Source organism: Quercus robur, chromosome 8 (assembly GCF_932294415.1).
Source record: "Quercus robur chromosome 8, dhQueRobu3.1, whole genome shotgun sequence".
Taxonomy (NCBI): Eukaryota; Viridiplantae; Streptophyta; class Magnoliopsida; order Fagales; family Fagaceae; genus Quercus; species Quercus robur.
In genome coordinates, this window is record NC_065541.1 from 60,812,642 (window position 1) to 60,884,730 (window position 72,089).

At 34.6% G+C, this 72,089-nt stretch overlaps 4 protein-coding genes and 1 pseudogene across 5 annotated transcripts in view; all 5 read right to left on the reverse strand.

The window, feature by feature from the left end:
* Nucleotides 1–11,276: 11,276 nt before the first annotated feature.
* Nucleotides 11,277–15,896, reverse strand: LOC126697433 (WAT1-related protein At2g39510-like). Of its 2 annotated transcripts, none has more exons than XM_050394432.1 (7): nucleotides 15,685–15,896; nucleotides 15,457–15,519; nucleotides 15,221–15,337; nucleotides 14,907–15,144; nucleotides 12,351–12,512; nucleotides 12,096–12,247; nucleotides 11,277–11,651 (listed from the first exon to the last, which is right to left on the reverse strand). In XM_050394432.1, exons 1-7 carry the CDS (start codon nucleotides 15,831–15,833, stop codon nucleotides 11,444–11,446), a joined length of 1,089 nt encoding a protein of 362 aa, XP_050250389.1. In that variant the 5' UTR covers nucleotides 15,834–15,896; the 3' UTR covers nucleotides 11,277–11,443. The 2 variants fall into 2 exon arrangements, with proteins under 2 accessions (XP_050250389.1, XP_050250388.1); XM_050394431.1 differs by having other exon boundaries at nucleotides 15,634–15,896.
* Nucleotides 15,897–29,045: 13,149 nt separating this feature from the next.
* LOC126696569 (WAT1-related protein At2g39510-like) lies at nucleotides 29,046–33,952 on the reverse strand (annotated as a pseudogene).
* Nucleotides 33,953–52,540: 18,588 nt separating this feature from the next.
* On the reverse strand, nucleotides 52,541–55,827 carry LOC126697436 (WAT1-related protein At2g39510-like). The gene is made up of 7 exons (XM_050394436.1): nucleotides 55,527–55,827; nucleotides 55,360–55,422; nucleotides 55,138–55,254; nucleotides 54,801–55,035; nucleotides 53,496–53,657; nucleotides 53,211–53,362; nucleotides 52,541–52,819 (listed from the first exon to the last, which is right to left on the reverse strand). Exons 1-7 carry the CDS (start codon nucleotides 55,724–55,726, stop codon nucleotides 52,621–52,623), a joined length of 1,128 nt encoding a protein of 375 aa, XP_050250393.1. The 5' UTR covers nucleotides 55,727–55,827; the 3' UTR covers nucleotides 52,541–52,620.
* Nucleotides 55,828–61,533: 5,706 nt separating this feature from the next.
* On the reverse strand, nucleotides 61,534–65,299 carry LOC126697432 (WAT1-related protein At2g39510-like). The gene is made up of 7 exons (XM_050394429.1): nucleotides 64,929–65,299; nucleotides 64,755–64,817; nucleotides 64,549–64,665; nucleotides 64,209–64,446; nucleotides 62,367–62,528; nucleotides 62,088–62,239; nucleotides 61,534–61,837 (listed from the first exon to the last, which is right to left on the reverse strand). The coding sequence occupies exons 1-7, from the start codon at nucleotides 65,126–65,128 to the stop codon at nucleotides 61,630–61,632; spliced, it is 1,140 nt and encodes a 379-aa protein (XP_050250386.1). The 5' UTR covers nucleotides 65,129–65,299; the 3' UTR covers nucleotides 61,534–61,629.
* Nucleotides 65,300–69,145: 3,846 nt separating this feature from the next.
* LOC126697441 (uncharacterized) overlaps nucleotides 69,146–72,089 on the reverse strand; it is a 7,523-nt gene continuing 4,579 nt past the window's right edge. Inside the window, exons 5-9 of the mRNA XM_050394438.1 lie at nucleotides 71,649–71,895; nucleotides 71,370–71,498; nucleotides 71,059–71,274; nucleotides 70,323–70,446; nucleotides 69,146–69,638 (exon numbers count right to left, since the gene is read on the reverse strand). Coding sequence (XP_050250395.1) covers nucleotides 69,406–69,638; nucleotides 70,323–70,446; nucleotides 71,059–71,274; nucleotides 71,370–71,498; nucleotides 71,649–71,895 — 949 coding nt within the window. The 3' untranslated portion in view covers nucleotides 69,146–69,405. The remainder of the gene's footprint in view (nucleotides 69,639–70,322; nucleotides 70,447–71,058; nucleotides 71,275–71,369; nucleotides 71,499–71,648; nucleotides 71,896–72,089) is intronic.

Below are 72,089 nucleotides of genomic sequence, written 5' to 3' on the forward strand. Positions count from 1 at the left end.
CAAGACTCTTTACCTTGGAAGTTTAAAGAATGTTAAGCACTATCATACTAGGAAAAAAAAAGAAAATGCTAAGCACCATTGTAGCTGACTAAGGGACTCATTGCACTAAGAAAAGGTGTCCACAATGTGGGGTTGGTTGGATTTGCCTAAACGTAACTATGAATGAATCAGATTGAATTTAATTAATTGTGGATGGAAATTTTTTATTTGTCCTTTTAATTTTTATACTTTTCCAATAAGAGTTTGAGTCAAGATATTCTAAGATATAAAGAAGCCTAATTCCTAGGCTCATACGTGAAGTTTGCCGACTATATTAGTGCCCTCTAATTAAAGAAACAGAGGGAAAATAGGCCATGCTGATGCCGTCTCTCTCCTGCCTTTTTTGAGTTAATGGTGATCACTGTCGTTGTTGGATGACACTGCAATCCATCTCATACTTAAAAAGCAGTGTCTTCTGGTATGTTTGCAATTGTTGCGTTGTGTTATTATTATTTATTCAAGAGAGGTAGACAATAGAGGAGAAAAAGAAATCCAAGGCTCGAATCACTGGGCTATCTTTTGAACCCATGGGCTATCATTTGAACCCATTTGTTGTGTTATTTCAAAAGGCACAATAATAATGAACCAACCAATTTTAGGTAGGAACTACCATGATAGTGATTCTCTCTCTCTCTCTCTCTCTCTCTCTCTCTCTCTCATATATATTTATATATATATATATATATATATATATATATATATATATATATACTTTCTATACTATTATTTAAGGGGTTTTCACTGTTTGGGATTCTCATTTTTTGGGTTCAAAAATGCTTATTCATCCCTATATTTAAGTAAAGACAAAACTAAAGAACAATCCGGTAAAAATATAACTCTAATTCTTATTAAAACATTGTCTAAAAAATAGGGTCACTCTCCTGTTAATTTTCAAATTGTTTTATTCATTTATAAATTAGATTCTCAAAATAAAATTATATATAAAAAATAAATACACAAGTTTTTTTTTTTTTTTTTGGGCTATAAAATAGGACCCCTAAGTCCAATGTTTTCACTTTTTTTTTCCTTCTTTTTTTCCCCTTTCTCAAGACTTAAACGTTTCTCTCTTCTTCTTCTCTTCGTTTCCTTTCTTCTAAATTCTAATCCCACGTTTTTTTTTTTCCAAATCTCTTCTTCTTTATTTTTGAATTATTAAAAAAATTATTTTTAATGTACTCCCTTTTTTCTTTTTAATGATTTATTTATTTATTTATGTTGGTGTTTGAATTGTTTTCTTTTCACATCTGTTTGTATTGCCTTTTTTTTTTCTTTTCATTTTAATGAATATCTTTTCTATGTTCAAAATAAAAATCACTATGTGTGTGGTTTAATTGGATAGAAGAAAGAATGTCGCAAATTATGATACTAAACTAAAAAAAAAAAAAAAAAAAACTTCGTTGCACGCGCAAAATGCGTATGGTAAGGCTAGTATATATATATATATATATATATATATATATATGTGTGTGTGTGTGGTAGTCTCATTCCATTCACGCATGTTTTATTTCCAAATTTCCATTTGTGTAATATGCTTCCCCCCCCCCCCCCCCCAACTTTCTAATTTTGGTTTTATAACAAGAGTGAAAATTAAATTAAACAAAAACTGGAAAACATTATGAACACTAATGGTGGTTCCAATTTAAAATCAGAATGCCAGCTTTAACATATAAGTGGTACCATTTACCACCTACATCCACCAATTAAGAAATAATCCTTAAACCCAGATTAAAAAATGCATGAATTTGATAAACACCTATCATAAAGCTAATGATGACTTTTCTCAAAAAAAAAAAAAAAGGCTAATGATGACAGGAAATCACCTAAAAAATGGTACTTTCAAACTATAGCAAAAAATCTTAGAAACAAAACCCATTGAAAAATAGAAAAAATGAAAATAACCCTTGAAAAGAAAGCACTAACATAGAAGTCAAACTTTTATTACATCAATACTTTTTAACATAGGAACCTAATTAAGTGTCAACACAACACTTAGGTTTGCTTAAAGTCGGTACCAAGCGAAGTCACCCAAGTCGATTCAAGCATTAAAAAACAATTCATAGTTCTTAGGGATGTTCACCAAACCGCATAAACCGCACAAATTGCAAAAACCGCACCAAAACCGCCTGCAAAATAGCATAACCATACCGCATCGCAAGTAATAGTGCACCACACCGCACCCTCTCTATATATTAATATATTTAATTATTTTTAATATTAAATATATTATTAATAGTTTAATAACCCTAGTTTTCCAAAAAAAAAAAAAAAAAAGTTTGATAACCCTAGCAAGTGTTGATTAAGAAAGCCAGCCCAAAATAAAGAAAAACTAGCTCAATAGTTTAAAACTTGGACCAAAATAAAGGGAAAAATTAGTTTTGGATTGGGTAGAAAAAGCCCAAAATTTGAAATATATACCAATTTCAAATCATTCAAACCGCATCTTATATACTGCATCGCATATGTGACTGCAAAAATGAGGTGCAGTGCGGTTATGATTTTGGCTAAACTTTAAACCGCACTGCACCACACCGCACCGCACATGTGATCGCAAAAATAAGGTGCAGTGCAGTTATAGTTTTAGATAAACCGTACCGCAAAATGTGGTGCTAAAAATAACCTAAAACCGCACTATACTGCACCGCTAACACCCTAATAGCTCTTACTAGGCTACTAGCCGTTTGATACAAGTTTCATTCGAAATTTTGCAAAGTTCTGTATAAACTGTTTCCACCCAGGGCTTGCTCGAGTACTCCTTGAGTGACTTTTAGGCGAGCCCTCGAGAAGATGCCCATTAGCCTTCGTTTGACCACTCATGTCATCCGCATATTATTATTAATCGAACTTGTTCCGCTTGACCCTTAACTCGACCCTGCTCAAGCAAGCTTGTCGTCTCTTGTATCAAGTTTCGAAATCAAATTTATGTTTGACAATTGGCACTCCTAGTCGCCCATCTGAACCAACACAGGTCTAGATCAAGCAGGGCCTAATGCCCACTAAAGCAACCCACTAAAAAAAAGATGTTTAATTAAAAAATTCTCTTTATTTCTTTTATTCTTTTTCAAGGCAAATTTAGTTACACATCTTACAATCTACATTATATAAATATATATATATATATATATATATATATATGTATCAATTTATCGTATTTCTATTTTTTAGAAAACTTTTTTTATGGAATTTTTTTAGATAATTTTTTTTTTTTTTGGGAGAATATTTCTTAGATAACTTTTGAAAACCCAATAAAGATTGTTTAATTATTATTTTTTTTTGTTTAATATTTTTGCTATAAACATTGTTACAAACTTACAATATTGTAAATTTATTTTATTTATATTCATATCATTTAATAATTTTTTTTGACATCAATATATAGTCCGACCGACGGTTGAATCTAGTCTGCCGACTATAAAACCAAAAACTATTCCCATTTCGAGTGGTTTATCTAATCCAATCATTGAAACAATGCTATCATGATATACTTAAATAGTCTGTGCAGTACGTGATCGTGGGCGGTCGAACGGCAATGAGTTGGTACTATCTTACCACTATCTGATCTTCATCAATACTCTTACTCTTACCCCATAAAACCTTATATAAGTCAAACGCCAACTGCTCCAATATCTCTAGAAGAGCACAGTTGTGCATGTTCAGCTATCAATCTGTGAGACATGTCCAAAGACTTTTTGCGCAGCCACACTAGCAAGATCCACTAACTCACCAAGCACAAAAAGAAGTGCATAATGTTGTCAGCAACTCAGCATACAATATTGGACAAATATGCATCTGTTGCTCACTGGGGCAGTGTGGTTAGATGCGTGCATCTGTGTATTTTTGAGGCAATGCTTATCACGTTTAAGACCTTAGTACCATTATGAGTCTAATTATTATAATTTGATATTAATCAAGACAACACAAATTTACGTAAATTTTACTGGGGGTAGTTATTTAATCAATAAATTTTTTCATTTGTAATTATGACATTTTGACTTTGATAAAAATTCACGTGATATATGATTTTTTCATTTGGTGCAACTATGACTTCTACGGTTCACATTTTATTCTCTAGGATATGATTTCATATGGAATGATACGTTTTTCATGTAGAAGACACCAATTACAACAATAATTATATATACCATATCCGCTATTTCGATACAGTTCCATCCAAAAATTTTGTCCTCGTCACATTGATGGCCATAACTACTTGATTTGAAGTCATTATCCTCTCATTCATAGCAGCCATATTTTGGGCAGTTGGTATGTCCTTTTCACCACCTGACTTTGATCCAGCTGGATGATCCTGGTTCTTAGCTGCCTAAGTTAGCCCATAGTCATACAAATACAATATTATAATTCCAAATATTTTTCCAACAAACTTCTTTAACCAAATGAAGCATAACAACTACAATAATAAAATATTGTGTTATTCCATGAATGTCCCAAATGAAACAAAAAATTTTGAACTGACGTTTCAAGCACTTTTTTCCCTTTGTGCATGATAGCATTTCTAGGGACAATTTTTTATTTTTTATTTTTACAATTATTCACATGGCATATTCTGATTGGAGCAATATTACTTTCATCTAGATTCACCATTAATACTATTTTTATTATGCACTAATTACAATATGTCATGTTAATAGTTGTGAAAGATAATGTACCCCTAGACTTATTAGTAGGCCTATTAGGATCAAAAATCAATGCGTACCTTCCTAAGCACATTGCCTTGTACTAAATGAAGGAGCCTATAATTGCAACTAGAACCGCACTTAGGGGGAAATTACACTTTACCACCCTAAACTATACATCATATTACACTTTGCACCCTAAACTATTCGGATGCACGTTTTGCACCCTAAACTATCACATTTGTTACACTTTGCACCACAATGTTAATTTTACTGTTAAGTTAAACAGAAATTAATAACATGTGACTTGCATGTGATTTTTGTTTAGGTGGCAAATAGTTTAAAGACAAAAATACCATCTTCACAAACAATTAAAACAAATTCTCTCTCTCACGTGAGTAATATCTCCTCCTCCCCCAAATCAAAATCCCCAACAGCTCTCACGCATGGCCAACAGACCTTCCCCTCTCTCTCGGCCAACAGCTCTTCCCTCTTTCTAGGCCTGCAGCTTTCATTGTTCAGTTGCTTCTCTCCCCAAATCTTGCTAAACATCTATTGGAGAATATTAAATATTTTTTTGAAGGGGGCGATAATCCATTATCATAGTCATTGCTACATTTGAAGACACATGATGAGTTTGAAAGGTAAGAGCTTATGAGAAGTTTATAGAAGCAAAGCACTCCCATATTGAAATCCATCATGAAATCTAATGATTGAATATTTTCTTCTCCGTTAGCAAAAGACAATAATCCATCATATATATCAAATTCCAAGGACTTATTATTAAATTTATTTTCTTCTCTGTTAGCCAAAGAAAATAATCCGATCTTACATATCAAATTCCAAAGACTTATTATTTAATTTGTAGTCAACAGACAACAGTCCACGGATAGTCATGAATCTTTGGTGTCATAACTGCGTGAGAGCTGTTGGGGATTTAGGGTTAGATAGATTTTGATTTGGGGGAGAAGGAGATGCTACACATGTGAGAGTGTTTTGTTTTAATTGTCTGTGAAGAGGGTATTTTTGTCTTTAAACTATGTGCCACCCAAGCAAAAATCACATGCCAATCACATGCTATTAATTTCCGTCTAACTTAATGGTAAAACTAACATTGGGGTGCAAAGTGTAACAAATGTGATAGTTTAGGGTGCAAAATGTGCATTTAAATAGTTTATGGTGCAAAGTGTAATCTAGTGTATAGTTTAGGGTGGTAATGTGTAATTTTCCCCCGCACTTAGTGGACTAAAAGTAGTCACAAACATGGGTCCCTTTGCCTTCATTATTAGTCCTTGAATGTGAATGGTGAATCCTGAAGTTACAACGCCCTGTTTAAAATTTCACTTGTGAGTAAAAATGCAATTCTTTGATCTCATGTATATATCCCAAAATAAAAAATTAAAATAAAAAAAAATAAAAAAGAGAGAGAGTAAAACTTATCTATAATTTAAAAAATATGTAACTCTCATACTAAGTATAATTTGAACCTATATATATATATATATATAATTATAAATATTTTTAATTATACCATGCATATACACGGATTATACACTAGTAAATATTTAAATAATGAAGATGCACTTCGTGGGTGCTCCTTTAAATTCAAGCCATATATAACACTGGAAGTGCAAAAACAAAATTATTACATGTGATACAATAATAGTAGTATGTTTGTGCGATTGACTAATTAAGAGTTTTATGTAAAAATATATATTTTACAGATTATCGAAAGTATCATAATGATTAATGAGCCACCTGTAATTATAAATTAACCACTCTACTGCACACACATAACATTTGAGCCACTTGATGCAGTAACAGTATATAGTTGCAAGTTTTATTATATTAAAATATAAAACTGTGATGGTGTGGATGCCACCACATGATGCCCATTCAGATGGATTTTTAGGGGAAAAAAAAGGTTGGTTTTGAAATTTTGTATCGAAAATCATGAGCTTTGAAAAATGAAGAAGCTGGCACTTTTTCTTTTTTTTTTTTTTTAAGGAAAAAAAAAAGAAAAAAAAGAAAAAGAAATGAACCCCTTCTTATTTTAAAATAATTCTGAAGATAAAAATTGGTTTACATTTCACCAAGGATGAGTTCAGGATCTGATTACATCATGATAAGGTGTAAGGCACCCAAACACGTAGAGACGCTGCCAAAATTTGAATTTAGGAAGGCAACTTTGCTTTTGATTGTTAGCAACAGCTCTAGCCTCCAGTGCTGCTTAATTGCTAAAGGATATTTTTTATTTGTGTTTTTGATGTGTGCGCCTGCTCCTTGGTAAAGACAAAATTATTTTGTTTAAAAATTTTTAAAGGGCTAGTTTGTTTGTTTTTTGTGAAATTGGTTAATTGAGCTTAATTGTTTTTAGTTTTACTATTGATAATTTTTGTTGTTGGATTAATTTTTTTGGGATTGTATATTTTGTTTTAGATTTTAGATATATAAATTTTTTTATGGTCTTTTAAAAGGAGAAAAATGCTAAAGTTACAATTTTTTTACTAATTACTAATGTAGTAAGTGGTTATTAGTAAGTAAAAAAGTAATGTAAGTGGTGAGCCTAAATGCAAACCAATAAGAATTTACTACCTCGACAATTTGTAAAAACATTTGTGGCTATAACATTATGTTAGGTTCTAAAAACTTAGGTATTTATGTATTTAGAACTCTAATGTGTATTGTTGGCAAATCATGATCAAAACAATGTGTTTAGAACTGTTTTAGTCTTGCTCAAAGTTGTGTATTTTATGTAAAGTTGGAATCGAGCTCATGCAAAAAGAATTATGCATTTCGGCCTAGCTCGATCGATCGAAGCTTAGGCTCGATCGATCGAATCTCGGGCAGAATGTTTTTTTTTTCTGCAGATTTCCAACTCAGCCCTAGTTGTTTAAAACGTTTTAGGGTTTTCTAATTTGTCCTAAGTATAAAAGGCAAACCCTAGCCACGTTTTAGTGTTGCTTATATTGCTGTTTGTATAAATCTCTAGTGAGATTTAGAGGAGTTTTTCTTTACATAAACTTAGGGTTTTCAAGGAGAATATATTTTCTACACCTTGATGATCAACTCGGTTGCTGCCATTAAAGCTTAAAGAAAACACAAGCGGGTGTGCTTGTATCTAGTGGTGAATCCAAGAAAGAAGGAGTCTGTGGATTCGGAGCTTGCACGTGGTCGTGTCAGTAAGTTCTACTGGTTGGTAGCAATAAGAAGTCAAGCGTGGGGGCTTGTAAGTCTTATTGTATGAACTTCAATTCTTTCAAGATAGTGGATTCAGGTTTACCTTGAGGATAGCTAGGTTAAATCCTACCTAGGTTTTTACCGGTTTGGTTTCCTGAGTAATCATATCATTGTCTTATTTATCTTTCCGCTACTTTGCATGATATGATTGTTTTGATTGTGATAACCTAGATTTGTTAATTTGGACTAAGTAACAACTTGGCTAATTAGCTAGGTTAATCCAATTGTGTTTTTAAGGGGTCTAAAAACTAACACATTACTCTTAAAAGAATCAATGATATTGTTAAGTGGAGGTTAAGTATAATTTTATGGAACAAAATTGCTACAATTGGTACCTATGTATATAATAATAATATATTTTTCAAAAACAAAATCAAGGGCTGGGGTGGGTGGAGGGGATTGCCCCCCAGTGTCTAGGTCTCCCTCCATCCCTGCGCACTCGCCTGATATGTCTATCAGTATCTACTAAGTAAGAACGTGTTATTTGATGTTTCATTAATTACTTAATCAACACTTTATTATTTGAATTTATTTCATCAACACTTAAGTGGTAGTTTTTATGGTATGGTGGCTTAAAACCAAATCACATGTCATACTAGAAATAATAAACCATATGAAGAATTAAGTAAATTGAACAATAACTATAACTAATAAAACAATAACAATTACATTACAAGGACCATGCCTAAAGTTAACTCCTTTAAGATGTTACTTGGATGGTGCTTGTTTTTAGACCCCTTAAAACACAACCAAATTAATCTAGTTATTTAGCCAAGTGATTACTTAGTCAAATTATTAGATCTAGGTTAACTCAAATATATCATATCAATGTAAAGTGTGGAAAATAAAGAACACAAAGATATGATGACCCAGGAAACCAAATCGGTAAAAACCTGGGGAGGATTTAACTTAGCTATCCTCAAGGTAAACCGAATTCACTATGAAAGAATTGAAGTTTACACAACAGCGACTTAGACCACTAACATCCTATTGCTACATCGAGTAGGAAACTTACTACCATGACCACGTGACAGTTCCGAGTCCACGGACTACTTCTTTCTTGAATTCCTAGCAAGCACAAGCACACCCGCTTGTGTATCTTTAAGCTCTTGAATGCAGCAACTGAATGATCACCAAGTTCTTAACATAATCTTGAATCTTGGAAACCCTAAGTATGTGTGAAGGCAAATACCTCTTGATCTCACAAAATATTCTCACACACAGCATAAGGAGCCACCTAAAACGTGGCTAGAGTTTTCCCTTTTATACTTAAGACAAAACATAAAACCCTACACGTCAAACGGGCTTAGGCTGAGTTGGAAAATTCTGTAGAAAACAATCTGCACGACTTTCGATCGGTCGAGTCTAATTCTTGATCGATCGAGCCAAGCAAATTTAACCAATAAATTCTGCAAAACACTCGATTTCAACTTTACACATAAACACACTTTGAGCAAGTCTAAAACAAGACTAAAACCTGTTTTGATCATAGTTTGCCAACATTACAAAATGAAGTTCTAATACATTAGTTTCTAATAACTTAGGACCTAACAAACTCCCCCTTTGACAATCTGTGACAAAACACAAACTTAACAAAAAACTCAAAGTTTACAAAAAACAACCTATAATAACAAATATTGCCCATTACAACAAATTCAACCTAACTACTATCTATCAGTTGCAAGTATAGACAGCTGCACGACTGAATCAACCTGTATATTTCTTGAAACACTAAACAAACGCATAAACGCATGTGTGGAAAATACAATTAAATCAAAAATAAATTCTTGATAACACACAACACAAAATAAAGACATATATCATGAATAACTCATAAATATAAATCAATAAACAATGTGAAACAAGAAACATAAACAAAACAAAGTATCTCCCCCTAACATGAATAGCCCAAACAAAATAAAGAATACATCATGAGCCAAAAAATGTAAATACATGATGAAGCGCCTAGATACAATCTAATAGCTCCACAAGCTCCACAAAATACAAAAATCTCCTCCTAACTACAAAAACCCTCTACAAATATACTCCCCATTTTTGTGACGAAATGCCAAAGGACAATCAGAGTCCATCATCAAAAGGAGGTGGTGGAGGTGATCGTCTAAAATGCACCAGCTCTGCTCGTAAAGCACAGATCTCATCAAGCAGGTCCACCAAAAGCTAACCATGAGCTGCCTGAACGATCATGACAGTCTCCAACATACGTCGAATGTCTAAATCATTCGAAGTAGATGGTGGAGGAACAACAGCAGTAAGATTAACAAACGCCTCAGTCGAAGTATCACCAGTAGAAGTGCGAGAAGGGGGTGCGACACCGGAAGGCTCAACCCCAGGACGTTTAGAGCTTACTCTCAACTGAGCAACCCTCTACCTAAGAAAGGTGGCACCTATGGGAGCGATAATGTGAACGGGCTCAGACGTGGGGAAATCCTTTAACCCTAAATGTAACAAAATCCTATGGATAAAGACGAGAAAGAAAAGAGCATGAGCAGTAGAAGAACTTCTATAAACCTCAGTCACAGAACAAAGAAACAGATGAGAAAAACTAATAGGAGCATCAGTAAGAAGGGCGTACAAAAATGCACAACGCTCCAAAGGAATGGTGTGCAGATGAGAGATAGGCCACAAGGAATGACAAGCAATCCTAAAGAAGAGATAATGAGTCTCAGTGAGCTCAGCAGTAGTGATTCGAGGATCAAAACCCCACTGGATAGAAAACCCAATGATGTAAGATATAACGTCATCAAGAGGTGGAGACTCATCATAGGGATAGACAGGATGCTGGATCACAAGTACCCTAAGAGCATCAGCCACTACCGAAGGAGTAATGGTGTACTCTTCACCTCGTATCCAACTATTTACTAAAGTGTTGGAATCATAGACGTGGATAGAGAGATTCGAATAGAACTCTCTAATCAGGGTAGCTGGAGGTGGATGATCAAAATCCAACAATGGTAGCCAACCCCTACACTCAAAATTAGCCCTAATGGCAGGATCAAGCTCATCTAACAAAACCTTTCTCTTAGCCCAAATGTGTCTCTTAAGGCTTAGCTTTTCAAAAGCCTCTTGGTGTTTCTCACTCAGGAAAATGCTCACTCTCAAAGGAAGGAGAAGATGAAGAGGAAGCTTTCCTATTGGCTCTAGTCTTCTTAGACATAGTGCTAAGGATAGGAAGGAAACACAAAAAAAAAAAAAAAAAAAAAAAAAAAAAAAAAGAGAAAAACCATGGGCAGACTGCAAGTTAGCACAAAAAAAATATGGAAATAACAATCTATATGATGCATGAACAGTATAATGTCATGATGCATGGTCTAATGCAGTGAAAATAAGTTCAATTGAAGTTTAAAATCACAAAATTGGCTTGAGCATAGAGTTTATAACAAAAACCTCAAAAAATGAAAAACCACTTGTTCAAGTGATCATTACACAAGATAGATAACACAATATAATGATCAAATGAGTCAATTTAACTAGCCAATTTCATCAAATTACACCAATAAGCATATCCACAATTTTCATGCATTTCCTTCTGTCGATTTCATAATTGTCCCATTGATGGCTAGAAATTCTTGATTTGAAGTAGTAATCCTTCCATTCATTGTAGCCATATTTTGGGCAGTTGGTACTACCTCTTCGCCGCCTGACTTCAATCCTAGTTGATCCTGGCTCTTGCCCCATAAAACTAGATATATGCCAGCAACAATGATTGTTGCTCCAATAACGCTAAAAATAGTTCAGAAGCCTAAGTTAGACCATAGTCATACAACGTTTACTATTTCATATATTTTTCCAGCAATTTTCTTTAACCAAATGAAGCATATCAGCTACAATAATTAAATATTGTGTTATTCGATGAATGCCCCAAATTTTTTCTCTACAGTAATGCTAGGTATAACACTTTTTTTGCAACTATTAACATGGCATATTGTGATTTGAGTAACATTCCAAACACTTATTTTTTCTCAATGCATAATAGTAATGCTAGGAACAACTTTAATTAACATAGTATATTGTGATTGGTTCAACATTACTTTTATCTAGATTCACCATTGATACCACAATTACTATACACTAATCACAATAAATCATGTAAATAGTTGTGAAAAATATTGTGCCTCTAGACTTATTAGTAGCCCTAATAGGATAGCTAGAAAAATCAATGCGCACCTTCCTAAGCACATTGCCTCGTACAGAATGAAGGAGCCTATAATTGCAACTAGAACTGTGCTTAGTGGACTAAAAGCAGTCACAAAAACAGGTCCTTTGTCCTTCATTACCAATCCTTGAATGTAAATAGGGAACGCTGAAGTTACTATGCCCTGCGTAAAATTTCACTTGTGAGTATAAATGCAAGTCTTAGACATAGCTAGCCTCAGATTATTTTTTTAAGAGTACAACAAAAGAAAATGTAAAGTTTCTCACAGCGAATACAATAGCAAAGAGCTTAATATCTAAGCGTATTGACCAGGCCATGAGGTTCCCCCATTCCATTGCAAGGGCCACCATGGTACTTTCCAATGTGCCCATCAAACATATCAAAACTGTTAGGGAAAGCTCTGTTGGGTAGGATTCCAGCGTAATTGCCTAAAAATCAACAATTATATCTCATCACTAATTAAGTCTAACTAAAACATTTTTGGAATGCTAAGAGCTTATAGTTCAATTGGCACTTTTTTATATTTCTAATAGAGAAGTATATAGTTCAATCTCCATTCATCCATTGTCGTAACTATCAAATTATAAAGTCAAAAGGAAAAAAAAAAAATTTAAAATGAGATTCGGTATCATACTCTAATTTTAGTGATTATTTAAATAAATAAATAAAAGATAGAGTTTTCATCTAAATTTATGTATAAAACCATCCATACGTGTTGAATGACTCATTAAATAAGTCATGTGATTTAAAGTGCAATGACTATCTTTTGAAGCGTCTGCGTAATGGATTGGAGAAATGTTCCTTTAAACTGGTTTGGAAGTAAACTCTAAAAAAAAAAATCATAACAATTTTGGTGACGACAATAATGTTTTAGATGTTAACAAAGGTTATGTAACAAAACTTGCATGAAAGATGGTTGCAAATTTTGTGTTTGAGTTGTTGCTGGTTTATGGAGTTTCAAGTTGCAGAAAGGGTTCATTTATGGAGGAAATTGTTGTAGAAGAATTTCTGAGGTTTTGGAACAACTAGGATGAAAAGATAAGTGCGACATTTGCTGAGATTGAATAGAGTGTCTAGGTTATGAAGGTTTTGTATGTTCTAATTAGGTACAGAGTCAGGACTTGAAGTTAGGGGGTGGTTCTGCTGCTGGTTGCATGTAGTGGCTCCAACCTTCAACTCTAGTGCTTAACTGCTGAGATTTTTTTTGGCTGCTTGCATCTACTGCTGGGTAAGGACAAAATTATTTTATTTAAAAATTTTTGGTTAAAAATAGGTTGGGCTTAATTTTTGGGTAAAGGTTGGGTTGTTTGTTTTTGGTAAAAATAGGTTGGTTGGGCTTAATTTTTTTTAGCTTTATTGTTAGTAATTTTTGTTGTTGTGCTAATTTTTTTGGACTTGTATATTTTGTTTTAGATTTTAAATTTATAAATTTTTTATGGCCTTTAAAAGGAGGAAAATGCTAAAACTATAAACGTTTTTACAAATTGCTAATGTGGTGAGTTATTTTTAGTAAATAAAAAAAATGATGTGAATGGTGAGCTCAGATGCAAACCAATAAGAGTAATTGCTATCTCAACATTTTGTAAAAATGTTGTATAAAAGTTTATGACTATAGTATTCACTTAAAATGATCAATGATATTGTTAAGGAAGGCAAATAGGGGCAGCTCCACTTGGAGCCCTGGGGGTTCAAATGAACCCCCTACACTGAAACCAAAATATATATGTATATATATATATATATATAATATGTTTTACTTTTTTTTGGTTTTGACCTGTAAAATAAAATTTTGAACAGCCTGATCCTAGATTTTTTTTTTTAAGCCTAATTGAAATAAGTTTGAATATGATTCTCTTAACAATATCTTGGTCTTTTTAAACACACACACACAAAACAAAAAAAAAAAAAAAAACAAAAAAAAAAAAAACAAACAAAAAAAAACAAAACAAAAACAAGAACAAAAAAACAAAAAACAAAAACCAATTTGATATAAAATCTGGAAAAAAAAAAAAAAAAAAAAAAGTCTAACAACAAAAGTAGAAATTTGTTAATCTTAAACCTTAGAAAAAACTCATTTAGATCTTAATAAATTTGAAATAAAATCAATCAAATGGGAGATCAATTGATAAATGATTGTTTGATTGTATACATTGAAAGAGATGTAACTCGTAAGATTGATAATAAAGATATCATGTAACAATTTCAAAATATGAAACATCATAAAAAGCAATTGTAAAATTTTATATATATCAGGTTTTTTTTTTTTTTTTTTTTTTTTTTTGGGATTGTGATATATTCAAATTCTCTTTTATTTAAAATTTTATATAATTTATGTTTCTTATTGACCCCTTAAAAAATAATCCTAAAACCGCCACTGAGAGTAAAGTGTAGTTTTATAAAACAAAATTGCTAAAATTAATAACTATGTTATACTTCAATTCTTTCTCCCCAAGTCCATGACTCCCTCCGTCCTTGGTTCTAATTGATTGTGACGTTTTCTTTTAGTGGATTTTCTTTGAGGTTTGATTCCTCGGAGTGATTTTTCTTTTGAATAGTTACTTTATTAGTTTTCCACGCGGTTATCAATTTTTTTTTTTTTTTACTACTTTCATTATTGTTGTTTTAGATTTGGTGTGTTAATAATAAAACTATGATTGAATTCCTGTGTTGGAATATCTGTTTGGAAGTTGAAACATCATACATAAGTGTTAATTTGTGGTTTAAATAAATTTTCCAGTGACCACTAGCCTGATCTACTTGTTCGTGCGTGTGCTCATTTTAAACTGAAATTGCAAATTAAATTAAGCCGATTAGACTCTTACTTGAAGAATAACGAAACCAGACCAGCTGACAGAACCTGCTAGCATCATGAGAGCACCCTTGATGACATCGTGCTTATTTGCTGCACTAGTAGATTCTTGATGGTCATTTCCATTTGTCCATGGCAGATTCAACATAGGTCCTTTAACCAGTGTCATAAGCATGGCCCCCCCAACCGTGACTATGGTCCCCAATACCTTTGCCTGGCCACGCCAACTCCTAATATTTACTTTCTCAAGACTACAAAAGCATTCACAAATATATTTAATACATCATGTATGCATGAACAAACGTGAATGGGACTAAAGAGAATTACCCTAAAATCCAAGCCATTGAAAATGCAAACGCAGGTATAACATTGTCTATGGCTCTTGAAAAAGCTGCTGTAGTATACTTCATCCCAGTGTAGAGCAAGTTCTGGCATATTACAATCCTGAGTAAGAGAAAATGAAAGCTTAAGTGTGATCCAAATTACCAAAAATAAAAATTTAAAAAGTTTTGTTTGAAGCTTAAGACCAAAAGCTTAGTTATTGTGATGAGCCAGATTCTTACCCCAATAAGGCGAGCAACACAATCTTGGCAAAGACAGAGTAGGTCAACTTTGGCCGTCTATTCCTGTTAAGAGTATTAAATTAAAGTGATTAGCTTTTTTATCTCACTCAACACGTAACACTGAAGAAAAGAGTTGAAACACATGTAAACAATAATGAGAAGGTAGGAGATGGAGACCTATCCAAGACAATAGCAAAAGGAGCAATGACAGCAGTGGCAATGGCATACCGGTAGACTATGAATACATGTGGACTCATCCCCTTGTTTAGTGCAAACTTACTGATAATGGACAGCCCTGCATAGCCAACTTGCACTGAAATTACTGCCAGAAATGGTTTCACCTTGTTATAAAATTGATTCTTGGACTCCATAGACATGTTAAGCTAAATTTCTCTCAAATGAAGCATGGAGTTCACTATATTTATATACACAGCATTGTTTTTTCGCGAACCACATTTGTATTATATCTCAAACGGACCATTGAGGCTCTTTTAATATATATATATATATATATATATATATATATATATATGTATGTATGTATGTATGTATGTATATGTGTGTGTAAATAAAACTCTAATCAACCCAGTATATGTTTGATGTGGAACTCATAACACATTCACACAACATACGCACACTTAATCAATATCCAATTAATCTTGGACATCACAATGATTGTGATACCACAAATTGGGTTGTCTGAATGTGTGTTGAGTCTCACATCGAGTATTTATTATATAAATTTTGGGTTTATAAGATATTGCAAGGAACCGTAATTGCGACCAAACTAGTCATTTTGGAGTATAATATAGATGTGGCTAGTGTTTTTTCTCGAACTATTACAAATGGTTTCGAAGCCAACCTAATAACCACATGTTAGTTTAAAGACATTACCCCACAAAATGGGCCTTGTCTACAACGTCAAGAATTTAAGTGGAGTTAAAAATCAATTACAACACGTCTACCTTTATAACTTGTTTGGGAGAAGAGAATAAGAGGAATGGAAGGTAAGGAAAACAACTTTTAAAGAATATTCTTTTCATGGAGAGAAAAAATAAAATAAAACTTTTTTTTTTCATTTCTTTCTATCATAAGTCCATTTTTTAATCTCTCCAAAAGAGGAGAAAGAAATTGAAATGAATTAAAAATGTTTTATGAATTCTTACTAAAGTTCTTATAATACTTTTTTTTCACTCTTAAATGCACGGCTATTTATTTTTTCCTGGAGAAATGGCATATAATAATAATGCTATTTTAAAATTATTTTTTTCTATTCAGATCCCAAACATGAATATATTTACATGCAATTCATTTCCTTTTTCTTCTAAAAAAATCACTTCCTTTCAAACATTTGAACAAAAGAGAGATAAATATTTAAGTATTTTATGTTTATTTACATTTTTTTTTCTACTTTAACCGTATCATTTCATTCTCTATAAACTTCCAAGGTTAAGACTCTTAAGCCTCCACTATAAACCAGCTGTCTTTTCCCTATAGAATGTTAAGCACTATCATAGCTGACTAAGGAGATGGGGACTCAGTGCACTAAGAAAACGTGTCCACAATGCAGGGTTTTGGTTGGGTTTAATTAATTTAAGGATGGAAATTTTTTATTTGACTTTATAATTTTTAAACTTTGCCATTAAGAGTTTGATCCATCAATGGCCACAAATAAGGTAGGAGAGAGTATTAATTTTTAAACTTTTTAATTTTTAGAAGCTCCATTAAAATGCGAACCAATAGCATACAAGGCGAAGCACATAGAAAAAACAAGAAGAAGAAGAAGAACAAAAAAGAAAGAGAGGAGGAGGCCAAAATCGAAACCCTAAACCAAAAATCGAAACAAACAATTTAAAAAACTTATTGTTAGTCAGCATTATGAAAGTGTCTTGAGTGAGATTGATAGTTGGAGAGAGAGAGGGAGGGACCCAAGGAAGGGTGACGACACTACTAGGTGAGATTGGCAGTGCTGATGATGAAGGACTGGGCTTCGTCAACGCCAGTGGGTAGGATTAGAGGTAGAGAGGGTGTGAACAACTGGGAGTCGCAAATTGGGTTAGGGCGTGAACAACTGGGTTAGGGTGTTCGAACAACTAGCGACAGAGAGTGGAATTGAGGGGAATTTTTTTTTTTTTTTTTTTTCATTTATATTGGGACCTGTAGCCACATTTACAAAAACGTAGCTATAGACATGCTTTAAGCCGCATTTCTTTAGAAACGCGGCTTTAGGTTGCCTATGGCCGCATTTTAAAAACGCAACTATAAACCCTTTATAAATAAATAAATAAAAACTTTTGTTCATTTTATAGCCGCGATTGAAACATGCGGCTACAAACAACACTATAGCCACGTTTCTTAAAAACGTAGCTTCAGGTGTACCTATGGCCGCGTTTATCAAACGCAGCTACAGGAAATCTTAAAAAAAAAAAAAAAATCGATTGGACATATAGCCGTGTTTTTTAAACGCGGCTATTAGGTTCTAAGGAATTAGGAACTAATATATTAGAACTTCATTTTGTAATGTTGGCAAACTATGATCAAAACGCTTTAGTCTTGTTTAGACTTGCTCAAAGTATATGTTTTTGTGTAAAGTTGGAATCGAGTTACTGTAGGAATTTGCTGTATAAATTTGCCTGGCTCAATCGATCGAAAGTCGTGCAGATTTTTTTTTCTGCAGAATTTCCAACTCAGCCCAAGCCCGTTTGACGTGTACAGTTTTATGTTTTGTCTTAAGTATAAAAGGGTAAATCCTAGCCACATTTTGAGGTTGCTCTTTATGCTGTGTGTGTGAATCTTTTGTGAGATCTAAAGGGGTTGCCTTCACACATACTTAGGATTTCCAAGATTCAAGATTATGTCAAGAACTTGGTGATCAATTTAGTTGCAGATCCAAGAGCTTAAGGATACACAAGCGGGAGTGCTTGTACTTGCTGGAAATCCAAGAAATAAGTAAGCCGTGGACTCGGAACTATCATGGGGTTGTGGTAGTAAGTTTCCTACTCAAGGTAGCAATAAGATGTTAGTGGTCCAAGTCGCTACTGTGTAAACTTCAATTCTTTCATAATGGATTCAATTTTACTTTGAAGATAGTTAGGCTAAATCCTTCTCAGATTTTTACCGGTTTAGTTTTCCTGGGTTATTATATTGTTATGTTCTTTATTTTTTGCACTTGTCAATGATATGGTTTATATGTGTTAACCTAGATCTGCATAATTTACCTAAGTTAATCACTTGGCTAAATAACTAGGTTAATCCGGTTGTGTTTAAGGGGTCTAAAAACGTATAAGTGGTATCAGAGTAGGTTACTCTCTTGTTGTAGATCTTTTGATCTAAGAGCTAATCCTTGACCCCCGTTGTCATGGATTCTTGGAAGATCTTACTGCTTATATGTCATCTTGTCTACTTGTTGTTTTTGTCTCTTGTTGCTTTTGTTAAATCTTTCCTTGAGCATCTTGGTATAATTACATGTGATGATAATTATGTGTGTCATACTACTTTAACCGCCTTAAAGGCACGTGATTCTTGTCTTTGGTATTTGGATAGTGGTTGTTACAGGCATATGACAGGAAATAAAGCTTTGTTCAAGACACTCTTTGAAGGAAAGATTGGGATAGTCACGTTTGGAGATGGAAGCAAATCTGTGATCAGAGGCATCGGAACTGTGGACATTCCAAGGTTGCTGGTATTTCAAGATGTTTGGTGTGTAGATTGGTTGAAGGCCAACTTACTCAGTATTAGTTAGATTTGTGATAATGGTCTGAATATTCTCTTCACTAAGTATGAATGTGAGATACTTGATGGAGGAGGTGACTATATGTGTATTGGTGTGAGGATAGCTGACAATTGTTATGGTATAACACCGAGCATATTCAACAAGTGTTTTAGTGCAAAGATCAATCAAGTTGACTTATGGCATCAACGTTTGGGACATGCTAGTCACAAGCAATTAGAGAAGATTTCCAAGTGTGATGCAGTTATTGGTTTGCCCAAGTTCGATAAGATAGATAAGTGCATATGTGGACCATGTCAAATGAGTAAATAAGTAAAGTCCAAGCATCCATCTGTAATTGAAGTTCAAACTTCCAAACCTCTTGAGTTGTTGCACATTGATCTCATGGGTCCTGCTAGAGTTCAGAGTTTAGGTGGAAAGAAGTATATTCTAGTTGTTGTGGATGATTTTACTAGATATATATGGGTTGTGCTTTTAAAAGATAAAGCAGAGGCTCCTGAGAAGATGATACATTTATGCAAGAAATTGTAAGTTGAGAAAGGTACTATGATAGCCAGAATCAGAAGTGATCATGGAAGAGAATTTGAAAACACAAAGCTGGCTACCTTTTGCAATGATCAAGGCACGCATCAAGAGTTCTCATCACCCAAGACACCACAACAAAATGGAATAGTGGAACGGAAGAATAGGGTTGTTCAAGAGATGGCACGTGTCATGCCACACAATAAAAAGATGCCCAAATCCTTCTGGGGAGAAGTAGTTAACACTGCTTGCCATACACACAACTAAGTGTATTTCAGACCTAATTCCAAGTAAACTCCCTATGAACTCTGGAGAGGAAAGAAGCCTGTGGTCAAATATTTCAGGATATTTGGCAGTGATTGTTACATTCTACGTGTTAGAGAGAACCTAGGAAAGTTTGACTCAAAGAGTGACAAGGGATACTTTCTAGGACACTCTTCCACTAGTAAAGCATATAGAGTGTACAATCTGAGAACCAAAACAGTGATGGAATCTTCCAATGTTGTGATCAATGATGAATTAAGTTCTAAAAGTCTTTCAGAAAACAGTTCTCCAGTTCAAGAAAAGAATAAGGAAGTTGATGATTCACTTCCTGCTGATTACGTGGGGAAGCATAGTAAGAAAGAGCTGTTGTTGTTGAATGATACAATTTCAATACCATCAAGTTCAGAACCATCCACACTGGTTCATGAAACTCAACAAGAACAAAGTGAGCTTAGTCCTTCATCTGAACAGAAAGGTACCTCTACATCTCTGATCACTTTTAGAGTTAAGTTGAATCATCCTACCACAAATATATTGGGCAGTCTAAATGATAACATGAGACTGAGATCAAAAGCCATGAATGTAATTATTCACTCATGCTATCTATCCCAATTTGAACTGAAAAAGGTGGATGGAGCACTTTAAGATGCTGATTGGGTTAATTCCATGCAAGAAGAACTTCACCAATTTGTTCAGAATGATGTGTGGAAACTTGTTCCTAAACCAAAGGGAGTAAATGTAATTAAAACAAAGTGGATTTTTAAGAAAAAGTCAGATGAACATGGTACAGTTATTAGAAATAAATCAAGACTTGTTGCTCAAGGGTACACACAAGTGGAAGGGATTGATTTTGATGAGACCTTTGCATCGGTAGCTAGACTGGAATCCATTAGGATACTTTTGGCCATAGCAAGTCATCTGAATTTCAAGTTATATCAAATGGATGTCAAGAGTACTTTCTTGAATGGGATGTTACAAGAAGAGATATATGTTGAACAACCGAAGGGTTTTGTTGATCCTTATAGACCAGATGATGTTTACAAATTGAAGAGAACTCTTTATGGTTTGAAACAAGCTCTTAGGGCTTGGTATGATAGATTGACTACATATCTCACTGAGCATGGATTCAAAAGGGGATTTGCAGATACTACTCTCTTCATAAGAAAGGATAAGGATTATTTTGTTGTAACTCAAATTTATGTTGATGATATTATTTTTGGTGCTACTAATGATTCTCTTGCTCAATCTTTTGCAGATAAAATGAAGTCCATGTTTGAAATAAGTATGGTTGGTGAACTAACTTATTTGTTGGGATTGCAAGTAAAGTAAACAGACTCGGGAATTTATATCAACCAAGCAAAGTATGCAAGAAATCTAGTCAAGAGATTTGGACTTAATAAGGCTGCCCTTGCTAGAACACCAATGGCTGCAAATGCAAAATTAACCAATGATCCATTAGGTGAGTCTGTTAATGTTACATTATATAGAAGCATGATTGGATGTCTTTTGTATTTGACTACAAGTCGGCCTGATATTGCTTTTAGTGTGGGTGTATGTTCTAGATTTCAGTCTAATCCTAAGGTTTCACATTTGAATGTTATTAAAAGAATCATAAAATATGTTGGTGGAACTTGTGATTATGGATTTTTTTATAGCAAAAAGTCTAATCTGCCTCTTATTGGATATTTTTATTCTAATTGGGCCGGTAATGCCGATGATAGAAAAAGCACCACTGGTGGGTGTTTTTATGTTGAAGCCAATCTTGTTGCTTGGATAAGTAAAAAACAAAATTATGTGTCTTTGTATAATGCAGAGGCAGAATATATTGCTGCTGAAAGTTGTTGTTCATAGCTTTTTTGGATGAAAAAGCTTTTAAGTGATTATGGAATATCACAAGATACCATGGTTGTTTATTGTAATAATTCTAGTGCTATCGATATCTCTAAAAACCCTATTCAACACTCTAAGACTAAGCACATAGAGATTATATATCACTTTATTAGGGATCTTGTTGAAAGAAAGATTGTGTCTCTAGAGTATATCCCTACTAAACGTCAGAATGCTGACATCTTCACCAAACATCTTGATAGAAGTAAGTTTGAGACACTTCGTTAAGTAATTGGTGTGATTCTGTGTCCCTAATCATCTTTGGCTTTCATAGTCCTTGTGCTTCATCGCTCTACTCTTTGTGACCATTCTTCTTTGTTGCTTTTGTTTTCCCTTTTTTTTTTTTTCTAGGATTTGCATTGCATAACATTCATGCATTTCATTCTAGGATTGTTTTTGTTATTTTTTTTTAAATAAAAAAAGGAGGAAAAAGGAAAGCAAAATGTGTTTTGCATTTTTTTTTTTGGATTTGAAATCAAGGTTGGCCAATTTATTTTTACATAACATATTTATGTACTTTGTTTAGTTTGGATGAGCTTATTTATTGCACTTTACTAGTTGAAGCCTTGTAATGCATGTTGTGTGGGAAAGATATTTATAGTTTTTTATCACATTTTCTTGATCTTGAAGTCACATGCCTTTAATTGTCGAACTTGATCTTATTGAGAAATGTATAAATAACCATCTCACCACTGTTTACTAGCCAATCATGAACACCTTAGTACATATCGTAAGATTTTGTGCTCGAGAAAGTATAGCACATGCACAAAAAGATCACAAGGTGTAGCCTCGGTTTAAATGCTAAAATTAGTGTGTACATTATTGAGCTTTAATAACTTCACAATTTAATAAAATTGGTGTGTACATTATCCCGGCTAATTTAATAAGTTTCTGATCAAATAAAATTGATGTGTACAATATGAGGCAAATCAAGAAACTTACATGATTGCAAGCTTTTACTCTAGGAGATGTGGGAGTTATGTCATGTAACTCTTTAGGTGATAGTCTTTTTCAAATTCTATGTGATGAATTTTGTAGACTTTGTGCTTGATTTCTATTTGCATATCACCTCACATGTATATCAAGTTTTTGCTAATTGCACATACTACACAAGTTACTCTTTTCTAAACTTTGTACATTTATTGCGTGTGATTTTGGTTTGGCCAACCAAGTTTGAAAATTCCTTAAGTTTTGTGCAAAACATGTTTGATGCTTGAGAATATAAGGTGAATTGATTGAAAATCTTAATTTTGGGAAAACTAAGTTCAAAACAAGTGTTTTTGAAAAGCATTTCATCTCATACTCATGCATTTTATTCATAATATTCAATACTTTGAGGAGTTTTTGCATAATTTTGCTTTGAATTTCAAAATTTTGTTTTTTCTAGAATTTCGATCGATCGAACCTATTTCTCAACCGATCAAAATTGCAATTAAAATGTTGGTCAGCTTCTGTCTATTTCGATCGATGCTCGATTGATGTTGGATCAATCAAAGCATTTTCGATCAATCGAACCTATATTTCGATCAATCGAAAGTCGTATGGAGAATTTTTTTTAAAACCTTTGTTTTCACATGTCCAAATACTTTTCAAAAGTTTCAAACACTTTTTCTCTCTCTATTCGATCAGTCAAGGCATCAAACCAAATTTTTGTCGTTTTCCTCTGATTTTTTTGCAAGGTTTTTCTCTCCAAAGGCCAGTGAGACCATATTACCCTTCCTTTTTCATTTATTTTCATTTTTCATGCATTTTTGTCATGCATTTGGGGATATTTTCGAACCTAAGGGAATTTGGGATTTTTGGTGTTTTAAGCCTTTTCTTTCCAATTTGATTAATGGGTTTTTGTTGTGGGACACTATAAAACTGATCCTTGTGATTTAATTTGATCAATTTGATGATTTGGGAGAAATTTGAATTTCTAGGGCTTGAAAATACCCAAATTGGGGATTTTGTTCAATTAGGTTTAATTTGATGAAATTGGCTTGTTAGATTGATTCATATGATCATTATATTGTGTTATCTATCTTGATTAATGCTCAATTGGTCAATTCCTTGAAAATTGTACATGTGGTTTTTAAAATTTTGGGGTTTTTGATATAAACTCTATGCTCAAACCGATTTTGTGAATTTAAAGTTAAATTGAATTTATTCTCACTGCATTAAAGTATGCATCATTTGTTTATTTTGTTCATGCATCATGTAGAATTATTATTTCTATATTTTTGTGCTAACTTGTAGTTTGCCCTTGGTTTTTTTTATTCTTTCTTTGTCTCTTCTGTCTATCCTTTTTGAACCTTAGAATCATGCCTAGGAAGACTAGAGCTAATAGGAACACTTCCTCATCCTCTACTCCTTCCTTTGAGAGTGGTAGATTTCTGAGTGAGAAACATCAGGAGACCTATGAGAAGTTAAACCTTGTGAGGAAAATTTAGGCTGAGTGAAAGGTTCTTTTAGATGAGCTTGATCCTGAGATTAGGTGTAACTTTAAGCGTAGGGGCTGGTTACCATTGATGGATGTTTCTCATCCACCTCCAGCTACCCTGATTAGAGAGTTCTACTTGAACCTCTCTATCCACACCTATGATTCCAACACTCAAGTTAAGAGTTGGATACAGGGTGTAGAGTACACCATTACTACTACAGTAGTAGCTGATGCTCTTGGGGTGCCTGTGGTCCAACATCGTGTTTACCCTTATGATAAGTCTCTTCCCCTAGACGACATCATGTCTTACATCACTGGGTCTTCTATCTAGTGGGGTTCTGATCCTCAGATCACTTCTACTGAGCTCACTAAGATTCACTATCTTTTCTTTAGGATTGCTTGTCATTCCTTGTGGCCTATCTCTCACTTGCACACCATTCCTTTGGAGCGTTGTGCATTTTTGTATGCCCTTGTTACCAATGTTCCCATTAGTTTTCCTCATCCTTTTCTTCGTTCTTTGAATGAGGTTTATAAAAGTAGTTCTACTGCTCATGCTATGTTCTTCCCTGTTTTCATTCATCGAATTTTTTTACATCTAGGTTTAGAGGACTTTCTCACGTCTGAGCCTGTCCATATAGTTGCTCCCATAAGTGCCACCTTTCTTAGGCAGAGGGCTGCTCAGATAAGAGCGAGCTCTAAATGCCTTAAGGTTGAGACTTCTGGTGTCGCACCTCCTCCTCCCTCTTTTACAGGTGATACTACGACTAAGGAGTTTGTTGATCTTGCTACTGCTGTTCCTCCACCTTCTACCTCGGATGATTCAGACATTCGACGTATGTTAGAGACTGTCATGGCTGTTCAAGCAGCTCATGGTCAGATTTTGGTGGACATGCTTGATGAGCTTCATGCTTTGCAAGCGGATTTGGAGCATCTTCGACAGTCGCCTCCGCCACCTCCGCCACCTCCTTTTGATGATGGATTTTGATTACCCTTTGGCATTCTGTCACAAAAAGAGGGAGTACATTTGTAGAGGATTTTTGTTGTTAAGGGGAGATTTTTGTATTTGTGGAGCTTGTGGAGCTATTAGATTGTATCTAGGTGCTTCAGTGTGTATTTACATTTTTGGCTTATAATGTATTTTTTTTTTTTTTTTTTTTTTTGATTGGGTTGTCCATGATAGGGGGAGATACATTGATTTGTACATGTTTCTTGTTTCACATTGCTTATTGATTTATATTTATGAGGTTATTCATGATATATGTCTTTATTTTGTGTTATGTGAAATCAAGAAGTTATTTTGTTTTGCTTGTATTTTCCACACATATGTTTATGTGTTTGTTGAGTGTTTCAAGAAATATACAGGTTGATTCAGTCGTGCTGCTGTCTACACTTGCAACTGATAGATGGTAGTTAAGTTGAATTTGTTGTGTTGGGCAATAGTTTTGTAATGGGTTGTTTTTATGTAACTTTGAGCATTTTGTTTAGTTTGTGTTTTGTCACAGATTGCCAAAGGGGGAGTTTGTTAGGTTCTAAGGAATTAAGAACTAATGTATTAGAACTTCATTTTGTAATGTTGGCAAATCATGATCAAAACGTTTTAGTCTTGTTTAGACTTACTCAAAGTATGTGTTTTTGTGTAAAGTTGGAATCGAGTTACTGCAGGAATTTACTGTGTAAATTTGCCTGGCTCAATCGATCGTGAACTAGACTCGATTGATGGAAAGTCGTGCAGATTGTTTTTTCTGCAGAATTTCCAACTCAGCCCAAGCCCGTTTGACGTGTAGGGTTTTATGTTTTGTCTTAAGTATAAAAGGGTAAACTCTAGCCACGTTTTGAGGTTGCTCTTTATGCTATGTGTGATATAGAGGTGGTTGCCTTCACACATACTTAGGGTTTCCAAGATTTATGATTATGTCAAGAACTTGGTGATCAATTCAATTGCAAATTCAAGAGCTTAAGGATACATAAGCGGGAGTGCTTGTACTTGCTAGGAATCCAAGAAAGAAGTAGTCTGTGGACTCGTAGCTATCATGGGGTTGTGGTAATAAGTTTCCTACTCGAGGTAGCAAAAGGATGTTAGTGGTCTAAGTCGCTATTGTGTAAACTTCAATTCTTTCATAGTGGATTCAGTTTTACCTTGAGGATAGCTAGGTTAAATCCTCTCCAAATTTTTACCGGTTTGGCTTTCCTGGGTTATCATATTGGTGTGTTCTTTATTTTCCGCACTTGTCAATGATATGATTTATATGTGTTAACCTAAATCTGCATAATTTACCTAAGTTAATCACTTGGCTAAATAACTAGGTTAATCTGGTTGTGTTTAAGGGGTCTAAAAACGTACAGCAGCCATAAGCCCTACATAATAAAATGCCGCTGCAAACATTATAAACGTGGCTACATAATTGCCCTATAGCTGCATTTTGTAAAACGTGGCTATAGGTATAAAGCTCTAGCCGCATTTATATCAAACACGGCTATAAGGTGGCTATAGCCGTGTTTTTTACAAACACGACTAAAAAAAAACGCATCTATAGGTAGCGTCTTTTGTAGTGATTCCTGACCTCATCTGTAGAGTTTGCCGATTATATTAGTGCCTTTAATTAAAGTAACAGAGGAAAGAGAGGCCATGTTGATTCCATCTCTCTCCTACCTTTTTTTTTAGTTAATGGTGATTGATTTGGTTTAACTGTCTTTGTTGGATGGCAATGCGATCCATCTCATACTTAAAGCAGTGTTTTCATGGTGTGTTCACATTTGTTGCATTGTTTTATTCTTATTTATTTAAGATAGGTGCGCAGATAGTAAAGGAGAAAAAAATATTCAAGATTCAAATCTTTTACTCCCAACAATAACAACAAAAATGAAAAGAGGGAGGTGGAGTTCAAATTACAACATGGGATATTACATCACTGGGCTATCATTTGAACCCCATTTGTTGTATTGTTTCAAAAGGCACAATTATAATGAACCAATTTTAAATAGGAACTACTCTCTCTCTCTCTCTCTCTCTCTCTCTATATATATATATATATATATATATATATATATATATATTCAAAGTTTGGTAACAAACTTGGTTGAAGCCTAACGATACAATTCCACTCAATATTTTTTTTTTTTATTGAGTGTGAATTTTGACAAATCAACTGTTAAATTATATTTTCTTCTTATATTCTCCATACTTGCAATATTTTCAAAAGATCGAAAATTAATAGTTATATCATCAATCATAAGTTTAAATTTTAAGTTTTTGCAGTTTAAAATTATGCAAAAATAAATAAATTTTATGAATCAAATAAAAAATAACATCTAATTTGCACAAAATTTGACATGTGTGTTAAAAACATAAAGCATTATGTAATTCAACAGTTTAATTTTCAAAATATGTGGTCATGTTTATTTTTTTAGTGAGAGCTGTAATCTTAGACTACAACTAAGTTTGTAGATAAATTTTGTCATCTATAGAAAAATTTTGGCTACAACTCCCACTAAAAAAATTAATACAGCTACATATTTCAAAATTTTTAACCGTAGGATTACATATTCTTTATATTTTTAACATGCATGTGAAATTTGTGCCAATCAGATATTATATACTATTCGATTCATAAGTTATATACATAATTTTAGACTATAAATTTGAAATTAAACATTTGTTTGATAACATAATTATTAATATTTAATTTTCTAAAAATTTTGTAAGTATGAATGATATAAAAAGAAATATAATGCAATGGTAGATTTATCAAAATTCATACCCAATAAAAAAAAATATTGAGTGAAGTTGTAACCATTGGTTACAAATTAAGTTTGTAGTGAAACTATGTACATAAAGATATACTTAATTTCCTTGTTCAAAGAATAAGTGACAACCAAGTAATGGAGACTGGGTGCACCTCATTTAAAATCAAGCCACGTCTAACACCGGAAGTGTTCAAACTTTAAACAAAAATATTACACTAGATACTACATATTGATTGGAATTTGTCTTCCATATTAAGAACATATATATACACAATATCTGCTATCTTCAAGTAGTTCCATGAGTAGATTTTGTACTTGTCACATCAATGGCCACAAATTCTTGTTTCGAAGTTATTATCCTCTCATTCATGGAAGCTATATTTTGGGTTGGTACTTATCACAGTTGATCTAGATCCTTATTCTTATCCCCATAAAACCATATATAAAACAACAAGGGGTATTGCACCTGATGTAATTGATATGGATAGTTGAGATTTAAAGTTGCTTTTGAGATTTAAAGTTAAAAAAGCAACTTTAAATCTCAACTATTAAATATAAAAAATGAATAAAAGTAATAAAAATAAAAGAAAATTGTGAGGGAGTTGGGGTGAATTGCACGGTGCAATGATAGATATCATTCCGACAACAAGTACAACAAATGCTCCGAACACAAAAAGGCGCGCACCATGTTTTCAGCATACAATATTGGACATGTGTGATACAAACATTTGTTGCTCACTAGGGCAGTGTGGTTGCAGCGCATGCGTGCATCTGTGTACTTTTGAGGCAATGCTTATCATGCTTATCATATTTTAATTTAAATATTTTTTGAGTCTATATTAATTAAAACAGCAAAAAATTACGTAAATTTTGACTGGGTAGTTATCTAATCAATAATTTTTTTTTCGTTTGTAAATGTCATTTCGACTTTGAAAAAAATTCACAGATATGACTTGTTCATCATTTGGTGCAATTATGACTTTTAGAACTCAAATTTTATTCTATAGCTAGAATATGATCTCACATGAAATGGTACTTTTCAATATTGTAGAAGACACCACTTACAACAATAAGCATAAATACCATATCCATTATTTTCATGCAGTTCAATCTGTAGATTTTATAGTTGTCACATTGACAGCCACAACTTCTTGATTTGAAGTCATTATCCCCTCAATCATAGTAGCCATATGTTGGGTAGTTGGTATCACCTTTTCACCGCCCGACTTTGATCCTGGTTGATCCTCGCTTGCCCCCACAAAACCATATATAGGCCAGCAACAATGACAATTGCTCCAATAACACTAAAAATAGTTCAGTTGCATAAGTTAGCCCATGGTCATACAATGTTCATGATTCCAAATTTTATTCCAACAATTTTCATTAACCAAATGAAGCATATCAACACCAATAATTAAAATGTGGTATTAGATGAATGTCCCAAATGAAACAAAAGATTCTAAATCGACATTCTAAACACTTTTTTTTTTCTTTGTGCATGATAGTATTGTCAGGGACAAAATGCTTTACAACTATTCACATGGCATATTGTGATTAGAACAGCATTACTTTCATCTAGATTCACCATTGATTTCACTTTTATTATACGCTAATCACAACATGTCATGTTAATAGTTGTGAAAGATGTTGTATTGCTAGACTTAATAGTAGGCCTAGTAGGATTGAAAAATCAATGCGCACCTTCCTAAGCACATAGCCTCGTACAAAAAGAAGGAGCCAATAATTGCGACTAGAATTGCACTTATTGGACTAAAAGTGGTCACAAAAACATGTCTTTTTTCCTTATTATTAGTCTTTGAATGTAAATGGTGAGCCCTGAATTTACTCTGCCCTACGTAATTTCACTTGTGAGTATAAATGCAAGTCTTAAACATAGCTAGCCTCACAATATTTTTGTAAGAAGCACTGTGAATAGAAAAGGACATAAAAATTTTATAAAAAAAATATGTAATCAAATGTAGAGTTTCTCACAGCGTATACAGCGGCTAAGAGCTTAATATCTAAGTGTATTGACCAGGCCATGAGGTTCCCCCATTCCATTGCAAGGGCCGGTATGGTACTTTCCAGTGTGGCCATCAAACATATCAAACTGTTAGGGAAAGCTCTGTGGGGTATGATTTCAGGGTAATTGCCTACAAAGCAAAAATTATACCTCATCACTAATTAAATCTAACTAAAACATTTTTGGAATGCTTAAAACCTTGTAGTTCAATTGTCACTTTCTAGTATTTAAATAAAGGTGTCTAGAGTTCAAATCCTCATTCGCTCATTGTTGTAACTATCAAAATTTAAAATCAAAAGGAAAAAAATTAACAAACATTAAAATGGGATTCATGTATAATGCTCTAATTTTGTTTATTTTAAAAACAGATTTATTGAGCTTTCTTCCAAATTTATGTGTCAATTTATAGAACCATTCATATATGTTAAATTGCATGACTCAATAAATTATTTAATCAAATCACATGACTCATTAAATAGGTCATATAACTAAAAGTACGATGATTATCTTTTAAATCATCCACGTAATGGGTTGGAGAAATATTCCTCTCCAAACTGGTTTTTGGAAGTAAATCTTAGAAAAAAAAAAGTCATAATAATTTTGGTGACAACAATAATGATGTTGATTACTATTATAACATTTTAGATGTTGAAAAATTTTATGTGACAAAACTTGCGTCAAAGATGGTTGCAATTTTTTCTGTTTGAGTCATTGATGTTGGTTTCTAGAGTTTGGAGTTGCAAAAAAGGTTCATTCGCGGAGGAAATTCGTGTAGAAGAATTCCAGTGGTTTTGGAACCAATGGAAAGTGGAGCATGATATTTGCTGAGATTGCATAGAGTGTCTATGTTATATAAAGGTTTTAATTGGGTTAAGATAGTTTGACCCCGGTTAATTAATTCAATTATCCAAATTGATTAATTAGGTCAAATTACATGCAAATTGTGGAGGCACCAACAAATCACCAAATAAACTAAATGCAACGAAAATTAAATTGACATGGTATTTTGTTGACAAATGGGGAAAAACTTTCGCAAGGCAAAAACCTCACCAAGTGAATTTAAGGTCACCACTCCCAAGAATCCACTAATCAATAATTAAGTAGTTACAAGTATGAGGAATCTTACCACTACTCTAACATATCCTAAAATACCAACCTACAGTTAAATCTTTGCTCCAATATCCAATTGGACTTGATCTTGTAATAAACTTCTTTCCTTTGTTACACAAATCTCCAATTTGTGACTAACTCCTTTGCACGAATCCCAGTACGTGACTAACTCCACAGCAACCCTTTGATTGTTGTAGTTGATTTGCAACAGCTTCACATAGAAACACCAATAAGATCTTCAATGTTGGTGCTAGACAATTTGCTTGATTACAGTATTCAAAGGCATACAAGAAATGCAACAACTCTTTCTTCTCTAGAAAGAGGCTAGGGTTTCAAAAAGAAAACCTTATGAAGTTTTCTAAGGTTAGGGTTTTCTTTCTCCACCTCCATATTTAAATAAGAGCTTAATGGGCCTTTTGAATAGGCTCTCATATTCCAATTAGGTTTACACAAACCTTGGGCTTTTCTAGTCCTACAAAGATTATGCAAACCCATAAACCAATAGCCTTTAGGAATCAAAACGTTGCAGATTATATTAGAAATCTCGTAAGCTCAATAAATCGAGACATATCGAGACAGGTATCGAGCTTTAATAAATCTCAATAGATCGACAAGTATTGAGGAAGTATCGGAACCTGCTGATTCAGTTTTTCTTAAACAATTCTTGAGTAATCTTCATATCTTCAATATAACCACTTGTAGGATCATCTTGAACCTATTTTGATTTACCCAAATACAAATAAAGTGTGTTTTGTCATAAGATATACCAATTACATAAAAATATGAACCTAACAGTTTTGTATGTTCTAATTGATTATAACTATTTCTTTTGGCAAATTTTCTTCAGGGTTTGATCACCTGGAGTGATTTTATTTCTTTTGAATAGTTTATTTATTTGTTTTCCATTTCATAATTATCAACTACATCACTGTTTGGGTACGTTATTATTGCTTTAGATTTGGTACGTTATAACTATGATTGGATTCTTGTTTTGATGGGTTCCAGTTAGTTCAACTGGTAAAGTTTCTGATAATTGTATAAGAGATTTGAGGTTTAATCCTCGCCTACACCAAAAACTGATTGGTGTCTTAGTCTGATAATAGTGATAAAGAGCTATCATCAGGAGCGGACGCCATAAGTTGAAATTCTCTTAAAAAAAAAAAATTATTGTTTTGGAATATCTATTTGGAACATGCATATTTTATTCTGTTAATCCACTGCATGACTACTGTTTGGGGTTTAAATTAAATTTTCCAATGACAACTAACCTGATCCACTTGTTCGTGCGTGTGCTCATTTTAAACTGAAATTGCAAATTAAATTAACGCCGATTAGACTCTTACTTGAAGAATAATGAAACCAGACCAGCCGACCGAACCTGCTAGTATCATGAGAGCACCTTTGATGACATCTTGCTTATTTGCTGCATTAGTAGATTCTTGATGGCCATTTTCATTTGTCCATGGCAGATTCAACTTAGGTCCTTTAACCAGAGTCATAAGCATGGCTCCCCCAACCGTGACTATGGTCCCCAATACCTTTGCCTGGCCACGCCGTCTCCTAATATTTACTTTCTCAAGGCCTCAAAAGCATTCACAAATATTTGTAGCACTCCGTATATTTAATACAACATGTATATGCATGCTCAAACGTGAATGGGACTAAAGGAACCTCAACTAACAAAATTAGTCATATACACGTCTAACCACTTTAACCACTTAAGTCATTTTGAGTTTATAACTAAATTAGTCATATACACATTTAGTTATAACCACTTTAACCACATTTGTATTGTATTCCAAAATGACTAATTTAGTTATAAACTCAAAATTGAGGTTCTTTGTAATTGTTAATGTAGCTATTACCAATTTAGTATAAACCCGATATGGGACTCATCATACACTTACTTAACAAACACTTTATCAATAGCCAATTAATCTGGAACATCAAAATTATTGTGATACCACAAATTGGATTGTTTTTAAGTGTGTTGAGTCTCACATCAAGTGTTATTAGTGGATTTTGAGTTTATAAGAGATTTCAAAGAGCCCCAATTGCAACTAAACTAGTACTTTTCTTTAGTGCTTTTCTTGAGCCATTACAAATTATATCAAACCCAATTTGGTAACCCCATATGGACTACGAAAATTTAAGTGGGAGAAATTGTGATTGATTTGGGTTTTGAGAAATTAACAACTATAAAAACTTAAAAAGTCTTAATTGGGACTAGACTTGGATTAACAACTACAAAACTTCTTCATTGCGATTGGATAATTAACAATTACAAAATAATAATAATAATAATAATAATTGTGACTAGACTTTTTACAATTAAAAATCAATCACAACACTTCTACCTTTTTAACTTGTTTGGGAGAAGAGAATAGGGGGAATGGAATGTAAAGAAAATAATTTTAAATAATATTCTTTTCACTCGTCTATTGGGAGAGAAAAAAAAAATCCATTTCTTTCTATCATAAGTCCATTTTTTTATCTCTCCAAAATTAGGAGGAATTAAATGAAATGAAAATGTTTTATGAAATTGTACTGAAGTTTTTATAATAAATTTTTTCACTTAAACGCACAGCAGTTTTTTTAAAAAATAAATGGCATAATATTAATGATGATGATGATGATGATGATGATGATGATGATGGGTTAAAATTATTTTTTTCTATTCAAATCCCAAACATGATTATATTTACATTCACTTCTTTTTTTTTTTTGGCTAATTATTTACATTCACTTCATTTCCTTTAAAACATTTGAACAAAAAGTGGTAAAAACCGTCCATATTTGTTTAAAACGTAACTGAGGATGAATCAGACTGCATTTAATTAAGGACGGAAATTTTTTATTTATCATCTTAATTTGGTGGGGAATTCTTCTTTTATACTGTACTCTATAATATAAAATTAAATTGTAAAGACACAAAAAGTGGTAAAAACCGTACACATTTGTAAAAATTAGATATTATTTAGCTATTTAATTACCACATTTTGCAAAATCAAGTATTACGTCAACAACATTTTCACAACATTTATCACTTTTTGTGTGTCTACAATATTTTTTTTGAGAATATATTGTGTGTCTACAATATAAAGATAAATATGTCTGTGGGGCCAGGGAACTTATGATCCGACCCACACTCTACTAGGGCCCAGGGCCCGTGCCGAGGAGGGTATTTGCCGAGGACGAATGGGGAAAGGCCGAAATGCCGGGGACACAGCCGAGGATGACTCTGTCCTCGGCACTCCAAGACTTCAAAGGGAAGAGCAACATCTCGTTGAAGGCTGCCCCCAAAAAGCCCCCTGAAGGAGATGCGAGTAGAATGGGACCCACGTGGGGGTACGGTGCAAAACTGGTTCAGGGTAAATACGTCCCCTCCGCATTAAATGCACCCGCCAACGTCCTAACCATATTAATGAGAAAAGACGCCTGGACAGGGTGACTTCGATCATCGCAACTAACAAAAAGCAAGGTGGGACAGCTGATGGGATAGGTACTGAAGTAGGCACCTGCCTGATCAACAAGTGGAGGGCTAAGATCAACCAAGAAGGGCTATATAATGTGAAGGTTGATGCACCAAGAAAGGGGCTGGGAAAAAAGGCCAAGAACCAGAACCTCCCAGACCGCCTCAAGGAGAAGGACTCCTCGAGCGAACACGGTTTAATTCTGGATAAACATCACGACTAACCACTGTCTTGTGACCAAGGCCTAGCCTTTCAAACCCACGCTTTACAAATGATATTGTTTGGGCCTCTTTACGTGCGAACCCAGTACCATTTTGGGTCGTTACAAATTGAGCTCTCACAATTGGTGCCGTCTGTGGGAAGGCTTGTGTGTTGGCACAAGCGGTAGGTTGAGACAGTCCCTTTGTCATTTCCAACAGCTGGTTGTAGTGTTCTAGTGTAAAGTTCCACTAGGGGCTATGTTCCTTTACTAGGGGCTGCACTTCATAGCGTCAACAGCACAGATGGTTCTAGGAGCTTGGCCGAGGAGGTAGTTCCCCTAAACCAAGGTCCCACGCCATAGCCGAGGGGTTAACTCCCCCAACTACTTAAAAAATCAAGTTTTGGACAGAACCAAGGTATTACATGGTCCTCGGACTCAAACCTATGGGGAAACCAACTACTTAAAAAATCAAGTTTTGGACAGAACCAAGGTATTGCATGGTCCTCGGACTCAAACGTATGGGGAAACCAACTACTTAAAAAATCTAGTTTTAGACAGAACCAAGGTATTGCATGGTCCTCGGACTCAAACCTATGGGGAAACCAACTACTTAAGAAAATCAAGTTTTAGACAGAACCAAGGTATTGCATGGTCCTCGGACTCAAACCTATGGGGAAACCAACTACTTAAAAATCAAGTTTTGGACAGAACCAAGGCATTGCATGGTCCTCGGACTCAAACCTATGGGGAAACCAACTACTTAAAAATCAAGTTTTGGACAGAACTAAGGTATTGCATGGTCCTCGGACTCAAACCTATGGGGAAACCAACTACTTAAAAATCAAGTTTTGGACAGAACCAAGGTATTGCATGGTCCTCGGACTCAAACCTATGGGGAAACCAACTACTTAAGAAAATCAAGTTTTGGACAGAACCAAAGTATTGCATGGTCCTCGGACTCAAACTTATGGGGAAACCAACTACTTAAGAAAATCAAGTTTTGGACAGAACCAAGGTATTGCATGGTCCTCGGACTCAAACCTATGGGGAAACCAACTACTTAAAAATCAAGTTTTGGACAGAACCAAGGTATTGCATGGTCCTCGGACTCAAACCTATGGGGAAACCAACTACTTAAAAATCAAATTTTGGACAGAACCAAGGTATTGCATGGTCCTCGGGGCTCGGACTCAAACCTATGGGGAAACCAACTACTTAAAAATCAAGTTTTGGACAGAACCAAGGTATTGCATGGTCCTCGGACTCAAACCTATGGGGAAACCAACTACTTAAAAATCAAGTTTTGGACAGAACCAAGGTATTGCATGGTCCTCGGACTCAAACCTATAGGGAAACCAACTACTTAAAGGAAATTTGGACACCAAGTTGGTCCTAATGGCACATATGACATTTCAGGTGATGCCTATGTACCCGCTGAAATAGGTCCAAACACGAGTTCAATACCCTATGGGGGCGGGTGTGCTAGTATTCTGAAACAGGATCCTAAACATGTCATATGTGCAACCATGCATACATGTTACGATAATTAGTTCAGAAATCATAAACAGTAGTAAGTATCGACGAGGGCAACTAACAAGTAACCAAAAGGAAAAAGGAAGAAAAGAATTTCATATATGTGGTCAATAGGTTCAAACTACCAGCAGACTACAAAGTTTTGTCAATAAAAAAAAATATATAAAAAAAAAAAAAAGGAAACTAGTTAATCATTAAACTAAAAACAAATACGGAGCTTGGCCGGGGTTTCTACTTCTTCAATTCTACGTCGGCCACATCCTGGGAAGGCGGAACGGGATCAGCTTCGACGCCCTGGAGGACAGTCCCTTCTAGGGAAGACTGAGCAAGATCGGTGTTGGTGCTCTTGGGGACCACAGCGAAGGGAATTGCCTGTAGGGGCTGGGCAAGTATGGCTGGCTCTTCGGCATTAGGGATCTGAGCGCCGACCACAGGCTCAGCATCCTCTTTGGGTACCTCGGGATCCATACGCTCAGATGCTTCTATCACATCCTGAAGCTCTCCCCCTTTAAGCGGCTCGCTAGGAGAGGCGCCGACCTGTACAGCTTTCGACTGAGTGACCCTTCCCTCATACTGGTCGCTCACAGCCTCGGAACTGGTGGAGGTGGCCTCACGGATGGCTGTAGGGTAGAATATGTTCTCCGCTTTCCACAAATCAGACGAAGCATCCACCCCAGCTCGCTTCAAGGCTTCTTCCCAAACCTGGGAGCAGTAAAGCCCGCATACTCCAGGAATTTGGGCTTTAAGGGAGGCTTAGGTGTCAGCTACCCCTCCGTTGTAACCCTCATCCTCAGCCGTTTCCTTAGCAGCCTCAGCCTCGTTTCTGGCAAACTCAGCCTCCCGCTTGGCCCTCATGGCTTCGTCCCGGGCATACTCCGCCACACCTTTGTCATTCTCTGCCAAGATCAGTCTTTTCTTTAAATCACTGATCTGCTCCTTGGCTATTCGCAACTGATCCTCGGTTTCGAACAGACGTTTTATCTGTTCCTCGGCCTGTTTTTGGGCGCCAGCTAAACCCGCCGAGGCGCTATCCCTATCTTGGATAGCTTCCGTTAAGGCAACCTTGGCCTTGGCGAGGTCGTCCTCGAAAGCTTTGAGAGTCTGCGTGGCCTCTAAGCGCTTGAAGCGTTCATTCTCGGTCGCCTTACTGTGCTTGTTCACTTCCTCCTCCATCCTATAGGTGGCCTGGAGAGCCTGTCAAGTGAGATAAATACATCGTGAATGACAGACCGGGAGTAAGAGTTAATAAATTTTTAGGTTTCAAGAGCCTTACCATACCCAAGTACCTCTTCGTATTGAGGAAAACCTCCTGCATCCTCATTTTCTTCAACTCATCCACGTCGGTGGGAAGTAGCATGGTTCTCCCTAATGCGTCTGCCATATAACCACCATCGCCATCTCCAAGGTCCCTCATGGACGCGGTTTCCAGCAGTGGCCCCCCGTGGAGCATTGGGGCGGGAAGCCAGGCGCTTGGTAAGGATTGGGCCTCGATCCCCTTTCCCTTGCCTTGGGCAGATTGGGTTTTGGTCTCTTTACCCTTGCTTTGGTGCCCAATCTTCAATTTTTTCGCACGCGGGGCTTCCTTCCTCTCCTTAGAAGGTTGGGATTTTCCCCCATCCATGGTTTCCCTGCCCTTGGGACTCCTCTTTCTCATTGAATCAGTGGTCTCCGGCCAAGGAGGCAAAGCTGGTTGGGGAGGAGTAGGAAGTTTGGGGCGGGGGGATTATGGCTGTGACTTTGTGGAGAAGGATGACCTAGTCTGGATAGTCTGGGGCTGAGGTGGTGGGGACGGAGCATTGGATTGCGGCGTTCCCTACGCACCCTTCCCCGGTTGACCCTCAAGGAGGTCGAATAAGCTGGTCGGGGGCTTTCTCTTAAGTCCCATCTCGGCTTGGGAAGATGTGCCTATTAATGACAATTCCGCCTCCGACAAGGCTGGGTCACCTATATCACCAGAAGGATCCTCGAATTGGTCGACTAGGTCAAATACCCCAAATCCCTCCTCGGACTGATCTAACTCACCTTCGTCCTCCGCTCCTTGATGAGATGAGGAGAGGTCCACTAGTGGGATGCCCTCTGGGATAGATGATCCTTCAGAGATTAAAAATCCTGACTCGACCACGGTAATTTTTGGAAGCCGAGGACGGCTAGCGCTGATCACGTGCCTAGGGTCGGCAAATGACTTCTGAAGGGGAGCGTACCCTAATATTTTGTGAGCGGCTCGGACTTGACCATCTCCGTCATTTACGAAAACTGCCGCTTGTAGAACAGTCTCCAAGTCCACCCGGTTAACTAGGTGAAAATGCCGTTGAAAAGCGTGTGGATCTGCAAAAAAAAAAAAAAACACATACGCATGGTTAGTTACCGAACCACATCAGATTAGAATGGCGCAAAGGGTCGGCGCCCTTCCATTCCCTATACCCCACCTGGTTCTCCTTCTACCATGGGGCACAGATTGCCATCATGCCATTCACCAGAGACGATAAGGAAATCCTTGTTTAATCCCTTGTTGGAATCAGGGAGGCATTGAATTAGTCGAACCCTCTCGTCTCTCGTCTTCATGTAGTAGGATTTCCCCTTTAAATTTTGGAGATTATAGCACCAATTCACGTCATGGTGGGTCAGTCTTAGCCCCATCTTTTCGTTTAAAGCATCCACACAACCCAGAATCCAAAACATGTTGCCGGTGCATTGGGTGGGGGCTAATCGGAAGTGCCTGAGGTAACCCTTCGTTACTGGCCCTATAGGGATTCTCATGCCCCCCTCTACAAAGGCGAGGACGGGAATTACCACCTCACCCGTTTCCCTCAGATAGTACCACTCCCCCATCTTACAATGCCTCAGACTTACGTTGGGAGGAATCTTGTAATCGGCGATGAACTTTTTCATCGCCTCCTCAGTATCGACTAATTTCCTCAGTCTCAATTTAGCCATCTCTACGATTTACTAAACAAACTCAACTAGCGACGGGAGAAGAAAGGGAACCAAAGAAAAATAAACCCAGAAAAAAAAAAGCACGAGTTAATGGAGGCAGGGAACTTACAGAAAAGAGGAAAGACGCTTCGGACAGGCTTTTTGTGCTGGAGATAGACTTGAGTTTGGACGAAAGTTCAAATGAACCCAAGGTATACGCGCTAGAACTCTTAAGTGCAAATCTGAAGAGACAAATCCGTTCCAAAAATCATTTATGCTTCCTATTAAGAGTAACTGCACGAATTTTCCCGCCCATAAAGGCCAAAGAATCCCCACCGTTAGATCTCCATCATGCCGTAGAACGTGGGAAACACAAAGCCGCCCGCATTTAATGAGGCCACGCCTCACCTTCCAAAGTCTCCAGGAACGTGTCTCTGGCAGATGAAAAGTCTTGGGAACCGATAGGTGATAAAGATTGACAGGCATTGACAGATGTCTGATGTCATCAAAACCCTCCTATCCGTCCGAGGAGCCGGATAGCAGGATTTTGAGGGGCTATTGTGGGGCCAGGGAACTTATGATCCGGCTCACGCTTTACTAGGGCCTAAGGCCCGTGCCGAGGAGGGTATTTGCTGAGGACGAATGGGGAAAGGCCGAAATACCGGGGACACAGCCGAGGATGACCCTGTCCTCGGCACTCCAAGACTTCAAAGGAAAGAGCAACATCTCGTTGAAGGCTGCTCCTAAAAAGCCCTCTGAAGGAGATGCGAGTAGAATGGGACCCACGTGGGAGTACAGTGCGAAACTGGTTCAGGGTAAATACGTCCCCTCCGCATTAAATGCACCCGCCAACGTCCTAACCATATTAATGAGAAAAAGACGTCTGGACAGGGTGACTTTGATCATCGCAACTAACAAAAAGCAAGGTGGGACAGCTGATGGGACAGGTACTGAAGTAGGCACCTGCCTGATCAACAAGTGGAGGGCTAAGATCAACCAAGAAAGGCTATATAATGTGAAGGTTGATGCACCAAGAAAAGGGCTGGGAAAAAAGGCCAAGAACCAGAGCCTCCCAGACCGCCTCAAGGAGAAGAACTCCTCGAGCGAACACGGTTTAATTCTGTATAAACATCACGACTAACCACTGTCCTGTGACCAAGGCCTAGCCTTTGAAACCCACATTCTACAAATGATATTGTTTGGGCCTCTTTACGTGTGAACCCAGTACCATTTTGGGTCGTTACAAATTGAGCCCTCACAATGTCCTTTTAATTTTTAAACTTTGCCAATAAGAGTTTGGGTTAAGTGAGTCAGGAACAAACAGTGGCTGATCATTAATAGGACCAAGGGGGGCCTTGGACCCCCTAAAATTTTTCAAAAAAATTAAGGACTTTTTTTTTAAGAATTATCCTAAATGATTTGAAATTTTTTAAAAGAACCTTATAATTTTGGCCCCCCATACCCGATAATATACATATATATTTAAGAAAGTCTAAAAATAAACATAACTTTCATTTAAATAGAAGAATAATACTAGAGATACAAACTATTTTACAAAAAATATTACAAATTACAAATGTAATTAGTGATTATTAGTAAATGAAAATGTGATATTAATGGTGGGCTTAAATAAAAACCAATAAAAGGTTGGTCACATCAACATTTTGTAAAAATATTGTAAAATAAAGGCGTAAATGCACTTTTAGTCCCTACATTTTGACTTTTTTCCATTTTAGTTCCTACATTTTAATTTTACCACTTTTAGTTCCTAAACCAATTAACACGTGTTATTTTCGGCCTTTCTGTCAGTCAACCGACGGAAATAGCTAAGGTGGCAGCTGGAGGAATTAAAATAATATAAAATTGCCACATCACCCATGGCACATCAGCATATAAATTTAAAAAATTAATTTATTAATTTTAACAAAATTAAAAAACATAAAAACAAAATTTAAACATTCAGCATCTTTAAAATGAACATGTGGTATTTCAACAATTACCTCTACCAATAAAAGGGAAAAAAAATTTGATTTTCATCCCAACACATTTAAGGCTTACTTGTACCACAACAGTAGAAAGGCCAGCAGCTTTGTTGATTCACCACACCACCAAGTCCCCATACAATTGCAAAAAAATTTGCTTACAATGCTCTTACAAGTGACTCTCTCTCTCTTGCTCTCTCTGTCTCTATTAGCATTTGCCTTCTTCTTCTTCTTTTCTTCAATTCTTTCCTTTTCCCACTACTTCCACAGTTTTGTGTCTACAATATAAAAGTAAAAGTTCTATGTGACTAGACTAGACAAGAAAGAGTGAAAGACAAGCTTAAAGCTTCTGTAGGCCCCTCAACCATGTACAGTGCACTTGTGTTGCTTTTCTTTTCATTTGCTTTCTTTTGATTTCTTTACTTTACTTTTCATTTGCTTTCTTTTTTATTTTCATTATAATATATTATTTGTTATTGTAATAATCAATATATTATATACAATATAACATTATAATTTATAAATATACTTGATTAGTTTGATTAAAATATACAGTATATACTACTATATGAACATGTATTTAGCACTTCAAAAAAAAATTAACATGTATTTAGTTGTTGTTTATAACACATATTGAGTTATGAAATAATGTACATTACTATTTTAGATTTCATACACAAAAAGAAATTTATATATGGCCCTCCAACCAAAGATAAATTCCTAACTCAGCCACTAGGAACAAATGTAATTTTTCTATTAGTTGTTAGAACCCTATACTCCAAACATGTTTAGAGCCAAACATTTTGCATGTAAAAGCTCCATTCCTGACCTCTATTGAAGAGTTTGCCGATTATATTATACACAATAAGGCTGTGGTACCGATGAACGAAGCTCAAGAGCGGCTTCTAGAGTTCCATGATCACATTATCTGCTCTCAAGTGGTTCCTTCTCATCCAAGTTATGTGAAATGGATTGCTCCGGTAGAAGGGCATTTCAAAATTAATTTTGATGGAGTTACGTTTGAAGTGTCCAACATGACAAGTATTGGGGTCGTCATCCACAATCACGAAGGTCTGGTTATTGCTGCACTCACTCAAAAAATCCTTCTACCTCACTATGTGGATGTTGTGGAAGCTCTTGCAGCGAAGTCGTGCCATTTTGTTTTATAGGGAGATCGGACTGTCAAAAGTACTTTTTGAAGGCAATTCTTCATTGTTCCAGCATTGCAGAAAGGGTCGGCTCTGTTTACACAGTTTGGGCAGATTACTGATGATGCCATGGTGTTAGCTCAAGATGTGAAGGTTTGTAGCTTCAAGCATGTAGGGAGAAAAGGAAATGCAGTAGATCTTGTTGTTGAAATCAAGAATCCAAGCTCGAAGAAGGATCAACAATGGAGGAAAGCATGCAGAGAGAAAGTGAATCTTCTAGAGCTTCTGTGTGAATGATTTCGTATATTAAAATAACTGACTCTGTTCCTTTTATATAGCAGAAATAGAGGACCAAGTCAAGCTATACAATCAGCCAATACAAAATGACAAGTGGCCTAACTAACTAAGTATAAAACTACTAAACTAATATCTACAAGATATTCTATGTGATAAATATCTACAAGACTAGATATTTACAATATATTCAACAATGTCGTGCTAGTCTAAACTATCTAGTTGTACGTTGTAGCATGGGCAGTAGACATTTTAATACTCCCCCTCAAGATGAACTGTATATATTCATCAGGTTCATCTTGGAAAGAAGATAAAAGAACTGCCTCTGTCCAAGAGCTTTAGTGAAGTAATCTGCTATCTGGTGCTTTGTTGGAATGTGGAAAGTCTTGATAACACCAGCTTGGATTTTCTCTCTAATGAAATGACAATCTACTTCCACATGCTTTGTTTTCTCATGATATACCGGATTGGCAGCAATGTACAGAGCAGCTTTGCTATCACAATACAGGTAAGCAGCTTGTGTATGATGCACCCTAAAGGTTTTGAACAAAGCAACTAACCATACAATTTCACTAGTTACTGTGGCCATAGCTCTGTACTCAGACTCAGCTGAGGATCTTGAGACAACTTGTTGTTTCTTGCATTTTCAGGAAATTAGAGAATCCCCTAGAAAAACACAAAAACCTGAAACAGATCTTCTTGTATCAATGCAAGCTGCCCAGTCAGCATCACAGTAAGCCTTCAGTTGTATACTTGAATCTGTAGAGAGAAACAAACCTTGCCTTGGTGTTTTCTTCAAGTATTTGATGATTCTATATGCTGCTTGTAAATGAGGGACTTTAGGAGAGCTAAGAAATTGGCTCAATTTATGCACTGAATAGCATATATCAAGTCTGGTCAAAGTTAAGTAAAGAAGTTTGCCAATTAGTCTTCTATACTGTGACACATCTTAAACAAATTGACCAACAGAGTTGCTGAATTTTGCAGATGGCTCCATAGGTGTGCTTGCAGGTTCACTAGTCAACAAACCTGTATCAGCAAGAAGATTCAAGGTATATTTTCTCTGACATAAAGAGATACCTTTGGTAGTCCTAGCTACCTCAAGTCCAAGGAAATACTTCAATGTACCAAGATCCTTAAGCTTGAACTTACTATCCAAAAACTGTTTGAAAGAATTCACTACATCCACATCATTGCTTGCAATCAAGATGTCATCAACATATACCAAAATGATAATGATAGAGCATCCCTGAACTCTAGTGAAGACTGAATAGTCAGATTTGGATTGTACAAACCCATGATCAACAATTGTGGTAGACAATTTAGCAAACCATTGTCTGCTAGCTTGTTTAAGTCCATACAATGACTTGAGCAATTTACAAACCTCCCCTTGCTGCCAAAACCAGGTGGTGGATGCATGTAAACCTCCTCATGAAGATCACCATGGAGGGAAGCATTATTGACATCAAGCTATGTCAAATGCCAACCAAAAATTGCAGCAAGAGCAAGTAAGGTCCTGACTGTGACAAACTTAACCACAGGAAAAAAGGTCTCAAAAAAATCAATGCCCTCAATTTGAGTAAACCCCATAGCAACCAAACGAGCCTTATACCTCTCCACAGAACCATCAACTTTCAACTTCACTTTTTAAACCCATTTACACCCAATGGGAACCTTACCAGGAGGAAGGGGACACATAGCCTAAATGTTGTTAGCCTTAAGAACATCAAACTCAGCTTGCATTGCCTCTTGCCATCTAGGATCCAAGATGGCTTCAGCATAAGAATTAGGCTCCTTAGAAATAGAAAGGGAAATGGCAAAAGCTCTATAATAGGTAGAAAGTTTATCATAAGTCAAAGTGGATGAAATGTGGTAGAGAATACCTGAAGGAGCAGAAGCACTAGAATCAAGAGGTTGAGTAAGTGAAGCTGAAGCCAACACATGTGAAGAAGCTAGATTGCAATGATAATCAAGGAGATAAGAGGGTGCTTTGTGAGGTCTAGAAGACTTTCTTTAAGGTTGAGGTAAATGAGGAGAAACAAAAGTGGGAAGCACAGGTAAAGTAGGATCGGAATGAGGTTGCTCTAAGGTAGAAGGAGGAGACACAAGATTTGGAAACTCATCAGGAGGGGTTGCAATGTCTGTGGTAAAAGCAGGAGTGAATTCTGCAGAAACAGGACGAGTGAAAGATTCTGCAGAAACAGGTGATGAACGAGATTCAGGCAGAACAGATTGGGATGGAAAGACTGAATCAGAGGGTGTTAAAAAAGGAATGGGGTTGGATTTAGAAGTCCAATGTTTAAAAGGAAAACAGGACTCTTTGAAGACAACATCCCTAGAGACAAAACAAGTCCTAGAAGCCAAATCATAAAGCTTGTATCCTTTGGTACCAAAAGGATAACCAAGAAAAATACAAGCCTTGGCCTTGGGATCAAATTTGGACCTGTCTCTAGCCAAGGTAGAAGCATAACAAAGGCATCCAAAAGATTTAAGATGAATATATGAAGGAGGCTTACCTAGCAATATTTGAAATGGAGTGAGATCATGCAAAATAGGACAAGGAATTCTATTAATCAGGTAAGTTGCAATGAGAACACAATCACCCCAAAACTTCAAAGGAAGATTAGCTTGAAATCTCAAAGCTCTAGCAACAGCAAGAAGATGCTGATGCTTCCTTTCAACCACTTAGTTTTGCTGTGGTGTTTCCACACAACTAAGCTGATGTATGATGCCTTTAGAAGCATAAAAAAAGTTTAAAGCAAACTCAGGTCCATTATCAAATCTAAGCATCTTAATAGGAACCTTAAATTGTGTAAAAATCATATTATAAAAGGTTTGAATTAAGCATGAAGTCTCAAACTTGTGTTTCATTAAGTAGACCCAAGTACACCTACTATGATCATCTACCAAAGTAAGGAAATACTTGGAGCCATTTAAAGAAGGAGTAGAATAGGGGCCTCAAATGTCAGCATGAATCAGATCAAAACAAGAAGAAGAAGAAGAAGAAATAGATGCAGGGAAAGGCAACCTTTTTTGCTTGGCTAGAAGACAAACAGAACAGTCAAAAGTTTTATTGATATTGCAATTAATGACATATGGTACAAGAGAATGCAACAAGACTAATCTTTGTGGGGAAGGGTGACCTAACCTACATTGCCATAGGCTAGTGTTGTCAACATCAGATGTACAAGAATTGAAAAAAAAGGAAGAAATTTTAGAAAGTTTAGCAAGTACAGTAGACACGGATTCAGGTAATGAAGTAGTAGACTAACTTCTTTGTAATGTGAAGAGCCCACCTTGCTTTTTACCCAACCCAATCATTTTCCAGTGCTGTAAGTCCTGAATAAGACAAAATTGTGAGAGGAAGATGCAACAACAAGAAGAGGATTAAGTCAATTTACTAATGGAGATTAAATTGAAAGAGAATGTGGGAATGCAAAGCACATTTTCTAACAGCAAAGTGGGAGAAACTTGAATAGTTCCAATATGTGAAACCTTAGCCATGTCACCATTGGGCAATCTAACAGAGATGTGAACTATGGAGGTAATGGAAGTAAAGGATTGGATGGAATGAATCATATGGTCTGTAGCACCACTATCTAAAATCCAGTCACTGGAACTAATGTGAGTTGTGACTGTACTAGAAGAAAAAACAGAATATTCTAAAGAAGGAGCTGACCAAATACCTGAAACCTCATGTCCCTGAAGAGCAAAGGAAGACTGAGTAGGCTGAGTGATGATGTTGGCAACTTGGTGTGTGTCAGAACCTCCTCCTGGTGTTGCTTGTGTACCAAAGTGACTGTGAGAATTCAGCAAGCCAAGTAATTGTTGATACTAGGATCGGGTTAAGTTGACACTTTCATCAAGAGAAGCATCAACTGTTATAACATTATTGATAAAGGAAGCTACTTGTGGAGCCTTATTTTTGAACTTGTAACCAGGGGGGTATCCGTGAAGCTTGTAGCACTTGTCAACAACTTGGCCTAAAACACCACAATGAGTGCATTGTGGTCTGCCAGACTTAGCTTTGTTGAATGACCTGCCAGAACCATTAGTCTTGACTACTAGAGTAGAAGACTCAATAGTATTCTTCTTGCCAACCTTTCTTTGTTTCTCATCTTGAATCAAGAGAGAAAACACCTTGCCCATGGGAGGAATGGGATCCATTAGTAAAATCTGCCCTCTAATTGTGGTATAAGTTTCATTAAGCCCCATCAAAAAAGACATAACACAATCTTCAACCTGATGACCACAAGAGCAAGTCCTATAATCTGAAAGTTCTTGCCACAGTGACTTAAACTTGGTGTAATAGCTATTGATGCTCAAATCTTCTTGTGCTAAGGAGCAAATTTCTTGTCTTAACTCAAAGATGCGTGGTCCATTGCCTTGAGAGAATCTGTGTTGCAAGTCCAACCAAACTTCCCTAGCTGTTTTGAAATACACCACACTTGGTTGAAGATCCTTAGACACAATTGAATAGCCAGGCTAGAATAGTGTTGTTGCACTTGCACCAAGCAGTGTAAAGAGGATGATCCACAGATTAAGGCTTCAACAGAGAACCATCAATGAAACCTATTTTGGATTTGGCATCCAAAGCTATGAGAACAGCCCTACTCCAGGTGCTGTAGTTCTCCTCAATGAGATGTTGCACAACCAATGATACACCAGGATTGTCACTATTTGACAAGAAATATGGGCTGGAAGAGTTCTCCCATGGCTGAATGGTTGGAACTGTGGTTGTGGTTCTTGGAGTGCTATCACTCATTTCTTCGGATCAAAGATCAAGAATTGATGAACTACAAACAAGGCTAGGAACAAATACTCCACAGCTAATAATGATGAATTCTAAATCAAAATTCAACAAGAACAACAACGAAAGCCTCAAAAATCCCATAATTCAATAAGAACAGTAACGAAAGATTCAAGATTCTCAGAATGAGAATTGAACCAAGAATTGTATGTAAATCTTTGAAGAATTAAAGATTTAGACAATGAATTCAATCATAGAAACCCTAAGTCTCTATTATAAGAATTGAGAATTGAATTTTCAACGATCAAATCAAGATCCAAGTGAAATTCAATTATTGAAACCCTAATTTCTGATTTTAATTTGCTAAGAATTGCAAAGAAAATCAAAACATAGGGGAAAGAAAATTGTGCGCAAAACAAGAGAAAATACAAAGAAATTTCTACTCGATCTGAAAAAATGCACAAAGAAGAGAAAGAATTGAACGAGGAATTGAACTAGCAAATACAGAGTGTACCAAGAATGAAGACTCTGATCTAGTTTGGCTCTGATACCATGTTGAAATCAAGAATCCAAGCTCGAAGAAGGATCAACAATGGAGGAAAGCATGCAGAGACGTGAAGGAAAGAATGCAGAGAGAAAGTGAATCTTCTAGAGCTTCTGTGTGAATGATTTCGTCTATTAAAATAACTGACTCTGTTCCTTTTATATAGCAGAAACAGAGAACCAAGTCAAGCTATACAATCAGCCAATACAAAATGACAAGTGACTTAACTAACTAAGTATAAAACTACTAAACTAATATCTACAAGATAATATCTACAAGATATTCTATGTGACAAATATCTACAAGACTAGATATTTACAATATATTCAACAATGTCATGCTAGTCTAAACTATCTAGTTGTACATTGTAGCATGGGCAGTAGACATTTTAATACTTGTGCTTGCACGGAGGGCAAATTTGTGTTTTGATATTTAGTCTGAATGTGGAGGATGTTCCCCTAGAAATTGATTTTTTGTTTCATCTGATTTAACTTGTATTTGATTAAATCAAAGTTCAGACTTTCTTCTCAAAAAAAAAATATATATATATATATATATATATTAGTGGCTCTAATTAAGTACATGTTTGAAAATTATTTATTTTCGGTAGCTTATTTGTATAATGTGTGACAACAAGCTAAAAATTAATTTATTTTTAAAAAGCTGAAACTTATATTATTTGAAATAAAATTAAGACAAAAGGTAGTATGAGACCCACAAACAATAGATAATTTAAACAAAAAAACTAACTTATAATCGATTGCGAAAGCACACTTAAAGCAATAGAGAGAAGAGAGGCCATGCCATCTCTATCTTGCCCTTTTAAAAAAAAATTAAAGGTGATAATAGTTTTGTTCAGTTGTAATGACAATACAATCCATCTCATAGTTAAAGGCTTAAGGTAGTGTTTTCATGGCGTGTTTGCATTTGTTGCTATATTTTATTATAATTGTTAGGACATATGTGATTCACTTGTTAGGAATATATGTCACTATTTTATGTAATTGGTTAATCCTTTGACAAAACGCACTTTACTTGTATTTGGGTAGATCTAGGATGTGTTTAATACTTCAAGAAATTTTGTTTCAAGATCAAGTGTTAAAGCCATGCGAGTCTGTCCAAGAAACAAGCTAAAGAAGTGCCTATCATTAAAGCTCGACAACTAGCCATCTATCGAGCTTAAAAAGCTGTTCCAGCCCCATGGCTCGACAGCAACTCGATAGATAAGCATCTGTCGAGGTTTATGAAAAATAGAGTTTCAGTTCTGTTTTGACTCCAATCCATGATTATGTGTTTGGGCTTTCTTTTCTCACAACCCTATACATATAAAAGAATTATTTTAAGGGCTGTCAAAGTGTTTACAAGTTGCACAAATGTTGAGCAAAGTTTGTTCAAGCAAATTGTGACCGAAGACACAGTTTTGCCCTAGTTCATCATTCTTGTGAAGAAGTTGCTGTGTTTGTGCACCGTAGGGTTTTATGACCAAGTTTCTTCTTGATCTTCATTGTTGGGATGAACTAAAGAAATTTACAGCCAACAACTTCTCTAGTTGGTGATTGAAGTCACGTATTGGGATCCGCGCAATTGGTTAGTCACGTACTAGGAGCCGTGCATGAAAAGGAGAAATTGTCAATATAGAACAAGTCCAATTGGATATTGGGGTAAGGGTTCAACTGTAAGTTGGTATAAGGTACTGAGATTCCTTTACTTGTAACCGCTTGTTGTGATAATAGTAGAATTTCAAGAATGGTGATCTTAAAATCGCCCAGTGGGGTTTTTGCCATGTTGGTTTTCACAATTCGTAAACAAATCACCATGTCAATTTATTTTCCACTGCATACTTAGTTTATTGGTGATTTGTTTGTCTTACCATGCATTTGCATGTTAATTAACTTAATTAATTCACTTGGCTAAATTAATTGGTTAATTTATTATAAGGGGTCAATTTGTTTTTGGCCTATCAATAAAAAATATTATTATTTATTTATGGAAAAATACGCTTTTTCACTTTAAACGATACCGCATTCTATTCTTGCCTCCTAAACTACAAAAATGTACAATCAGCCTTTAAACTAAAACTCGTGGAATGCTTTACTCCCTCTTGTCACTTTCTCAGTTAAATCTAACGAAATGTAGTATTAAAAGATCAATTTACCTTCAACCATCTATTTTGTAGGGAGAGGTAAATTGGTCTTTAATTCTCAATTTCATTAGAGACTTTACCCCAAAACAAATGGAAGGGGGCAAAATGCTTCGCTAATTTTAGTTTAAGGAGCCAATCATGCATTGTAGAAAAAAAAATAAAAAATAAAAAAATTGCTTTGGAAAAGTTTCAACTCATGTGACCTACAGCGCTTTACTCCCTCTTGTCACTTTCTCAATTAAATCCAATGAAATGTAGCATTAAAAGATCAATTTACCCTCAACCATCTATTTGGAGGGAGGAGTAAATTGATCTTTTAATGCTCAATTTCGTTAGAGACTTAACCCCAAAACAAATGGAAGGGGGTAAAATGTTACAATGATTTTAGTTTAGGTAGCCGATCATGCATTACAGGAAAAAAAAATGCTCTGGAAAAGTTTCAACTCATGTGACCTACAAATTGACCCAACTAGCCATTTTAGTGGTTTGGGTATAGGATGACCAATTTTTGTTAACGGGTCCAAAAATCTCTATCCATATATCTATATTTTTCCTTCAGATTCAAGAGGGTTAATGAGTTTGGGTCTAATTTTTCCCAATCTAGTTGTTTTTTACTCTCTTTTTCTTTCCGATTCGGATAAATACATTTTGATGGGCTCAAGAAAAACACCCAATTACCCCCTCTTTTCTTTCCTCTATTTTTTCAATCTAACCAAACAAAGGAAAACTTAAAAATCTCATGCATTTTTTCCCTTGATTTTTTATTTACCCCCATTTCACCCTAACCAAACGAACTCAATCAAAAATCACTCTCTTCAGATTCTGTCCAGTGACTCCAGTCCTTTTTTTTTTTTTTTTTAAATACCTATAAACAAACATATTACACAAGCTTAGCATCCTGCAAGTGATTTTTAGTCAACAAATCATATATGTAGTATGTACTTTCCTTCATTCCTTGCCTAAAGAATAAGTGAAACGTAAGGCCTGAATTCAATGCTGAGAAAGTAACGGACAAAACCAAATAATGGAGATGCAACAATCTTTTGGTAGAAATGGAGATGCAATTCGTGCACATACCTTAAAATTCAAGCCATATATATAACACTAGAAGTGCAAAAACAAAGTATTACAAAAGATACAATCATACTAAGGGTGCGTTTGGATACAACTTATTTTGCTGAAAACTGAAAACTAAAAACTGAAAATACTGTAACAAAATAATTTTTAAATAAGTAAAAAATTACTATTCACTCTTTTTTTTTACTGTTCATATGCCTTGATGCACTATTCATGTCCCATGAATAGTGCACCAAGCACTGGTCTTTACAAAAAAAAAAAAAAAAAAAAAAAAAAAAAAAAGCTCTGAAAACACGCAAACGCAAGGAAACGTGAACGTGAACGTGGATCCAAACCCACACCCACACTAATAGTATGCTCGTCTGGCTGATTAATTAAAAATTTTATGTAAAAAAATATTTTACAAGTATTATTGAAATTATTATTATAATAATTAGTGAGTCACTTGAAACTAAATTACCTACCCTACTACATACTCATTTGACCCACTTACAATATGTAAGGTACGTTTAGTACACTGAATGGAGATTACAACATGAATTATAATCTTTATTATTAGTAATAAAGTGTTCGTAATGTAATAACTAAACATATTCATTAGTTTAGTTGTGAGTTAAAATATTAAAATGGAACTTAACATTTATTTTAGGAAATATCTTACTTATACAATTATATTTCCTTAAAATTTGTTATTTTTAAATTCAAGAGAGATATGTGTTATTTTTTATGATTTTTTATTTTTATAATTGTTAGATGTGTATAGAAAGTTTGTTTATTTGGAAATATATTAAGTTTTGAAATTATTGCACTTACTAAGGAATAGCTAATACAACCTTTTAAAGAAGAATAATTATTCCTTATTTTGAAGAATAGCTATTCATAAGGAATGACTATTTCTTATAATAAAAACATAACCAAACAAAAAAATAACTAAACTCTAAGAATAACTATTACATTACAATGTCTATTACAGTCTACCAAACATGCCCATAATTTGCAATTTTTATTATATCAAATATAGGATTATGATAGATGATTAAAACAAAATAAAATTTTAGTTTTAATATCTTGAAATTTTAAGAAATAGATATTTATAGTTAGGGAAGAATTTTTACTTTCTTAAAACTTATTAGGTAATAGAGTTTTAGCTAAATTAAACTATCTTAACAATAAATGAGATAAACAAATTTGATAATTAATGAAAGTGTAACCACTTATCATGGAGAAAAAATAGCCACTTAGTGCACTACTACTATTAAAATCCAAATTTTATTATATAGCTTTTTTTTTTTTTTTTTTGAGAATCTATTATATAGCATATGATTTCACAAGGAATTGAACATTTTTCATATAGAAAACTCCAATTACAACAATAAGCATATAATATATCATATCCGCTATTTTCATGCAGTTCCATCGGTAGATTTTGTACTTGTCATATTGATGGCCATAAATTCTTGATTTGAAGTCGTCATCCGCTCATCTGCAGTAGCCGTATTTTGGGCAGTTGGTACTACCCTTTCAGCACCTGACTTCCGATCCTGGTTCTTGCCCCATAAAAACATATATAGGCCAACAATAATGACAATCGCTCCAATAACGCTAAAAATAGTTCAGATGCCTGAGTTAGTCCATAATCATACAATATTTATAATTCTAAATCTTTTTCCAACAATTTTCTTTAACCAAATAAAGCGTATCAACTACAATAATTAAATAATGTGTTTTTTTTTATGAATGTCCCAAATGAAACAAAAGATTTTGAATCAAAATTCTAAACACTTTTTTTCTCTATGCATAATTGTAATGCTAGGGACAACTTCTTTTTACAACTATTAGTATGACATATTATGATTAGAGCAACATTACTTTCTCGTTATTGATACTACTTTTATTATGCACTAATCACAGCAAGTCATGTTAATAATTGTGAAAAATCTGATGCTGCTAGGCTTATTAGTAGGCCTAATAGGACAGAAAAATCAATGTGCACCTTCCTAAGAACATTGTCTCGACCAAAATGAAGGAGCCCATAATTGCGACTAGAATCGTGCTTAGTGGACTAAAAGCAGTCACGAAAACAGGTCCTTTTTCCTTTATTACCATTCCATAAATGTAAATGCTGAACGCTGTAGTTACTATGCCCTGCATAAAATTTCAGTTGAGAGTATAAATGCAAGTCTTAGACATAGCTAGAGCTTCAAAATATTTTTGAAAGAAGCATTGTGAAGAGAAAAGCACATCAAAAGAAAATGTAATTGAATGTAGAGTTTCTCACAGCATATACAACAGCTATGAGCTTAATATCAAAGCGCATTGACCAAGCCGAAAGGTTCCTCCATTCCATAGCAAAAGCCACTATGGTACTTTCTATTGTGCCCATCAAACTTATTAAAGCTGCTAGGGAAAGCTCTGTGGGGTATGATTCCAGTGTAATTGCCTACAAAGCAACAATTATATCTCATCACTAATTAAGTCTAACTGAAACTTTTTTGGAATGCTAAGAACATTGTAGTTCAATTGACAATTTTTAGTATTTCTAACGGAGACTTCTAGAGTGTACAATCCCCTTTTTCCATCGTTGTAACTATCAAATTATAAAATCAAAAAGGGAAAAAAAATACATTTTGGAAAGCCTTGTGCAAGAAGATCAAGTTGATTGTAATGTATAAAATTAGATTCATTTATCATACTCTGATTTTGGTGATTATTAAAAAAAAATGGATAGAGTTTTCTTCCAAATTTTTGTGGTGATTTATAAAACCATCCATATGTTAAATATGACTCATTAAATATGTCATGTGACTGAAGTACAATGATTGTCTTTTGAATTGTTCATGTAATGGGTTGGAAAAATGTTCCTCCAAACTGGTTTGGAAGTAAGCTCTAGGAAAAAAGAGTCATAATAATTTTGGCAACAACAATAATTATGTTGCTTACTATAATGTTTTAGATGTTTACAAAGGTCATGCGACAAAAATAAAAACTTGCATGAAAGAATGGGTTGGAAAAATGTTCCTCCAAACTGGTTTGGAAGTAATCTCTAGGAAAAAAAAATAGTCATAATAATTTTGGCAACAACAATAATTATGTTGCTTACTATAATGTTTTAGATGTTTACAAAGGTCATGCGGCAAAATTAAAAACTTGCGTGAAAGAGGGTTGCAAATTTTTGTGTTTGAGTCATTGCAAAAAAGGTTCATTTGTGGAGGAAATATGTGTAGAAGGTTTTGGAACCACTACGGTGGAAACACAAGCAGGACTTTTGTTGAGATTGCATAGTGTTTATGTTACAAAGGTTTTGTATGTTCTAACAGATTGTGAGTACTGTTTCTTTTGTTTACTACTTTCATTATTATTTCTTTAGATTTGGTATGTTATACCAATGCTTGAATTCCTCCAGTGTTGGAATATCCGTTTGGAACATGCATAATTTATTCAATTAATCCACTGCATGAGTGTTTGGGGTTTAAATTAAATTTTCCAATGGCCACTAACCCAATCCACTTGTTCGAGCATGCTCACTTTAAACTACTGAAGTTGCAAATTAAATTAAATTAATTAATGCTGATTAGACTCTTACTTGAAGAATAATGTAACCAGACTGGCAGAAAAAACCTGCTAGCATCATGAGAGCACCCTTGATATCTTGCTTATTTGCTGCACTTGCAGATTCTTGATGGCAATGTCCATATGTACATGGCAAATTCCACGAAGGACCTTTAACCAGAGTCATAAGCATAGCTCCTCCAATCGTGACTATGGTCCCCAATACCTTTGCCTGGCTACCCCGTCTCCTAATATTTACTTTCTCAAGACTACAAAAGCATTCACAAATATTTGAAGCACCCCGTATATTTAATACATCATGTATATATATGCATGCACAAACGTACGTGAATGGAACTAAAGAGAATTACCGTAAAATCCAAGCCATTGCAAATGTAAACACAGGAACAACATTGAACAATGCTCTTGAATAAGTTGCTGAAGTAAGCTTCACCCCCTCGTAGTACAAGTTCTGGTATGCTACAGGCCTGAGTAGTAAAAAATGATAGTTTAAGTGTAACCCAACTGGGCAAAAAAAATATATGTGTAAAATGTTTCGGTTGAAGCTTAAGACCAAAAGCTTAAATTCTTACCCCAATAAGGCAAGCAACATAATCTTGGCAAAGACAGAGTAGGTCAACTTTGCCCTTTTCTTCCTGTTAAGAGCATTAAATTAATGTGATTAGCTTTTTCATCTACATGTAATTGAAGAAAAGAGTAGAAATCCTGTAAATTTAATAAGAAGGGAAGAGATGGAGACCTATCGAAGAAAATGGCGAAAGGAGCAATGACCATAGTGGCGACGGCATATCGGTAGGCTATGAACACACGTGGATTCATTCCCTTGTTTAGGGCAAGCTTAGCGATTATGGACATCCCTGCATGGCCAAGTTGCACTAAAATTATTGCCACAAATGGCTTCACCTTCTTATACAATTGAGTCCTAGACTCCATAGACATGTTAAGCTAAATCTCTCTTTCTTTCTCTCTAGTCTCTAATGTGAAAAGGTTCAAGCAAAATGAAGTATGAAGTTCACTATATATACACAGTCCTTTTTTTTCCTTTTTCTCATGGATAAAAATCAATCATAATACTTCCACCTTTATAACTTGTTTGGGAGAGGGGAATTAAAAGGGGGAATGGAATATAAAAAATAATTAAAGAAATAAAAAATTATTTTCATTCCTGAGAGTTTAATAGGAGAGAAAAAATAAAACCTTTTTGTTATTTCTTTTTGTCATAAGTCTTTTTTTAATCCCTCCAAAATTTGGAGGAAATGATGGAAAGAAATATGTTTTACAATATTTTTTATTAAATGAATGACATGATGATGATGATGATAATGGTGATGATAATAATAAGAATAATGTCATAAAATTATTATTTTTTCCACTCAAATCCCAAATATTGTTACTTTACAGTTCTTTTCAAACATTTAAACAAAAAGGAGGCAAGTATGTAATTCTTGTATGTTCTTTTTCTTTTCTTTTTTCCTTTTCTATCAATGGCAGCTCCATGAAACTTTTTTCAATGGATTATTAAGGAATTTAAATTAAATAAAATTTAATAAAAAGCGAACTTAAATATATTGAGTTATCGACAAAATAATAACATGTAAATATATAAATTTTTACAATTTCCTTCAAAAACTTTTTATATTTTAAAATCATTATATGATAATTCATTACCAGTTGTCATTATCTATTGTCAATGTGAATCGGAGTTACAATTTTATTTTGCAGTTGTCATATCTATTTGTCATAGTTTTTATAAAAATATTGTAAGCTAAATGATAAAATTCAATTCAACTTCACTGTATTAATTATTGACCTATACTATCATACATAAACAATATACTAAGTAGCTACTTAAACAATCAAATGATTGAACGATCACTAACTTTACTTTTTTTTCTAGAATCACTAATGTAGGGGTAAGGGTCCAAGATCGCATATTGGGTCTTGGGCTTTATCCGAGGGGATAAACAGGTCCGAAGAGAAACCACTAATGATGAGGCATTCTCAGACCGAGACCTATAAGTAGAGAGCAAACTAGTGGTTGTCCGAGGAGTACATACTCCTCGGACTTAGTGAATATGGTTCAAAATATATAACCCAACAATTAAAGCGGCCTGCCGAGAAGGTTCAATGATAGAAACGTATTTCATGGGCATGAGAGAAGGAAGAGAACCTAAAAATATCTAAGAGAAAGCTGATACCACCGTATTAAATGCACAACAGTTACTTTACTAGCCGTATTTATGTGGAGAAGACCTATGAACAGTACTACATTGGCTACCACAACTCACAGAGTGCCAAGAAAAGTGGCTGATGGGATAAGCACTCGAGTGGGGATTCAGATAATCAACAAGTGGAGGGTAAAGATGACACCAAAAAAGATATATAAGGTAGAAGACCCTTTATGGAGAGGGGATCAAAAAATAAAAAGAGAGAACACTGTAGCAATCAAAACTGTCTTAATATCCTACTGTGATCAATATACAATGATTGTGGTCTCCTCGGACTAAAAGTCCATTGATATCAACATCTCTTATATGTGCTTGACTGCTATTTAATCCAATACTAGCCATTATTCAATTCGCTAGGTTTTAGTTCTTTGGCTCATTCTCTACAAATTCATTGTATCAGGCTCATTAAATCAAGACTCCATACATTTTGGATTTGGGCCTCAAATTGTGGCCTTACAACTAACTTTATAACAAAAAATTATTATAACGTGATAATTATACACATATATTTAACAAACCTTTTGTATTTTCTAATTATTAAATTATGTAAAATTATAAAGTTATATTATATTTATACCATACATGCACACATTCATATGAGAGAGAGAGAGAGAGAGAGAGAGAGAGAGAGAGAGAGAGAGATCTTTGTACTTTGTGTTGTTATTTGGTTTTGGGATTAATTGATATGTGTTGTTATATGGTTTTGGAATTTGCTAATATTTGTTATTTTTTTATTTTAGGCAGAACTGATTTGAGATTAGGGTGTGCGAGATTTAATTCAGGGTGTGCAAAAATATTTTTATAGGTAAATTTAACTAGTGAAGTATATTTTATATGTGTATATATATATATATATATATATATATTTTTTTTTTTTTTTTTTTTTTTTTCAGGTCAGAGGGTTCAAACGTGCTTGTAGCGCCGCCCCTGCATTAGTGTATTCTATCCATTTCATATCATTGTTTATAAATTTCTTAAGTGTTAAGAATCTTGACACTCCCCGTAGTAAACCTGCAATCTTTTCCTCATACCACGCTAGGCACTGTGACTCAGCGCTATCTTTTCCTCATACCACGCTAAGCACTGTGACTCAGCGCTAACCAAGGAGAGGAGTGAGGACTCAGTGCACCAAGAAAACGTGTCCATATGCAATGTGGGGGATTAGTTGAATTTGCCTAAACGTAACTGAGGATGAATCAGAATTGAGTTTAATTATTGATGCAAGACATTATTTTTGCTTTTAATTTTCAAACTTTACCCATATATAAGAGTTTGAGTACCTCAAGATATTATAAGATCTATAAAGCTTCATTTCTGGAATCTAATGTTGAGTTTGCCGATTATATATTAGTGGCACTAATTAAAGCATCGGAAGAGGCCAAGCCATCCTCTGCAGCCTTTTTTTAACTAGTGATGATAATAGTTTTTTAACTGTCTTTGTTGAATGAAAATGCCATCCATCTCATACTTAAAAGCAATGTCTTCTTTTCAAAATAAAAAGCAATGTCTTCACGTGTTCGCATTTGTTGCATTTTTTTTTTTTTTCTTTCCTTTTTGAGATATCTAGATAGTGGGGTAGGGCAGGAGGAGGAGGATTTTGAACTATAGACATTGGAGGTAAGACATCATAAAAAAATGCTAATTACCACTAAACGAATCATTTGAATCACGCTTATTGCGCTATTTCTAATATATATATGCTTAAAGGTTTTTTTTTTTTTTCCTTCAAATTCCCATTTGTGTAATACACTTTTTTTTTTTATATAAATTAAAAAAAAAAAAAAGTTTCAATGACTCCCTAATCTTGGGTAAGATTCAAAATAAGATTAATAAAAAACTAGAAAACATTATGAATGCTAATTGTGGTTCCACTCAACTTATTAAAACGTAATTGGTGCCATACCACCTGAATCCACCAATCAAGCAATAATTCTCAAAAGCCAAATCGAAAAGTGCATCAAAGTTGGTGAATACTTATCAAAATAAATCACCCCCACTATTCAAGACGACAAATTTCGACATAACTAATAGCCAAAAGGGGGGAAAAGAAGACAGAAAGAGACCCCAACACTCACAAAAAGAAAGTAAAAAATAAAAAATAAAAAGGTCCGGTTAATGTGTGTCCTAAGGACACACATTAAGTTTTCTGTTTTTGGAAATATTTTCTCGAAAATTGAAAAAGTTGTCATTACTTTTTTAATTCTCGAGAAAATTTTTTCTAAAAGTAGAAATTAAAGTGTGCCCTAAGGGCACACATGAGTAAAATCCAAAATAAAAATTTGCCTTTAATTTGCCAGGTGTAGGCTAAGGGGCACTTGTTCAACACGCCCCTAGTTTTGTTTATAATGCATATGGAAACCTCTTTATCTGCCACCCAATAAAGAGCAAAACCACATTAGGAATTCAAGATTCTTGTCAGTTATTCAGATAATTTTTTTTTTTTTTTTTATCACCCCAGGTGACCTAATCTCATTGGATAATTTTTCCTTTTATGCCACATGGCGTAATCTCATTGGGTAGTTGCCCAGTCAACAATTAAAAAAAAAAGGACCAAAAATGAGGGTAAAAAAGGGACCCAATAACATCACTCCCTACACTTCGCGGGTTGGTCTTTGCCCAACACCCTCCTCTCTAATCACTTCAGAATTTTTGGACCCACATCCATATAAGTCTCTACACGGAGTGGGCTAGAAAACCCATAAAACCAAAAGCCCAAAAATTCCCTAAGAGAACCAAAGGGGCTAAAAGCCTCATCATTTTCAACAAATCATACACCACAATCTCCTACATATATCAACACGCACAACTCCCTTAAATAATCAAGTGAAAGGCTCGTGGATTGAGAAGTCTATCATCACACCACTTGAAAGAGGTTGTGCATGCAGGTTTAAAACTGAATCTTATATAATTTTCATGGTTGATATGGATTAATTAGCATTTTTATGGATATAATCATATGATCATGTATTAGATTAGATTTTAATTTCTGTCAATATCACATGGTGGAGCATTTTTAAATTCAAGCATTGCATGCATAATGACATGTTAGATGAAAAGGTACTTAATATAACATAGCCATCCATTTCTGAAAATTGTAACTAAGGAATCAAAATAATTTACCTTTTTCGTTCTTTGTTTAGAATGTAATTATGATTGTAGATTCTAATTAATTCAATTAGCAAAGTCTTTGATAGTTAAATAAAAGGTCTGAAGTTTAATCCTTGTTAACACCAAAAACCGATTAATGTCTTGATCTAATGACAGGGGCGGCTTGATACATTTGGGGGCCTAAGGCGAAAATTGATCATCTTATTTAGATGCAAAATTACTACTAATTAACATGAACTACATAGAATTTTTTTTTTTTTGAATTTTTAAGACAAAAAAAAATTTGACAAAATTTTTCATACTTGTTGATGTGGTAGATTGATAGTGGTAAGTAAAACAGTGGTAAGTAAAACAGTGGTAAGTAAAACAGTGGTGTTAGTGGTAGATTTAGATGAAAACTAGTAAAAGTTTGCTAATTAAACTCTTATTATTATTCTTTTTTTTTTAGAAGTGCAACATTCACAATATTTTTTACAACAAATCCTAGATTTTAAACTGTTTTTTGTTTTTTATTTGAAAATATCACTATAATTATTTTTTTGCCATCAACAATAGGCTGTAATAACTTGCTACTTAGCATTAGTTGTACAAGTATTGTGAAAAATATTGTGGACGACGTTGCATTTTTCTCTATTTTTTTTATTTTTTTTCATCTAATAAAAAAATTTATTTTATTTATTGATTATAAATAATCCTATTGGTTAAAATTTAGGGGCCTTTTTTTTACTTGGGGCCTTAGGCGGTTGCATTTTTTGCTCCACCATAGAGCCGGCCCTGTCTAATGATTAGGAACTATCATTAAAAACAGACGTCATAGATTGAAACAATCTCTCAAAACATAATTATGATCAAAGTTTCTTAAATTTCTTTTCTTAGCTAGGACTAAAGCCATATAATTTTTTATCTTTATTCTCCATCAATGTAATTCTTCAAATTATTCAATAAAATTGTATTTTCATAAAATTTTCTTATTTTTCTATAGTGAAGTAAGTGGCATCTCTATACGCGTGCATAACACACGTAATTCACATACAATTTCCAAGTCAAGCCGAAAAAGGGATCTCACAAATGGCACTCCTTTAAGTGCTGTCACCATGAACCACCACAAGACTCACTCTAGTTGTGCCTAGGGCCCCACTCAAGCGGCCCTCTCAAAAATAAAATTTAAAAATTCTCTCTATTTCATTTAATTTTTTTCAACACATATTATAACCTACATTTTTTTTTTTTTTTTGAGAAACATTATAACCTACATTTTATATATATACTATTTATGTTTTTTTAGACAAATTATTGAAAAAAATATTTTTTTTAATTTTTTATAAAATAATTTACAAATATTTTTTTAGTTGCACTTGGTGCACTTCCTTTAAATTGAAACCACGTCTAAAACTGCTGTAAAAACAAAAGTATTAAATGAAATATCTTTATATAGTGAAACTTTTTCCACATGGAAGAAAACAATTCCAACTATATATTAGCATAAATGTACAATATCCGCTCTTTTCAATCGGTCCCATTTGTAGATTTAATACTTGTCACGTTGATGGTCCTAAATTCTTGATTTGAAGTCATTATCCTCTCATCCATTGTAACCACATTTTGGGCTGTTGGTATTATCTTTTCATTGCCTGACTTCGATCCTAGTTGATCCTTACTTTTGCCCCATAAAACCAAATATAAGCCAACAAATATGATAATTGCTCCAATAACCCTGAAAATAGTTCAATTATCTGAGTAAGACAAATATAGTATTTATTATTCCAAATCTTTTTTCGAAAATTCCCTTTAAGAAAATGAATCAAAATCATTTACAACAATTAAATAGTGTGTTATCTAATGAATGTACCAAATGACACAATATTTTGAATGGACATTCCAAGCACAATGTCAGCAAGTCATGTTAATAGTTGTAGAAAAATGTTGTCTCGTTGGATTTAGTAGGCCTAGTAGGATATACATACCTTCCTAAGTACATAATCTCGGACAGAATGAAGGAGCCTAAAATTGCGACTAGAATTGTGCTTAGGGGATTAAAAGCAGACACAAAAACAGGTCCCTTTTGCTTCATTATTAGGCCTTGAATGTAAATGGTAAACCCTGAACATACTACACCCTGCATAAAATTTCAATTGTGAGTATTAATAAAAGTCTTAGACATAGCTAGCCTCACAAAATTGTAAGAAGCAATGCAAAGAGAAAAGACATCAAAAGAAAATGTAACTAAAGTTAGATTTTCTCACAGCGTATACAGCAGCTAAGAGCTTCGAATCCAAGTGTATTGACCAGGCCGTGGGGTTACCCCATTCCATCGCAACGGCTAGTATGGAACTTTCCAGTGTGCCCATCAAACATATCAAAACCGTTAGGGAAAGTTCTGCTGGGTATGATTTCAGCGTAATTGCCTACAAATCAACAATTATATTTCATCACTAATTAAAGCTAACAAAAACGTTTTGAAATGTTAAATGTCTTGTTGCTTAATTGGTACTTTCTAGTATTTACAAAAACATCCATGGCTCAAATCCACTTTTCCCCATTTTTGTAACTATCAAATTATTATTATATATTATTAAAAAAAAAAAAACATTTGGAATGTCTTGTGCAAGAAGAAGTTGATTGTAATGTTTAAAATGGGATTTATGTATGATACTCTAATAATCATAATAGTTTTGGTGATTATAAAACAAATGGACAAGGATTTCTTCCAAAATTATGTAGCGATTTATAAAAACCATTTAAATGTATTAAATCACATAACTCATTAAATATTTCATATGACCAAAAGTGCTTGTAAATTGTCTTTTAAAAATGGGATTCATTTATCATACTCTGATAATCATAATAATTTTGATGATTATAAAATAATAATAATAATAATGGATGTGGTTTCACTTCAAATTTATGTGACAATTTATAATATCATCCACATGTATTAAACCACAACTCATTAAATAAGTCATCCAACTAAAAGTCCACGTGGATTGTCTTTTTATTCACCATGTGGTGGGTTAAAGAAATGTTCATTAGACCCGATTTGGGGGTAAACTCTATTATAAAAGAAAAAAATCATAATAATTTTAGCGGCAACAATAAGGGAAGATGTTGGTTATTGTTATGTACGTTTTAGATTTTGACAATGAATTTGGTTAGAAATGCGTCAAGAGCTTGTTGAAGAATTTCAGTCAACGAAAGTAAGATTGCTCAAGTGAAACATTAAAGTAGGCAGAAATTTCACTCAACACTCACTTGAGTCTTGACCCTCTCTTGAGTAAGATTGTAAAAACATGTTTTCAAGTTATATTAGAAATCTATTTTCTGCCTAACCTTAACCTACCTATATTAAATCTCTTAAGCACGATATTTGGAGAGAGAACAGCCACACAAATCTGAAAATCTTTCTCCTTGAGCCCAAGAAAAAGAAAATCCTTTTAGTACTTTGTTCTTAAATGGAAAACCCATTGTGTGATTTATTCACGTTGAGCTTAAATAGTTTTTTTGAAACCACAGAGTTTTCTCTTCAGTAGTGAGTCCTTGTTGCTGGTTGTCGAAGTTCCAAGTTGCAGAGTATGTGTAGAAGAATTTTTAAGGTTCCGGAACCACTGCAGTGGAAAGGGGAGTGAGACGTTTGTTTCTTTTAGTGGATTTTCTGCGGGGTTGGATTCCCCAAAGTGATTTTTGCTTTGAAAAGCTTGTGTGTTGTTTGTTCACTACTTTCATTATTATTGCTTTAGATTTGGTATGTTATAACTATAGTCAAAATTACTGTGTTGGAAGATTTGTTTGGAATATAAGGGCTTGTTTGGTAATGTTGTTCTAACAACGTTGTTTAAGTGTTGTGAAAATACGTGTAGGTAAAAAAAGTATTTTGGAAATACGTGTTATATGGTTTAAATAACGAAAACTATTGTTTAAACAACACAAATAAACACCCCCTAAATTATTTATTCAATTAATCCAATGCATAAGGTTTTGGGGTTTTAAATTAATTTTTTTCGATGACCACTAACCTGATCCACTTGTCTGTGCGTGTGATCATTTTAAACTGAAATTGAAAATTAAATTAATGCCGATTAGACTCTTACTTGAAGAATAATGAAAGCAGACCAGCAGACACAACCTGCTAGCATCATGAGAGCACCCTTGATGACATCTTGATTATTTGCTGCACTAGTAGATTCTTGATGGCCATTTCCATGAGTCCATGGCAAATTCAACATAGGTCCATTAACCAGAGTCATAAACATAGCTCCCCCAACCGTGACTATAGTCCCCAATACCTTTGCCAGGCCACGCAGTCTCCTAAGATATACTTTCTCAAGACTACAAAAGCATTCATAAATTTGAAGCAACCCAAAATTTGTGTACATTATATATATGTATGCATGCAATGCAAGAACGTGAATGGGGGCTAAAAAGAGTTACCCTAAAATCCAAGCCATTGCAAATGAAAAGGCAGGAAGAACATTACAAATGGCAGTTGCGAAAGTTGCTGTAGTCATTTTCATCCCAGTGTAGTACAAGTTCTGGTCTATTACAGGCCTGAGTAGCAGAAAATGAAAGCATAAGTGAGAAAAATAATAGTAAAGTGTTTGTTTGAAGTTTATTTTCTTGATGGTCCAGATTCTTACTCAATTAAGCCGATCAATGCAATCTTTACAAAGATAGAGAAGGTCAACTTTGGTCTTATTTTCCTGTTAAGAGTAATAAATTAATTTTATTAGCTTTTTCATCTCGTTCAACATGTAATGCTGAAGAAAAGAGTTGAAACAAATGTAAACAATAAGAAGAGAGGAAATGGAGACCTATCCACGACAAGGGCGAAAGGAGCAACGACAACAGTGGCAACGGCATGTCGGTAGACTACGAACACATGTTGGCTCATTCCCTTGTTTAGAGCAAACTTACCAACTATGGCCATCCCTGCATAGCCTAATTGCAATAGAAATACTGCCAAAAATGGCTTCAGCTTGTTATACAATTGAGTTATGGACCCCATAGACATGTTAATTAAGCTAAATTTATCTTTCTTTCTCTCTAATGCAAATAGGTTACGAGCAAAATGAAGTTTCTCTTTCTTCCTCTCTAATGCAAAAAAAAGGTCACGAGCAAAATGAAGAATGAAAGTTCACTTTAAATACAGTTTTTTTTTTTCTTGTTCATTTTCTCATGGATACAAATCAGTCTTAACGCGTCTTCCTTTCTTTATTACTAACTTATTTGGAAGACGGAATAGGACGAAGGGAATGTAAGGAAAAGAATTTTTTAAAGAATATTCTTTTCATTCCCTCGTTTTGGAGTATAAAAGGATAATGTTAAAACCAATTGCTTATTCATTACATCAAAAACTATAGCTAATAGTAAGAGTGTAATTTTATTCCTTTAAAGTGTGGTAGTCCAGCACCAACAGGCCAACTGAGACTTGACACAACCTAGCTTCTATCTCTAACACGATGCTGGACTTAGCCCACTAAGCCTCCACCCAACGGATAAAGTCTATTTTCTATGTCTTAAAGAATTTTTACCGAAATCCTTCTAATAAATCTTCTTCTTCTTTTTCCTCAAATGCATATATCACTATTTTTATTAGGCAACAAGCCATTTTTAGTCCCTACATTTTCAGGCGATTCCCATTTTAGTCCTTACATTTTATTTTTACCGCTTTTAGTCCCTATCTTGAAAAATGCTTCTCATTTTGGTCCTTGCCGTTACATCAGAAATGAAAAAAGCTGATGTGGCAAACGGCAAGAATAAATAATAGTAAATTAATGTCCACGTGGCCTAAATTAATAATTAAAAAAAAAATTGGCATTAAAAAATGCCACATCAGCATCTAAATTAAAAAAATTAATTTATTAATTTTAACTAAATACAAAAAATTAAAAACAGAATTAAAAACTAAGAATTACATGAATTGAGATCTAACTGTGTCTTGAACAAGAACACAAACCTAAAAATTAAAATCCAAAAATTAAAAATCTCAAAATCACCATTTTCTCAAACCCAGCAATATCATCAAACCCTAAAGCCTCATAGTATCAAATCAATCCAAAAATACAACACAACTAATTCAAACAAAAAAAATCTCAAACTCAAAACATTGTGATTTTGAGATTTTTAATTTTTAGATTTTAATTTTTGGATTTGTGTTCTTATTCAAGACACACTTAGATCTCAATTCATGTAAATTTTAGTTTTTAATTCTGTTTTTAATTTTTTTTATTTAGTTAAAATTAATAAATTAATTTTTTTAATTTAGATGCTGACATGGCATTTTTTAATGCCAAAAAATATTTTTTATTATTAATTTAGCCACGTGGACATTAATTCACTATTATTTATTCCTGCCGTTTGCCACATCAGCTTTCTCCGTTTCTGATGTAACGGTAGAGACCAAAACGATAAGCGTTTTTTAGGATAGAGACTAAAAACGGTATAAATAAAATATAGGGACTAAAATGGGAATCGCTTGAAAATGTAGGGGTTAAAAGTAGCTTTTTGCCTTTTTATTAAAGTAATGGTGTATTAATAATGCTGTTATAAAATAATTCTTTTTTATTAAATTTCTTGACAAAGTTGGTTTACGTTCTGTTCATTTCTTTTCAAACATCTACTCAAGATAAAAGTAGATATATAATTCATTTATGTTCATTTTTATTAAACTCAATTATATCTCTCAGTTCATTCTTTACAATATCCTAAACATGGTGTGAGAGTATAGTTACTCCACTAAGTAATGCAGCAAACTTTTTCCCATATATAGAATGGTAGTCAGTATCATAGCTGAAGGACATATGAAGTGGGGGACTCAGTGCACCAAGAAAACGTGTCCATTATGTGGGGGACTGGCTTCGGTTTCCTTTGCGTGAACGTAATTGAGGATGAATCAGATTGAGTCTAATTGAGGATGGGAAATTTTGGATTTGTATTTTTAACTATTTTTACTTCTTCGAATTAGAATTTATCAAGATATTCTAAGATAGAAGCTTTATTCCTGGCCTCAAATGTAATGTTTGCGGATCAAATGGTGATCGATAATAGTTTTGTTTAACTGTCTTTGTTGAATGAAAATGCAATTCATCTCATACGCAAATTAAGCACTGTCTCCATGGTGCGGTTTGCATTTGTTGCGTTTTTTTTCTGAAAACACAATTATGATGAACTTTTATTATATAGTAACTACCTCAATATATTATACAACTTATATTATGTTCATATAATACAGCGTTGTATAGTATGAAATTTTATCATGTGATGTATTCCTAAAAAATGGAATTGAATTTCACATAATCAACATCCCATAAATGCATATGGAACACTATGGCAAAAGAGAGCCTCAAGATGATAGAGAGAGAGAATATAGGAATGGCAACAAGGCGAGATGGGGTCAAGTCAAGGGTGCCGTATGATCTATCCCCTTTTTCGACCAAGGAATACCCCTTAGAGTAAAGCTGTATAAGATTGGAGTCAAAGCAAGGTAAAGGTATTTTGTTATTCCTAATGAGGTGGTTTCGACATTAGTGAGATAAAGATGAAACACTATGGCAAAAGAGAGCCTCAATATGATAGAGAGAGTGAATATAGGAATGGCAACAAGGTGAGATGGGGTCAAGTCAAGGGTGTCGTATGATCTATTCCCTTTTTCAACCAAGGAATACCCCTTTAGAGCAAAGCTATATAAGATTGGAGTCAAAGCATGGTAAAGGTATTTTGTTATTCCTAATGAGGTGGTTTCGACATTAGTGAGATAAAGATGAAAGAGAAAAAAGACATGTAGTCGTAAGACTACTAAAAGGGATATAATACAAGTGTTTTGAGAATTATAATAGAATATATAATAAAAAAAATAAATTATAAATTAAATATGGATAAAAAAATATTAAATCATATCTATAAATAATGTAAATATATAGTACATAAAGCAAATATATACATGAGACGGAGCGAACAAACCTCATCTTCGCCACGACACCTCTTCATGGCATGGAAACTCATGTAGGGCAAAGAAAGATAGGACAAGTCAAGTAAGACAGAAAACCTTTTCCATCCCTAATTAAATGGCTATGGTTTCTTCAAGGTGGTTAGCTATGTTTGTGCCTCTTTTTTAATGTCTATCCCTTGCTATACTAAAACTTTAGGGATAGGATGTTTCAAGGTTATTAGGCTGCCCAAATAGATGCCCTTTAGAGCTTGCCCAAAGCATTTGCCAACACCTTTCATGCACTACCTATCAAGCATCTTTCTTTCCTTTTTCTTTTTTTCTTTTTTTCTTTTTTTTTTTTTTTTGATCCTTAACACAACAATATCATGTGTATATTTCAAACTAGAAGTCTATATTATGTGTATATTTCAAAACAAATATCTTCAATCTCAACAGATCTAACACTCTCCAAAGCTAATCATCATAAGCAAGGCTTATTTACAAACACAAACAAATATAATAATATATTCTTCTTTCAGAACCATAGTAGGATCAAGCCTTAAGATCTCTTGCCTGTTGTTAAGAGGAAAAATCAAACTGTTTGGACTTAAAGAGTCTTTTCAGTTCTGTGCTTTTACAAGTTTTCTTATCGCTCCATATATCATGCCGCACTAAGTTTAATAATTTTTTTTTTAAAGAAGAAGCACTAAGTTTAATATGATCCTTATTTGAGCACCAATTCTCTCTCCCCTTTGTTTTATTTGCAACCATATGTTTACTTGTTTCTGCAAGGACCAATTCATGTGGCATTGAATGCAAGACGCAATTAAGATAGTTAAGCTAGGTGATTTGAAATTATTGTAGGTTAGAATCTCATGTGATGAGTACCTCTTATATAATCGTAGATCCACAAGTATGACTCACACATACGTGAAAATCACCATATACAACCATTCGTCTTTTAAATTTTCTAGATTTGTAGTTTTTGTGACATCATATCTACAATATAATTTAGTGGCTAATTTTACATTTTCCCATATAACAACTTCAGTTTTTAGAACAATTGATAACATATTATACCTCTTTTCTGAAGACTTTAGATTTTAGGATAACTGGTAATTTATTAAGAGATTATACGATTTCGAAGTTAACATTATTGCAACTTTAAACAATTTTCTTTATGTAGCGTATACCCATAGATGCAGTTTCAACTTGTGTGAAAAAACCCTCGTTCCTTGGCTGAGGGGAAAACTGAAACGCCAGCATTGAGTAAAATGAATGGTCCAATCTTAGGAGAGACTAATATATATGGACCTTTGAATGCCATTTTTCTTCTTGAGATGTAATTTTTGGAAAGAACTTCAAAAGTTTATTGGTTCACGCTGCAAGGCTTTCTGCACAAGCTCAGTCTGTTCCTTAACGTGAACTGAATAGAAACCGGTGGCTGAGGCAGCAGATGGAGCACGGCCAACGTATTTGATATCATCTATAGTTCCTCTCCCCAGTGCTCTCACGGTAGTGTAGAGGCGGGGTGAAATGTAATAGAAAGCACCCATGTTCATTGGCTCTTCCTGGCACCAAACAATCTCGGCATCTAACAGAATCCAAGAAGAATTAGTAAGCCTCATGAAGTCAACAGTACTTAAAAGTACTCAATTAATGAAAAACAACAGAATGACTCAGCCACAAGAATGTGACAAATTCAACCATGCACTCCTTAGGTTTGCGCCCATTGAAATTTACCTATATTCTAGTATGTTCGTACTCCATGGTTGTTTCTCTGGTCTAAAAGATTTGCAAGGGTCCTGGATGATTATCTATGCCTATATAATACTATTTAGGTTAAATACATTTAAAAACCATTATGCAGGGATGGTTTGAAATCAAACCACACACTTCCAAAAAACAATTCCACTCATACCATAAACCTCTTAGGTATGCCATTAATGGAAAATAATTAAGCAAAACGACATTTTGGGGCTTAGATAGAGTGAAGTAATATATGATAGGGCATCATTTTGTTTTAGTATTTTTTTTTGTTAACAGTGTCACCATAAATTAGTGTATGGTTTGAATTGAAATTTCTTTGAAAGTGTAGGATTTAATTTGAAACTTCTAAAAGGATGAACTCTCCATTCCTAAACTATGGGGTTTTAAATATAATTGTCCTTGCTATTTATATATGGGGAGACAGCATAATTTTCCTAAACTATTGACGGGATATTCCTTATTAAAACCTAATTGATTGTTTTTCTTGTTGTAAATTCAAACTACGTACTTGGATATCGCCTCAGCTCCCGCTGGATGAGGTCATATGGGAAGGGGCACAGCTGTTCCACCCTACATATTGCAACATCCTTAGCATCAGCCTTTTTCCGTTCCTCATCAAGCTCATAATAAACCTGCGACAAACAAATTTGCGTTTAAGTTAGCTCCTAACCAGAGAAAGAGAGGAAATTGAACTGATGGAAAAACCAAAACATCTGAAATCAATAAACTCCCAGGTAATATATATATATATATATATATATAAGAAACCCAAACCCTATGCTTGCATGGAGGGAGGAGAGGAGAGTAGAAGTTGACCAAAAATGTACTAATTTTTAGTTCCAGCCACCTACTTCACTACTCTCCCACCATCTCCTTTCATTCCAAACATGCACTAAAGTAGTTTGACTATAAGAAGCTAAATATTTGTCTGCATTTATTAGAAAAATGAATAAAACCAAGCATGCACTAAAGTAGTTTAACTATAAGAAGCTAAATATTTGTTTGCATTTATTAGAAAATTAAAAATAAAATAAAATAAAAAAGAGAGGAAAACGCCAAAAAACCTACGATCAGATGGAGGGAGGGGGAAAAGGAAAGCAGAGGAGAGGAGAGCAGCAGGTGGCCAAAATATCCTAAATTTTTAGTTTGGGCCATCTTCCGCTCTACTCTCCTCTCCTCTCCCTCCATCCCTCTCAAATCCAAAAACCAATAAATAAATGAAACGCAGCAATCAGAAGCACAACCTTTCCAGAGCAAAGAACAAGTCGTCGAATACCCTCCTCAAGATCAGAGTGGTTGTTCTGGTCCTTTATGAGACGCTTAAATCTGGTGCCCTGTTTATCAAAACCTGCGTGGCCTTGGACATCATCAAACTCAGACAAATTTGATTTGCAGTCCTTGTGACGAAGCAAGTTTTTAGGAGCCATCACAATTAGAGGTTTACGGAATTCCCTGTGTATCTGGGTAATGAAACAGAAAATCATAAGAAACTTTTTATTAAAAAAAAAAAAAAAAACACTAGAAAGTAATTCATATTCCAATTAGTTGCACTCACTTGACGCCGCAAGACATGGAAGTAATTAGCAGGAGTTGTGACATTCACAACCTGCCAATTGCATTCCTGAATTTGCTTTCGAAGAGTTGAATCCATCTCAGGAATAACATAAGGATTGTCATCACTCATCTGCCATAAAATTTAAAAATATATATAAGCAAAAGAATATGCTAGAGAATGTTGACAAAAAAATTATGAAGAAAAATTCTTTATAAAGAGACATAACAGGAAAGCACTCAATATACATAAATTACGCAATGAACTCTTTGGGCAGAGTACCTGAAGAAAACGCTCTAACCGTGCGCTAGAATGTTCAGGGCCCTGCCCATCATATCCATGAGGAAGCAGCACAACAAGTCCAGTTTGACGAAGCCACTTAGACTCCCCACTGCTCAAAAACTGATCATATATAACTTGGGCCCCATTAGCAAAATCGCCAAACTGAGCTTCCCAGATTACCAATGAATTTGGATTTTCCATGGAGTAACCTAACTCAAATCCAAGAACACCAAACTCCGAAAGAGAACTGCACACAAAAACATATATTGCTTATGTAGGAGACATTAAAAGCACCAATTAAGGAAAATTACTGTGTATCAAGAGCTATCCAGGAGTTCAGCAATCTTTAATGTTTGGGCTGATGGTTAGCTGTCTAGTACGGAAGTTTGGGAAACAAGTAGACACTGTCTCATTAACAACATCCATGTAAAATCCATATGA

Coding starts and splice junctions, on each gene's coding strand:
- LOC126697436 (XM_050394436.1), bottom strand. CDS start 55,726: ATGTCTATGGAGTCTAGGACTCAATTGTATAAGAAGGTGAAGCCATTT. Junction 55,423..55,526: donor TTCGCCATTTTCTTCGATAG/GTCTCCATCTCT, acceptor TGCTCTTAACAG/GAAGAAAAGGGCAAAGTTGA. Junction 52,820..53,210: donor GAGACAATGTTCTTAGGAAG/GTGCACATTGAT, acceptor AACTATTTTTAG/CGTTATTGGAGCGATTGTCA.
- LOC126697433 (XM_050394431.1), bottom strand. CDS start 15,833: ATGTCTATGGAGTCCAAGAATCAATTTTATAACAAGGTGAAACCATTT. Junction 12,248..12,350: donor TCTTTGCTATTGTATTCGCT/GTGAGAAACTTT, acceptor AATTTTACGCAG/GGCATAGTAACTTCAGCGTT. Junction 11,652..12,095: donor GAGGCAATGTGCTTAGGAAG/GTGCGCATTGAT, acceptor AACTATTTTTAG/CGTTATTGGAGCAACAATCA.
- LOC126697432 (XM_050394429.1), bottom strand. CDS start 65,128: ATGTCTATGGGGTCCATAACTCAATTGTATAACAAGCTGAAGCCATTT. Junction 64,666..64,754: donor GCATTGATCGGCTTAATTGA/GTAAGAATCTGG, acceptor TCTGCTACTCAG/GCCTGTAATAGACCAGAACT. Junction 64,447..64,548: donor GCAATGGCTTGGATTTTAGG/GTAACTCTTTTT, acceptor ATGCTTTTGTAG/TCTTGAGAAAGTATATCTTA.